Raw genomic sequence first — 72,089 nt, 5'->3', positions numbered from 1 at the left:
TAGTCAGGGAGGGTTTGGGGGGGCACATACTAGTCAGGGAGGGTTTGGGGGGGCACATACTAGTCAGGGAGGGTTTGGGGGGGCACATTACTAGTCAGGGAGGGTTTGGGGGGGCACATACTAGTCAGGGAGGGTTTGGGGGGCACATACTAGTCAGGGAGGGTTTGGGGGGGCACACACTAGCCAGGGGGGAGGAAGAGGGGCACATACTAGTCAGGGAGGGTTTGGGGGGGCACATACTAGCCAGGGAGGGTTTGGGGGGGCACATACTAGCCAGGGAGGGTTTGGGGGGGCACATACTAGCCAGGGAGGGTTTGGGGGGGGCACACACTAGCCAGGGGGGAGGAAGAGGGGCACATACTAGTCAGGGAGGTTTGGGGGGGCACATACTAGTCAGGGAGGGTTTGGGGGGCACACACTAGCCAGGGGGGAGGAAGAGGGGCACATACTAGTCAGGGAGGGTTTGGGGGGGCACATACTAGTCAGGGAGGGTTTGGGGGGGCACATACTAGTCAGGGAGGGTTTGGGGGGCACATACTAGCCAGGGAGGGTTTGGGGGGGCACACACTAGCCAGGGGGGAGGAAGAGGGGCACATACTAGTCAGGGAGGGTTTGGGGGGGCACATACTAGCCAGGGAGGGTTTGGGGGGGGCACACACTAGCCAGGGAGGGTTTGGGGGGGCACACACTAGCCAGGAGGGTTTGGGGGGGCACACACTAGCCAGGGGGGAGGAAGAGGGGCACATACTAGTCAGGGAGGGTTTGGGGGGGCACACACTAGCCAGGGAGGGTTTGGGGGGGGCACCACACTAGCCAGGGGGGTGGAAGAGGGGCACATACTAGTCAGGGAGGGTTTGGGGGGGGCACATACTAGTCAGGGAGGGTTTGGGGGGGCACATACTAGTCAGGGAGGGTTTGGGGGGGGCACATACTAGTCAGGGAGGGTTTGGGGGGGGCACACACTAGCCAGGGAGGGTTTGGGGGGCATACACTAGCCAGGAGGGTTTGGGGGGGCACACACTAGCCAGGGAGGGTTTGGGGGGGCACACACTAGCCAGGGAGGGTTTGGGGGGGCACACACTAGCCAGGGGGGAGGAAGAGGGGCACATACTAGTCAGGGAGGGTTTGGGGGGGCACATACTAGTCAGGGAGGGTTTGGGGGGGCACATACTAGTCAGGGAGGGTTTGGGGGGGCACATACTAGTCAGGGAGGGTTTGGGGGGGCACATACTAGTCAGGGAGGGTTTGGGGGGGCACATACTAGTCAGGGAGGGTTTGGGGGGGCACATACTAGTCCAGGGAGGGTTGGGGGGGGGCACATACTAGTCAGGGAGGGTTTGGGGGGGCACATACTAGTCAGGGAGGGTTTGGGGGGGCACATACTAGTCAGGGAGGGTTTGGGGGGGCCACATACTAGTCAGGGAGGGGTTTGGGGGGGGCACATACTTATCACACAGCCATTTACCTTGCTTCTCCTTCTCCTTCAGGGGGTCGGTGTTATAAACCCGGAAGCCGTTCTCCATCCCACAGGCGAAACAACCTGAGGACAGAACACGTCAGAGGGGAGGCCACCGTGTACACCCCCCACCCCCACCCAATCCCCCCCCGGGTACACAACCCACCCATCTAACTGCCTCAGGTAAACAACCCCACATCTAATAAAAATCCCCCATACCTAACCCCCCCCCCGGGTAAACAATCCCCCCGGTAAACAATCCCATCATATCTAACCCCCCCCGGTAAACAATCCCCCCATATCTAACCCCTCCCGGGTAAACAATCCCCCCATATCTAACCCCTCCCGGGGTAAACAATCCCCCCATATCTAACCCCTCCCGGGTAAACAATCCCCCCCCATATCTAACCCCCCCCTCAGGTAAACAATCCCCCCATATCTCGTGGTACACGACCCCCCCTAACTAACACCCCTCTCTTGGTACATAACCCCCCCTATCTAACACCCCTCTCTTGGTACATAACCCCCCCATATCTAACCCCCCCTCCCCCGGTAAACAATCCCCCCATATTTAAACCCCCCGGTAAACAATTCCCCCATATCTAACCCCCTCTCGTGGTACACGACCCCCCCTAACACCCCTCTCTTGGTACACGACCCCCCCATCTAACACCCCTCTCTTGGTACACGACCCCCCATCTAACACCCCTCTCTTGGTACACGACCCCCCATCTAACCCCCCCTTCTTGGTACACAACCCCCCCATCTAACCCCCCCTTCTTGGTACACAACCCCCCCATCTAACCCCCCCTTTCTTGGTACACGACCCCCCCCATCTAACCCCCCTTTCTTGGTACACGACCCCCCCATCTAACCCCCCCTTTCTTGGTACACGCTCCCCCATCTAACCCCCCTTTCTTGGTACACACCCCCCCATCTAACCCCTCCTTCTTGGTACACGACCCCCCCCATCTAACCCCTCCTTCTTGGTACACGACCCCCCCCATCTAACCCCTCCTTCTTGGTACACGACCCCCCCCCATCTAACCCCTCCTTCTTGGTACACGACCCCCCCCATCTAACCCCTCCTTCTTGGTACACGACCCCCCCCCCATCTAACCCCTCCTTCTTGGTACACGACCCCCCCCCATCTAACCCCCCCTTCTTGGTACACGACCCCCCCCATCTAACCCCCCCTTCTTGGTACACGACCCCCCCATCTAACCCCCCCTTCTTGGTACACGACCCCCCCATCTAACCCCCCCCTTCTTTGTACACGACCCCCCCATCTAACCCCCCTTCTTGGTACACGACCCCCCATCTAACCCCCCTTCTTAGTACACGACCCCCATCTAACCCATTTCTTGGTACACGACCCCCCCCATCTAACCCATTTCTTGGTACACGACCCCCTCATCTACCCCCCTCCCTGTGTACACGACCACCGATCTATCACCCTTGTAGACGACCCCCCATCTAATCCCCCTTCTTGGTACACGACCCCCCCATCTAACCCCCCTTCTTGGTACACGACCCCCCCATCTAACCCCCCCTTCTTGGTACACGACCCCCCCATCTAACCCCCCCTTCTTGGTACACGACCCCTAATCTAACCCATTTCTTGGTACACGACCCCCCATCTAAACCCCCCCTTCTTGGTACACTACCCCCTATCTAACCCCCCCTTCTTGGTACACGACCCCCCCATCTAACCCCCCTTCTTGGTACCACGACCCCCAATCTAACCCATTTCTTGGTACACGACCCCCCATCTAACCCCCCTTCTTGGTACACGACCCCCATCTAACCCCCCATTCTTGGTACACGACCCCCCATCTAACCCCCCATTCTTGGTACAACGACCCCCCCATCTAACCCATTTCTTGGTACACGACCCCCCCATCTAACCCCCCCCCTTCTTGATACACGACCCCCCATCTAACCCATTCTTGGTACACGACCCCCCATCTAACCATTTCTTGGTACACGACCCCCCATCTAACCCCCCATTCTTGGTACACGACCCCCCATCTAACCCCATTCTTGGTACACGACCCCCCATCTAACCCATTTCTTGGTACACGACCCCCCATCTAACCCCCATTCTTGGTACACGACCCCCCATCTAACCCATTTCTTGGTACACGACCCCCCATCTAACCCATTTCTTGGTACACGACCCCCCATCTAACCCCCCCATTCTTGGTACACGACCCCCCATCTAACCCCCCATTCTTGGTACACGACCCCCCCATCTAACCCATTTCTTGGTACACGACCCACCATCTAACCCCCCATTCTTGGTACACGACCCCCCCATCTAACCCATTTCTTGGTACACGACCCCCCATCTAACCCATTTCTTGGTACACGACCCCCCATCTAACCCATTTCTTGGTACACGACCCCCCATCTAACCCATTTCTTGGTACACGACCCCCCATCTAACCCCCCATTCTTGGTACACGACCCCCCCCATCTAACCCATTTCTTGGTACACGACCCACCATCTAACCCCCCATTCTTGGTACACGACCCCCCCCCATCTAACCCATTTCTTGGTACACGACCCCCCATTCTTGGTACACGACCCCCCCATCTAACCCATTTCTTGGTACACGACCCCCCATCTAACCGATTTCTTGGTACACGACCCCCCATCTAACCATTTCTTGGTACACGACCCCCCAATCTAACCCATTTCTTGGTACACGACCCCCTCATCTACCCCCCTCCCTGTGTACACGACCACCGATCTATCACCCTTGTAGACGACCCCCCCATCTAATCCCCCTTCTTGGTACACGACCCCTAATCTAACCCATTTCTTGGTACACGACCCACCCATCTAACCCCCCCTTCTTGGTACACTACCCCCTATCTAACCCCCCCTTCTTGGTACACGACCCCCCCATCTAACCCCCCTTCTTGGTACACGACCCCCAATCTAACCCATTTCTTGGTACACGGCCCCCCATCTAACCCCCCATTCTTGGTACACGACCCCCCATCTAACCCCCCATTCTTGGTACACGACCCCCCCATCTAACCCATTTCTTGGTACACGACCCCCCCATCTAACCCCCCCTTCTTGATACACGACCCCCCATCTAACCCATTTCTTGGTACACGACCCCCCATCTAACCCATTTCTTGGTACACGACCCCCCATCTAACCCATTTCTTGGTACACGACCCCCCATCTAACCCCCATTCTTGGTACACGACCCCCCATCTAACCCATTTCTTGGTACACGACCCCCCATCTAACCCCCATTCTTGGTACACGACCCCCCATCTAACCCATTTCTTGGTACACGACCCCCCATCTAACCCATTTCTTGGTACACGACCCCCCATCTAACCCCCCATTCTTGGTACACGACCCCCCCATCTAACCCATTTCTTGGTACACGACCCACCATCTAACCCCCCATTCTTGGTACACGACCCCCCCATCTAACCCATTTCTTGGTACACGACCCCCCATCTAACCCATTTCTTGGTACACGACCCCCCATCTAACCCATTTCTTGGTACACGACCCCCCAATCTAACCCATTTCTTGGTACACGACCCCCCAATCTAACCCATTTCTTGGTACACGACCCCCCATCTAACCCATTTCTTGGTACACGGACCCCCCCAATCTAACCCATTTTCTTGGTACACGACCCCCTCATCTACCCCCCCCTCCCTGTGTACACGACCACCGATCTATCACCCTTGTAGACGACCCCCCATCTAATCCCCCCTTCTTGGTACACGACCCCTAATCTAACCCATTTCTTGGTACACGACCCCCCATCTAACCCCCCCCTTCTTGGTACACGACCCCCCCATCTAACCCCACCTTCTTGGTACACACGACCCCCAATCTAACCCATTTCTTGGTACACGACCCCCCATCTAACCCCCCTTCTTGGTACACGACCCCCATCTAACCCCCCTTCTTGGTACACGACCCCCATCTAACCCCCCTTCTTGGTACACTACCCCCTATCTAACCCCCCATTCTTGGTACACGACCCCCCATCTAACCATTTCTTGGTACACGACCCCCATCTAACCCCCCCTTCTTGGTACACGACCCCCCATCTAACCCATTTCTTGGTACACGACCCCCCATCTAACCCATTTCTTGGTACACGACCCCCCCATCTAACCCCATTCTTGGTACACGACCCCCCATCTAACCCCCATTCTTGGTACACGACCCCCCCATCTAACCCATTTCTTGGTACACGACCCACCATCTAACCCATTCTTGGTACACGACCCCCCCCATCTAACCCATTTCTTGGTACACGACCCCCCCATTCTTGGTACACGACCCCCCCATCTAACCCATTTCTTGGTACACGACCCCCCATCTAACCCATTTCTTGGTACACGACCCCCCCCATCTAACCCATTTCTTGGTACACGACCCCCTCATCTACCCCCCTCCCTGTGTACACGACCACCGATCTATCACCCTTGTAGACGACTCCCCCCATCTAATCCCCCTCCGTGTACACGACCCTCCCCCCCCTTCCACAATCTATTCCGGTAAATGACCCCCATCCCCCACCCTCCACCCTCCTCCCGGTACCGGCCTCCACATCCCCCGGTCTCCTCTCACCATGGTCCTGGTTGAATCCGGCGTACAGGAGGCCGTTCCCGTGCGGGTTGGAGGGCAGGAGGTTCATGTTTCCAGCTCCGGTGTCGGGGCCCCGGTGAGCCGGTTACATCATCGCCGGGAGCCGCTGACGTTCTGTGTGACCCTCCGCGGCCACTTCCGGCCTCCGCAGGCCGCAGGGAGGAGCGCAGAGCGGGAGCAGCGCCCAGCCACGTGACCGGCAGGAGGCGCGGCCAGCCACGTGACCGGCAGGAGGAGCGCCGAGCAATCGATCCGGGGAAAAACGTACAGCGAGAAAAACAGGAAAAACAGAAAAAAAAGGAAAAACAAGAAAAACTGACAGATAAAAAGGAAAAAAACTGACAGATAAAACAGGAAAAACCAACAAGGATAAAAAGGGGAAAAAACTCAGAAAAAAAGGAAAAAAAACCTCACAGGGATAAAAAGGGAAAAAACAAGAAAAACTGACAGATAAAAATGGGAAACAGGATAAACTCAGTGATAAAAAGGGGGAAAAAAACAGGAATGGCACACAGTATGTCACCCCCCACACAATATGATACCCCCACACAGTATGACCCCCCCCACACACACAGTATGACCCCCCCCCACACACAGTATGACACCCCCCACACAATATGATACCCCCCACACAATATGGTACCCCCCCACAGTATGACACCCGCCACACAGTATAACACCCCCCCACACAGAGTATGACACCCCGCACACAGTATGATACCCCCCGCACAGTATGATATCCCCCGCACAGTATGACACCCCCTCACAGTATGACACCCCCACACAGTAGGACACCCCCCGCAAAGTATGTCACCCCCCCGCACAGTATGACACCCCCCCACACAGTATGACACCCCCCCACACAGTATGACATCCCCCCACACAGTATGACACCCCCCACACAGTATGATACCCCCCACACAGTATGATACCCCCCACACAGTATGATACCCCCACACAGTATGATATCCCCCGCACAGTATGACACCCCCCGCACAGTATGACACCCCCCGCACAGTATGACACCCCCCGCACAGTATGACACCCCCTCACAGTATGACACCCCCGGCACAGTAGGACACCCCCCGCACAGTATGTCACCCCCACACAGTATGTCACCCCCCACACAGTATGACACCCCCACACAGTATGATATCCCCCACACAGTATGATACCCCCCCGCACAGTACGTCACCCTCCGCACAGTATGACACCCCCACACAGTATGACACCCTAACACAGTATGATATCCCCGCACAGTATGACACCCCCTGCACAATATGACACCCCCACACAGTATGTCACCCCCCACACAATATGACACCCCCCGCACAGTATGATACCCCCTGCACAGTATGACACCTCCCACACAGTTTGACACCCGCACACAGTACGTCACCCCTGCACAGTATGACACCCCCCGCACAGTATGATATCCCCCGCACAGTATGACACCCCCTGCACAGTACAACACTCTCATATGACACGACACCCTTGCACGGTACGATGACCAAAACCATACGACGCCCCCGCATGGTATAACCCCCCGTCACGGTATGATGCCCCAAAACAGTACAATGACCCCTCACACCATGACACCTGCAGCGGTCGCCCCAGGGACATCACTCCACCTTCGGGGACGCCACAGGGTCTCCACTCGTTGGTATCTCTGGCCACAGGTATGTCAGGTTTATTTACATGGAAGTCGTGACGCCACTCACGGTTTGCGGTCAGGGATATGGATGACCGCTACTGCAGGTTTAATGAGCGTCTGGGGCTGATGGGGTCTGCAGTTGGATGGTGTGGCCCCCCGTGAGTGAGGCTGGCCCCAGGGGCTCGGGTGTGCAGAACAACAGGTTCCAGAATAACTCAGTCTCAGTCCAAGATGTCTTTCAACTTGTTTACTCACTTTTAGGTGTTTTCGTGAGGCACCCGGGCGATGCTGAGATTAACCACCAGAAACCAGGTATCCTTTAGGCCGGACTAAGGGTAATTCGGCTTCCTAGCACTACTTGTTTCGGATAACCCCTGACTTGAAGTACCATGGGATTCATCCAGGGAAGTCGCTACTGCCTTTTCTCCCCTTTTTGGTCCGTTTGCCGGCAGCGTGGACCAGGTGAGATGACTCCAGGCTCGATCCTCCTTATGGGCCCCCTTCGTTGCTGCTGAGGCTTGGACTCTAGTTGGTTGGTGTGGGACTTGTGGTCCCCCTCACCAGCAGGTTTAGCAGATCAATATGTCGCGGGCGGAGGAGGGGCCGCTGCGCTCTCCCACTGCTCGGGTCCGGCTGCTGCTACTGCTGCTGCTCGGTGGTGGCTCGAGCGGTGTGCCGGATCCCGGGGACTCGAGCGGCGTTCCTCGCCCGTGAGTGAAAAGGGGGGGGGGGGTCGATTGGTTTAGGGATTTGATATTGTCCGTGACGCCACCCATGGTTCTGGTGAAGTTGTGACACCACCGCTGCTCTGGACGGGGATCCCGGGAGCGGTGACAGGGAGCAGCTTTGATGTTAGTTCTCCCCTCCGTGGGTAGGGGGTTGGTTGTCCCGGGGCCCGGTGATGGGGTAAGGATGGATGGCAGGCAGGTTACGGGGCCTGGTGAGGTGCAGGGTCGCGGGGGGCAGCGCTGTGCCGCACGGCACGGTGGTACTCACTCAGCCCAATGATGTACACAGAGTCTCTGATGAAACAAACGGCTGAATGGACGGGTCCCACAGACGGCTGCGGTGTTTCTCCTCCCGGCAGGTTGATGGTGACTGCCTTTCCCTGCACCTGTGTAGTGTAACGGTTCCAATGGGTTCCCACCGGTAACCCGCTCCCCAGCTTAAGGGTCGCTGAAGGAGCCCCTTTTGCCCGCAGGCTCTGGCCCTGGGAACTGTAGCCTTGGCGGTGACTGTGTTTCCCTCTCTCGGTTGGACTGTTGCCTTCTGTCGGGACTTGGCTGCTGGGAAACCCAGGAGGTTCCCTTCGCTAACGGATTTGGCAAATTCACGGCGACTCCTAGTCTTGCCGGGGTCCGTAAGCCCCTGCCGGATGGTGCTGGCTTCTCCTTGCGTACCGGTCCGGTACCGCCGGGACACCGCCCGTCCACGGTCCTTACGGTTCCTTCCACTTTCAACTCTCCAACTGAACTGTTCTCTTTTCCCACCTCCAGGACTGTGAACTCCTCGGTGGGTGGGACCAACCGCCTGGCCCACCCCCTGGTGTGAACATCAGCCCCTGGAGGGAGGCAACAAGGGTTTTGTCTGACTTAGGTGTGCCTGACCGGGAGTGTGGGGTGTGTTGGTGTAGCTATCTGTGGCCCCTGGCTTGTCCAGGGCGCCACAAATAAATGGATGTCTATTCTAGGGACCTGTTCCCCATGCGTGCCTAGCCACCAGGAGTCTCCGTACTCGACCAGCTGACTTCCTCAGCGTCTTTCTGACTGACTTTCTGGTAACCATTCTCCCCCGCCAACGGCTACTACATGTGCAGGGTCTGACTAGCGTGTCAGCGTGCGTCTCTCCTCCAGCAACCCTCTCTTTGCACCTACCGCTCTCAGACTGACTAGCTCCTCCTACTTTCCTTACAGCCGCTGCCACCTTAGCTTCCAGCTCCTCCCCTACACCCCTAGCTGAGATGTGGAGGAACGCCCCCTCTTGGGTCTGCCCAAGGGTCCCCTTTAAAGTGTGGGAGACCTGGTTGCAATGTGTCCGTGCGTACACACCCTATTTCAACCTTCAGGATTACCTGTAAGTACTGCCCCAGCATGGGTGCAGTACTCAGTGGTGCCTGACCAGGTCAGGGGCGCCACAACACCTCCATACAGTACAACCCCCCAAAACAGTATATAACCTTCCCCGTACAGTACGTCACCCCACACATGGTACCACACCTCCACAAAGTACGACGCCCCTGCATGGCACGACAACCAAAGCAGTACAACACCCCCTTATGGTACGACGCCACAAAACCGTACGATACCCCATCACGGTACGACGCCATAAAACAGTACGGCATCCCTTCACACCACGACACCTCCATACAATACAACCCCCCAAAACAGTATAACGCCACTTCACCCGTACAGTACGACGCCCCTGCAAGGTACAGTTCTCCCCCACATTACAACTCCCCCACACAGCATGACGTCCTTGTCACAGTACGACACCCCCACATGGTACGACACCCCAACATAGTATATCGCCCCATGCATGGTATGACACCTCCGCACGGCACGATGCCCAAAACAGGACAACATCCCCACACGGTGCAATTCCTCTACACGCTAACAGTCCTCCGCACGATACAACGCCCCTCCACCAAATCTTGACCTCACACCATCAGCACAAGTGACCCACATTCTACCCACTGTCCTGCAATTTGGACAACAGATCCCAGGGAACCCCTACATATGCCGCGGAATAGTGCAGTTGGGAGCCCACTCAGTCCTGGGCCTAGTGCAGCTGGAAGCTCGCTCAGTCATGGGCCTAGTGCAGCTGGAAGCTCGCTCAGTCCTGGGCCTAGTACAGCTGGAAGCCCGCTCAGTCCTGGGCCTAGTACAGCTGGAAGCCCGCTCAGTCCTGGGCCTAGTACAGCTGGAAGCTCGCTCAGTCCTGGGCCTAGTACAGCTGGAAGCCCGCTCAGTCCTGGGCCTAGTACAGCTGGAAGCTCGCTCAGTCCTGGGCCTAGTACAGCTGGAAGCTCGCTCAGTCCTGGGCCTAGTACAGCTGGAAGCCCGCTCAGTCCTGGGCCTAGTACAGCTGGAAGCTCGCTCAGTCCTGGCCCTAGTACAGCTGGAAGCTCGCTCAGTCCTGGGCCTAGTACAGCTGGAAGCTCGCTCAGTCCTGGGTCTAGTACAGCTGGAAGCTCGCTCAGTCCTGGGCCTAGTACAGCTGGAAGCTCGCTCAGTCCTGGGCCTAGTACAGCTGGAAGCTCGCTCAGTCCTGGGCCTAGTACAGCTGGAAGCTCGCTCAGTCCTGGGCCTAGTACAGCTGGAAGCTCGCTCAGACCTGGGCCTAGTACAGCTGGAAGCCCGCTCAGTCCTGGGCCTAGTACAGCTGGAAGCCCGCTCCGTCCTGGGCCTAGTACAGCTGGAAGCCCGCTCAGTCCTGGACCTAGTACAGCTGGAAGCCCGCTCAGTCCTGGACCTAGTGCAGCTGGAAGCTCGCTCAGTCCTGGACCTAGTGCAGCTGGAAGCTCGCTCAGTCCTGGACCTAGTGCAGCTGGAAGCTCGCTCAGTCCTGGGCCTAGTGCAGCTGGAAGCTCGCTCAGTCCTGGGCCTAGTACAGCTGGAAGCTCGCTCAGTCCTGGGCCTAGTACAGCTGGGAGCTCGCTCAGTCCTGGACCTAGTGCAGCTGGAAGCTCGCTCAGTCCTGGACCTAGTGCAGCTGGAAGCTCGCTCAGTCCTGGACCTAGTGCAGCTGGAAGCTCGCTCAGTCCTGGACCTAGTGCAGCTGGAAGCTCACTCAGTCCTGGGCCTAGTACAGCTGGAAGCTCGCTCAGTCCTGGGCCTAGTACAGCTGGAAGCTCGCTCAGTCCTGGGCCTAGTACAGCTGGAAGCTCGCTCAGTCCTGGGCCTAGTACAGCTGGAAGCTCGCTCAGTCCTGGGCCTAGTACAGCTGGAAGCTCGCTCAGTCCTGGGCCTAGTACAGCTGGAAACTCGCTCAGTCCTGAGTCTAGTACAGCTGGAAGCCCGCTCAGTCCTGAGTCTAGTACAGCTGGAAGCCCGCTCAGTCCTGGACCTAGGTACAGCTGGAAGCTCGCTCAGTCCTGAGTCTAGTACAGCTGGAAGCTCGCTCAGTCCTGAGTCTAGTACAGCTGGAAGCTCGCTCAGTCCTGAGTCTAGTACAGCTGGAAGCTCACTCAGTCCTGGGCCTAGTGCAGCTGGAAGCTCGCTCAGTCCTGAGTCTAGTACAGCTGGGAACCCACTCAGTCCTGAGCCCAGTACAGCTGGAAGCTCGCTCAGTCCTGGGCCTAGCACAGCTGGAAGCTCGCTCAGTCCTGGGCCTAATGCAGCTAGGAGCTCGCTCAGTCCTGGGCCTTGTACAGCTGGAAGCTCGCACAGTCCTGGGCCTAGTACAGCTGGAAGCTCGCTCAGTCCTGAGTCTAGTACAGCTGGAAGCTCGCTCAGTCCTGGGCCTAGTGCAGCTGGGAACCCACTCAGTCCTGAGCCCAGTACAGCTGGAAGCTCGCTCAGTCCTGGGCCTAGTACAGCTGGAAGCTCGCTCAGTCCTGGGCCTAGTACAGCTGGAAGCTCGCTCAGTCCTGGGCCTAGTACAGCTGGAAGCTCGCTCTGTCCTGGGCCTAGTACAGCTGGAAGCTCGCTCAGTCCTGGGCCTAGTACAGCTGGAAGCTCGCTCAGTCCTGGGCCTAGTACAGCTGGAAGCTCGCTCAGTCCTGGGCCTAGTACAGCTGGAAGCTCGCTCAGTCCTGGACCTAGTACAGCTGGAAGCTCGCTCAGTCCTGGGCCTAGTACAGCTCGAAGCTCGCTCAGTCCTGGGCCTAGTACAGCTGGAAGCTCGCTCAGTCCTGGGCCTAGTGCAGCTGGAAGCTCGCTCAGTCCTGGGCCTAGTGCAGCTGGAAGCTCACTCAGTCCTGGGCCTAGTGCAGCTGGGAGCTCGCTCAGTCCTGAGTCTAGTACAGCTGGAAGCCTGCTCAGTCCTAGGCCTAGTGCAGCTAGGAGCTCACTCAGTCCTGGACCTAGGGCAGCTGGGAGTCCACTCAGTCCTGGGCCTAGTACAGCTGGAAGCTCACTCAGTCCTGGGCCTAGTGCAGCTGGGAGCTCGCTCAGTCCTGAGTCTAGTACAGCTGGAAGCCTGCTCAGTCCTAGGCCTAGTGCAGCTGGGAGCCTACTCAGTCCTGGGCCTAGTGCAGCTGGGAGTCCACTCAGTCCTGGGCCTAGTGCAGCTGGAAGCTCGCTCAGTCCTGGGCCTAGTGCAGCTGGAAGCTCGCTCAGTCCTGGGCCTAGTACAGCTGGAAGCTCGCTCAGTCCTGGGCCTAGTACAGCTGGAAGCGCGCTCAGTCCTGGGCCTAGTACAGCTGGAAGCTCGCTCAGTCCTGGGCCTAGTACAGCTGGAAGCTCGCTCAGTCCTGGGCCTAGTACAGCTGGAAGCTTGCTCAGTGCTGGGCCTAATACAGCTGGAAGCTCGCTCAGTCCTGAACCTAGTACAGCTTGAAGCTTGCTCAGTCCTGGGCCTAGTGCAGCTGGGAGCTCGCTCAGTCCTGGGCCTAGTGCAGCTGGAAGCCCGCTCAATCCTGGACCTAGTGCAGTTGGAAGCTCGATCAGTCCTGAGCCTAGTGCAGCTGGAAGCCCGCTCAGTCCTGGGCCTAGTGCAGCTGGAAGCCCACTCAGTCCTGGGCCTAGTGCAGCTGGAAGCCCACTCAGTCCTGGGCCTAGTGCAGCTGGAAGCCCACTCAGTCCTGGGCCTAGTGCAGCTGGAAGCCCACTCAGTCCTGGGCCTAGTGCAGCTGGAAGCCCACTCAGTCCTGGGCCTAGTGCAGCTGGGAGCCCACTCAGTCCTGGGCCTAGTGCAGCTGGGAGCCCACTCAGTCCTGGGCCTAGTACAACTGGAAGCCCGCTCAGTCCTGGGCCTAGTACAGCTGGAAGCCCGCTCAGTCTTGGGCCTAGTACAGCTGGAAGCTCGCTCAGTCCTGGGCCTAGTACAGCTGGAAGCTCGCTCAGTCCCGGGCCTAATACAGCTGGAAGCTCGCTCAGTCCTGGGCCTAGTACAGCTGGGAGCCCGCTCAGTCCTGGGCCTAGTACAGCTGGGAGCCCGCTCAGTCCTGGGCTGAAGAAGTCCTGTAGAATCATACCAGTGACAGGAGCACGCAGTGACGTAGTCACAGAGATCGCGACTACGCCTGGGCCCGAGGGTGCAGGGGGCTCACCGACCCTAGCACCTGTTTCAGCTGGAGGTGTGTCCAAGGGTGCACATCAAGCTGAAATATGTCGTAGCACAGAGATCTGTTGAGTCCCTGCTCTGGGATGTGCTGGACGCCGATTAAGGCTGTAAATATTCACTGCTTTTACTGTGTGTGGCACGCTGGTGGTTCATAGTTACCAGGATGGGGACATGATGCGGTCATATATACCAGGATGTGGAAATGATATAGCCATATATACCAGGATGGGGACATGATATATCCATATATACCAGGATGCGGTTATATACCAAGATGGGGACATGATGGGGCTATATACCAGGATGGGGACATGATGTGGCCATATATAACAAGATGGGGACATGATTGGGATATATATCAAGATGAGGCTATATAACAGGATGGGACATAAGGCCATATATATCAGGATGGGGACATGATGAAACTATATATAGCAGAATGAAGTTATGATGGGGCCATATAGGATTGGGACATATGCCAGGATGGGGATATGATTGGGCCATACAACAGAATGGGGCAATGATGGGGGCATATATACAAGGATGGGCCATGATGGGGATATATATACCAGGATGGAGCTATGATGGGGATATATGTACCAGGATGGGGCTATGATGAGGTCATATATAACAGCATATAGTCATGATTAAGTCATACACCAGGATGGGGGAACACATTTACCAGGAAGTGGCCCAGGATGGGGGGGGGGATTAGTACAGGATGGGGAGGGTCATTACTACACAATTAAGGGGATGGGGGGCTCATATGTCTTTACAGGACTTCAAATGCTACAAAGGAGGGGGGGGTGTCTGGATCAAACTTTGCACCGGGGCCTATCGAACTCTAGTTACGCCACTGGGAGCAAGCACCTTACTATATCTCTCAGGTCTCATTTCAGGGCATTGTGTCCCACAGAATTGGGGAAAGATAAATACGGCTGCTCCCTCATTGTTAAAATTATACAGTATAATTGTCCTCCAAATGATGCAGACAAGTACACCGCAGGGGGCTGGTGCAATCCACAATCAGCAGACAAAAAGGGACTCTGACATCCTCACTTTTCTGTTGGTGCAGTCACTGTGTACATACATTACTGATCCTGAGTTACCTCCTGCATTATACTCCAGAGCTGCATTCGTTGCCTGTTCTTCCTCCCGTGTTAGTGTTCGGTCACAGCTCCACAGCCGGCGTCCGATTTTCTTGTTTCCATGGAAACTGTCCTGGGTAAGAACTTTCCATCATGAGTGGAAAACAGAATGCTGTAACTGGTTTCCTGTTCCATATTGCACTGGGAATCCCGCAGTGACGGCTCGGTATGTACCTGCCCCTGGGTCCTTACAGCCTTGGGACCCCTGTGTGGTTTTTGTGGAGGTACACGGGAGGCCCGCTTACAGGTATTGATCATCTACCATCATCTTACACCCTACTTCAAAAATGTGTCCAGTCCCCGTTACTTAACGAGGACCTGAAGTGGCCCTGTCTTGCTTTTATTTTCTTCCCGCTACTCCCCTGAATATTTCAGTTTTTGTTTTTTGAAAATCCGATATACGGTTCCAATGATATAAGCCTTTTAATCCCTCCTGAGTAATTATGCAAAGTAGGCTAAATACACACCCCCGAGGATCCTGTAAGCCACGCCTCCTGAATAATAAAAGAGCCAATATCTCTGGAACCGTATGGCGGATTTTCGAAAAACAAAAAACAAAATAATCTGCAGAGCATTGGGAATAAATTTAAACTAAAAACACCCCACTTTTGACCTAGCACCAGAATCTCCTTAAAGGGCCAGTTCAATAAAACCGATACCGATTCCTTCTGGTCATATATTATGTTCCAATAGAGCAACACAGCCTTTAAATCAGCTGATCCCTGGGTTGTGTGATATTCCGAACACCACTGAGATCACCTCTGATCTATTACACCCCTCCCCCCCACACAGACCGGACGCCATTTTAAGACATTTAATTTATTTTTTTGTATCTCTTTAAATATTGTTTCTTCCTTTTTATAAAACATCAAAAGTCACAAAACGCCCCCCAAAAAAATAAAAATTAAAAAAAACCAACATATTCACAGTCCAAACACATCTTTGGCATTTGGGCGATTTTTTTTTTCTCAATTTTTTTTTTCTTTTTTTTTTTTTAAACTCTGCAACTGTTCTGACATCTGGTACAAAATATTCAGTTTTACAGAAATAGAAGCGTATTTATATATATTTATATTTAGTCGTAGGTCATCATCACGGAAAAAAAAAAACAACTCAAAAATGTATTAAATAATGAAAAAAAAAAAAAAAAAAAAATTAAAAAAATCTCAAACATTCCTTTCTTCACACAAACCTGACATGTCGCGAGCGCGGAGCAGCCTTTGTTGTAGCGGGGGGAGTAATACGGGTGCCATGGAGGGTGTTGCAAAAATGAGCACACCCTCTAACTGGGGAGGGGTCCAATACTTAACGGGAGCACAAAATTCACAGAGTAAGAATTGACTGACTCATAAGCTCGGTGGCGGGGGGGGGGGGAATGACTAAAGCGCCACACAAACAGAAAAGGGTCATGCCTATAAAACAGGGCGACATCGCGGGATGTCTCGAGGGGTCGGGGGGGTGTTTTTTTTAAAAAATAAACTCGAAAGCAGCATCATAATCTGGAAACCAAAACTTCCTGACGTAAAAAAACGGCGTAAAGAACGTCCTGTCTCTTTCCAGCTTCCTCAGGGGAGGGGGAGGGATAGAAGCCCCGCCCCCGAGGATACTTCTATGGCTCGTTCTTAGGCTATCTTGCAGCTGTTCCTCGTGCAGTTCTTGGGGGGGCTCTGCGGCGGGCGGATGATCTTGGCTTTTTTCACGCTGTGCCTCTTGTTTAGGTTGGCGGTGAGCGAGTACGAGCGGCCGTGCATCATCCGCGCGTTCAGGCCGTTCGCCATGGAGAACGACTTCAGATGGCTTCGTAAGGCAACCGGGAGGGGAAGTTTGTCCACCAGGTGGACGGGGGTGCAGGACACGATGGCGCGGCAGCAGAGGTCTTGAAGACTCAGTACTGTGAGAAGAAACAAGGGGGGCAAGTTAAGATGGCGGCCCGGCTACCTCACCGTATTAATCGCGTCATTGGGGCCCTTAGGGGCTCGGCTGTGACTGTCCAGGTTTATTTTTCCCAGAAATCTGTGTGATGTTTACAGCTATTACAGGCGGTGACCAGCAGGTGGCAGTGGTGGCCCCTCTGATTACAGACCAGCTATTACAGGCGGTGGCTAGCAGGTGGCAGTGGTGGCCCCTCTGATTAGTCCCTAGCTATTACAGGCGGTGACCAGCAGGTGGCAGTGGTGGCTCATCTGATTACAGACCAGCTATTACAGGCGGTGACCAGAAGGTGGCAGTGGCGGCTCATCTGATTACAGACCAGCTATTACAGGCGGTGACCAGCAGGTGGCAGTGGAGGCCCCTGATTAGTCACCAGCTATTACAGGCGGTGACCAGCATGTGGCAGTGGTGGCCCCTCTGATTACTGACCAGCTTTTACAGGCAGTAACCAGCAGGTGGTCCCTCTGACTAGTCACCAGCTATTACAGGCGGTGGCCAGCAGGAGGCAGTGGTGGCCCCTCTGATTAGTCACCAGCTATTACAGGCGGTGACCAGCAGGTGGCAGTGGTGGCCCCTCTGATTAGTCACCAGCTATTACAGGCAGTAACCAGCAGGTGGCCCCTCTGATTAGTCACCAGCTATTACAGGCGGTGGCCAGCAGGTGGCAGTGGTGGCCCCTCTGATTAGTCACCAGCTATTACATGCGGTGGCCAGCAGGTGGCAGTGGTGGCCCATCTGATTAGTCACCAGCTATTTCAGGCGGTGGCCAGCAGGTGGCAGTGGTGGCTCATCTGATTACAGACCAGCTATTACAGGCGGTGACCAGAAGGTGGCAGTGGCGGCTCATCTGATTACAGACCAGCTATTACAGGCGGTGACCAGCAGGTGGCAGTGGAGGCCCCTGATTAGTCACCAGCTATTACAGGCGGTGACCAGCATGTGGCAGTGGTGGCCCCTCTGATTAGTCACCAGCTATTACAGGCGGTGACCAGCAGGTGGCAGTGGTGGCCCATCTGATTAGTCACCAGCTATTACAGGCGGTGACCAGCAGGTGGCAGTGGTGGCCCATCTGATTAGTCACCAGCTATTACAGGCGGTGACCAGCAGGTGGCAGTGGTGGCCCCTCTGATTAGTCACCAGCTATTACATGCGGTGGCCAGCAGGTGGCAGTGGTGGCCCATCTGATTAGTCACCAGCTATTACAGGCAGTGACCAGCAGGAGGCAGCCCCTCTGATTAGTCACCAGCTATTACAGGCGGTGGCCAGCAGGTGGCAGTGGTGGCCCCTCTGATTAGTCACCAGCTATTACAGGCGGTGGCCAGCAGGTGGCAGTGGTGGCCCCTCTGATTAGTCCTCAGCTATTACAGGCGGTGGCCAGCAGGTGGCAGTGGTGGCCCCTCTGATTAGTCCTCAGCTATTACAGGCGGTGGCCAGCAGGTGGCAGTGGTGGCCCCTCTGATTAGTCCTCAGCTATTACAGGCGGTGGCCAGCAGGTGGCAGTGGTGGCCCCTCTGATTAGTCCTCAGCTATTACAGGCGGTGGCCAGCAGGTGGCAGTGGTGGCCCATCTGATTAGTCACCAGCTATTATAGGCGGTGGCCAGCAGGTGGCAGTGGTGGCCCCTCTGATTAGTCACCAGCTATTACAGGCGGTGGCCAGCAGGTGGCAGTGGTGGCCCATCTGATTAGTCACCAGCTATTATAGGCGGTGGCCAGCAGGTGGCAGTGGTGGCCCCTCTGATTAGTCACCAGCTATTACAGGCGGTGACCAGCAGGTGGCAGTGGTGGCCCCTCTGATTAGTCACCAGCTATTACAGGCGGTGACCAGCAGGTGGCAGTGGTGGCCCCTCTGATTAGTCACCAGCTATTACAGGCGGTGACCAGCAGGTGGCAGTGGTGGCCCATCTGATTAGTCACCAGTTATTACAGGCGGTGGCCAGCAGGTGGCAGTGGTGGCCCATCTGATTAGTCACCAGTTATTACAGGCGGTGGCCCCTCATTTTTGATGGAGGCACCTTGTGCCTCAGTGGGAGGTGGTCAGAGCTGCTGATGGTGGGTTCGGGGGATGACGTACCCTTGTTGGGCCTCCACAGCCGGTCCATCCCGTGCCGCATCAGCACGATCCTCGCCAGCTCGGTGAAGGACTCGGTGATGTTGAAGTTGCAGAGCGGGCTCACCTCGAAGAAGGTCATCCCCAGCCGCTCCGCGTAGCACTGCGCCTGCTCCGTGGACACCTGACGCTTGAACGCCAAGTGTAGGCGGTTGCCCACCAGGATCTTCGGCACCCCAGGGGCATGCTGGGAATAAAAAGTAGGATTAATACAGCTTTCCCAGTATCCTGAGGAGACGGGGAAAGCTGGGTGATATTCATCAGAGGAGGAGACTGGGAAAGCTGGGTGACATTCATCAGATGAGAAGACTGGGAAAGCTGGGTGATATTCATCAGAGGAGGAGACTGGGAAAGCTGGGTGATATTCATCAGATGAGGAGACGGGGAAAGCTGGGTGACATTCATCAGATGAGACTGGGAAAGCTGAGTGACATTCATCAGATGAGACTGGGAAAGCTGGGTGACATTCATCAGATGAGACTGGGAAAGCTGAGTGACATTCATCAGATGAGGAGACTGGGAAAGCTGGGTGATATTCATCAGATGAGGAGACTGGGAAAGCTGGGTGATATTCATCAGATGAGGAGACTGGGAAAGCTGGGTGATATTCATCAGATGAGGAGACTGGGAAAGCTGGGTGATATTCATCAGATGAGACTGGGAAAGCTGGGTGATATTCATCAGATGAGGAGACTGGGAAAGCTGGGTGATATTCATCAGATGAGACTGGGAAAGCTGGGTGATATTCATCAGATGAGGAGACTGGGAAAGCTGAGTGATATTCATCAGATGAGGAGACTGGGAAAGCTGGGTGATATTCATCAGATGAGGAGACTGGGAAAGCTGGGTGATATTCATCAGATGAGACTGGGAAAGCTGGGTGATATTCATCAGATGAGGAGACTGGGAAAGCTGGGTGATATTCATCAGATGAGGAGACTGGGAAAGCTGGGTGATATTCATCAGATGAGGAGACTGGGAAAGCTGGGTGATATTCATCAGATGAGGAGACTGGGAAAGCTGGGTGATATTCATCAGATGAGGAGACTGGGAAAGCTGGGTGATATTCATCAGATGAGGAGACTGGGAAAGCTGGGTGATATTCATCAGATGAGGAGACTGGGAAAGCTGGGTGATATTCATCAGATGAGGAGACTGGGAAAGCTGGGTGATATTCATCAGATGAGGAGACTGGGAAAGCTGGGTGATATTCATCAGAGGAGGAGACTGGGAAAGCTGGGTGATATTCATCAGAGGAGGAGACTGGGAAAGCTGGGTGATATTCATCAGAGGAGGAGACTGGGAAAGCTGGGTGATATTCATCAGATGAGGAGACTGGGAAAGCTGGGTGATATTCATCAGATGAGGAGACTGGGAAAGCTGGGTGATATTCATCAGATGAGACTGGGAAAGCTGAGTGATATTCATCAGAGGAGGAGACTGGGAAAGCTGGGTGATATTCATCAGATGAGGAGACTGGGAAAGCTGGGTGACATTCATCAGATGAGACTGGGAAAGCTGGGTGATATTCATCAGATGAGGAGACTGGGAAAGCTGGGTGATATTTATAAGATGAGGAGACTGGGAAAGCTGGGTGATATTCATCAGATGAGGAGACTGGGAAAGCTGGGTGATATTCATCAGATGAGGAGACTGGGAAAGCTGGGTGATATTCATCAGATGAGGAGACTGGGAAAGCTGTGTGATATCAGATGAGAAGACTGGGAAAGCTGGGTGAGATTTATAAGATGAGGAGACTGGGAAAGCTGGGTGATATTCATCAAATGAGGAGACTGGGAAAGCTGGGTGATATTCATCAGATGAGGAGACTGGGAAAGCTGGGTGATATTCATCAGATGAGGAGACTGGGAAAGCTGGGTGATATTCATCAGATGAGGAGACTGGGAAAGCTGGGTGATATTCATCAGATGAGGAGACTGGGAAAGCTGGGTGATATTCATCAGAGGAGGAGACTGGGAAAGCTGGGTGATATTCATCAGAGGAGGAGACTGGGAAAGCTGGGTGATATTCATCAGAGGAGGAGACTGGGAAAGCTGGGTGATATTCATCAGATGAGGAGATTGGGAAAGCTGGGTGATATTCATCAGATGAGGAGACTGGGAAAGCTGGGTGATATTCATCAGATGAGACTGGGAAAGCTGAGTGATATTCATCAGAGGAGGAGACTGGGAAAGCTGGGTGATATTCATCAGATGAGGAGACTGGGAAAGCTGGGTGATATTCATCAGATGAGGAGACTGGGAAAGCTGGGTGACATTCATCAGATGAGACTGGGAAAGCTGGGTGATATTCATCAGATGAGGAGACTGGGAAAGCTGGGTGATATTCATCAGATGAGGAGACTGGGAAAGCTGGGTGATATTTATAGGATGAGGAGACTGGGAAAGCTGGGTGAGATTTATAAGATGAGGAGACTGGGAAAGCTGGGTGATATTCATCAAATGAGGAGACTGGGAAAGCTGAGTGACATTCATCAGATGAGGAGACTGGGAAAGCTGAGTGATATTTATAAGATGAGGAGACTGGGAAAGCTGGGTGATATTCATCAGATGAGGAGACTGGGAAAGCTGGGTGATATTTATAAGATGAGGAGACTGGGAAAGCTGGGTGAGATTTATAAGATGAGGAGACTGGGAAAGCTGGGTGATATTCATCAGATGAGGAGACTGGGAAAGCTGGGTGATATTTATAAGATGAGGAGACTGGGAAAGCTGGGTGAGATTTATAAGATGAGGAAACTGGGAAAGCTGGGTGATATTAGATGAGGAGACGGGGAAAGCTGGGTGATATTCATCAGATGAGAAGACTGGGAAAGCTGGGTGATATTCATCAGATGAGGAGACTGGGAAAGCTGGGTGATATTTATAAGATGAGGAGACTGGGAAAGATGGGTGATATTCATCAGATGAGGAGACTGGGAAAGCTGGGTGATATTCATCAGATAAGAAGACTGGGAAAGCTGGGTGATATTCATCAGATGAGAAGACTGGGAAAGCTGGGTGATATTTATAAGATGAGGAGACTGGGAAAGCTGGGTGAGATTTATAAGATGAGGAGACTGGGAAAGCTGAGTGACATTCATCAGATGAGGAGACTGGGAAAGCTGAGTGATATTCATCAGATGAGGAGACTGGGAAAGCTGGGTGATATTCATCAGATGAGGAGACTGGGAAAGCTGGGTGATATTCATCAGAGGAGGAGACTGGGAAAGCTGGGTGATATTCATCAGATGAGGAGACTGGGAAAGCTGGGTGATATTCATCAGATGAGGAGACTGGGAAAGCTGGGTGACACCAAACAGGTAAACCCAGCTTTCCCATTCTCCTCAATACCACATCCTCTCCTATTGGTAGATCTGCTGTTCAGGACTCTGGGAAAGCTGGGTGGAGGCCTGGTAACAGATCCCAATGTGCTCTCACAACCACAGCGCCCCTAGTGGTCGGTGCTGAAGCACCGGTGGATCTCACCTCGTCGATCTCCTTGATCCAGCGATCGATGCCGTCAAATGACCAGCGGTTTGTGATGTCATAGACCAGAATGACGCCCTGCGGGGAGAAGAGGGGGATGATGGGAGATCGGGGGTCTGTGCTCCGTCACCACCGCAGGAACGAGCGAGCGCCGACATCACCCGGCCCCAGGAACGAGCGAGCGCCGACATCACCCGGCCCCAGGAACGAAGCGAGCGCAGACATCACCCGGCCCCAGGAACGAGCGAGCGCAGACATCACCCGGCCCCAGGAATGAGCGAGCACCGACATCTCCCGGCCCCAGGAACGACGCGAGCGCAGACATCACCCGGCCCCAGGAACGAGCGAGAGCCGACATCACCCGGCCCCAGGAACGAGCGAGCGCAGACATCACCCGGCCCCAGGAACGAGCGAGCGCAGACATCACCCGGCCCCAGGAACGAGCGAACGCCGACATCACCCGGCCCCAGGAACGAGCGAGCTCCGACATCACCCGGCCCCAGGAACGAGCGGAGCGCCGACATCACCCGGCCCCAGGAACGAGCGAGCGCCGACATCACCCGGCCCCAGGAACGAGGCGAGCGCCGACATCACCCGGCCCCAGGAACGATGCGAGCGCCGACATCACCCGGCCCCAGGAACGGACGCGAACGCCGACATCACCCGGCCCCAGGAACGAGCGAACGCCGACATCACCCGGCCCCAGGAACGAGCGAGCTCCGACATCACCCGGCCCCAGGAACGAGCGAGCTCCGACATCACCCGGCCCCAGGAACGAGCCAGCGCCGACATCACCCGGCCCCAGGAACGAGCCAGCGCCGACATCACCCGGCCCCAGGAACGAGCCAGCGCCGACATCCCCCGACCCCAGGAACGAGCGAGCGCCGACATCACCCGGCCCCAGAACGAGCGAGCGCAGACATCCCCCGACCCCAGGAACGAGCGAGCGCAGACATCCCCCGACCCCAGGAACGAGCCAGCGCCGACATCACCCGGCCCCAGGAACGAGTGAGCGCAGACATCCCCCGACGCCAGGAACGAGCGAGCGCCAACATCACCAGGAACGAGCGAGCGCCGACATAACCCGGCCTTAGGAACGAGCGAGCGCCGACATCAGCGGCCCCAGGAACGAGCCAGCGCCGACATCACCCGGCCCCAGGAACGAGCGAGCGCAGACATCACCAGGAACGAATGAGCGCCGACATCACACAGTGAGCGCCCCGCTCTGCTGAACGTGGACCCCCACATGAACAGCAGAGATCTTTGCAGCACGGCAGGAAAGTGAACCTGAAAGGCGTCGTCATGTCCCGCTGCGATATTAGAGGTCCCACCATGCTCCCCTGGTGTCGTAGTAATGGGTAAGACCCCCATAAACACCGCTTATCACAGCCCGGCCCCCGGATCATGTGACCTCACCTGAGCCCCTCTGGAATACGAGCGAAAAATAGTGCAAAATCTTCCTTGTCCTGACGTGTCCCCTGCGGGAGAAGGCGAAGGGTTAATACATCAGCAGAAAGCCCCCCCCCCGCCCACCAGGACCGCACCCCGTGTCAGTCCACACTGCTCCCACACTTTATCTAGATGTCATCCCGCTCACAATCTCTGTTTGCTGTCAGTGAACAGACGTCACAGAGGCGGGAGCGCCCCCCGGTGGAGGGTGTATAGAGGGAGCGCCCCCCGGTGCAGGGTGTATAGAGGGAGCGCCCCCCGGTGAGGGTGTATAGAGGGAGCGCCCCCCGGTGGAGGGTGTATAGAGGGAGCGCCCCCCGGTGGAGGGTGTATAGAGGGAGCGCCCCCCGGTGGAGGGTGTATAGAGGGAGCGCCCCCCCGGTGGAGGGTGTATAGAGGGAGCGCCCCCCGGTGGAGGGTGTATAGAGGGAGCGCCCCCCGGTGGAGGGTGTATAGAGGGAGCGCCCCCCGGTGGAGGGTGTATAGAGGGAGCGCCCCCCCGGTGGAGGGTGTATAGAGGGAGCGCCCCCCGGTGGAGGGTGTATAGAGGGAGCGCCCCCCGGTGGAGGGTGTATAGAGGGAGCGCCCCCCGGTGGAGGGTGTATAGAGGGAGCGCCCCCCGGTGGAGGATGTATAGAGGGAGCGCCCCCCGGTGGAGGGTGTATAGAGGGAGCGCCCCCGGTGGAGGGTGTATAGAGGGAGCGCCCCCCGGTGGCGGCTGTATAGAGGGAGCGCCCCCCGGTGGAGGATGTATAGAGGACTCACCAGAGCTGCAGCTTTATGCGGCGTCCGTCCAGCAGGATGGTGGTGGTCTTGTAGTCGATGCCTGCGGGGGGAGACAGCGATTAGTGGAGTCTGTACAGGGAGGGACAGGACTGGAGACGCCGGATTAACGGAAATCCCGGATTATCAGGACAGACTCCAGCAGGTGAGCAACACCAGGAGGCCCCGACACTGGTGCGACTGTGGCTGGTGCGAGCAGCGGAGGACTGCGCCACCGCTCAGGAGCCATGTGTACACCGCTGCGGGGACCGGGGGAGGGAGAGAAGAACAGAGGAACCAGCAGAGGGAGGAGAACGGGGACCGGGGGGGGGGGGGCACGGTGTACATCGCCAGCAGGAAGGCAGTGAAGAGGCGTACGGAAAAGCGCGGGGACGGGGGAGAGGAGAGGAGAAGAAGAGCGGGGACGGGGGAGAGGAGAGGAGAAGAAGAGCGGGGACGGGGGAGAGGAGAGGAGAAGAAGAAGAGCGGGGACGGGGGAGAGGAGAGGAGAAGAAGAGCGGGGACGGGGGAGAGGAGAGGAGAGGAAGAGCGGGGACGGGGGAGAGGAGAGGAGGAGAAGTGCGGGGACGGGGAGAGGAGAGGAGGAGAAGTGCGGGGACGGGGGAGAGGAGAGGAGAAGAAGAGCGGGGACGGGGGAGAGGAGAGGAGAAGAAGAGCGGGGACGGGGGAGAGGAGAGGAGAAGAAGAGCGGGGACGGGGAGAGGAGAGGAGAAGAAGAGCGGGGACGGGGGAGAGGAGAGGAGAAGAAGAGCGGGGACGGGGGAGAGGAGAGGAGAAGAAGAGCGGGACGGGGGAGAGGAGAGGAGAAGAAGAGCGGGGACGGGGGAGAGGAGAGGAGAGGAGAAGTGCGGGGACGGGGGAGAGGAGAGGAGGAGAAGAGCGGGGACGGGGGAGAGGAGAGGAGAAGAAGAGCGGGGACGGGGGAGAGGAGAGGAGGAGAAGAGCGGGGACGGGGGAGAGGAGAGGAGAAGAAGAGCGGGGACGGGGGAGAGGAGAGGAGAAGAAGAGCGGGGACGGGGGAGAGGAGAGGAGAAGAAGAGCGGGACGGGGGAGAGGAGAGGAGAAGAAGAGCGGGGACGGGGGAGAGGAGAGGAGGAGAAGTGCGGGGACGGGGGAGAGGAGAGGAGGAGAAGTGCGGGGACGGGGAGAGGAGAGGGGAGAGAAGTGCGGGGACGGGGGAGAGGAGAGGAGGAGAAGAGCGGGGACGGGGGAGAGGAGAGGAGAAGAAGAGCGGGGACGGGGGAGAGGAGAGGAGGAGAAGTGCGGGGACGGGGGAGAGGAGAGGAGCGGGGACGGGGAGAGGAGAGGAGAAGTGCGGGGACGGGGAGAGGAGAGGAGAAGTGCGGGGACAAGAAAGAGGAGAGGAGAAGCACGGGGACAAGAAAGAGGAGAGGAGACGCGCTAGGACCGGAGAGGAGGGCAGAGATGCAGGGGGAGCTGAGAGACACTGATGGGGTCAGGGCTGTACACTTGCGGTTGCAGCCCCTCTGGAGAGTGGGGGGATCCCCCCCATCACAGCCCCCATCACTATGCAGAGGATTAGAGAGCTCCGGTGCACATAGTGCTGCTATACACACGTCACAGACGAGACCGTCAGAAGATCTGCACACGCCCGAATATAACACGCTGGATACAACTCAGAGCGCCACCATATACCGGATCAGAGTACAGAACGAGGGCGAGCGCCAATATACACAGGAGCGCCATAATATAGAGAGTGACGCGGTGTACAGTACACAACAAAGAGCGCCCCCGAGCGCGCTGTACAGTGAGGCACCGCACACAAGAGAGCGCCACCGAGCGTGCTGTACAGTGAGGCACCGCACACAAGAGAGCGCCACCGAGCGCGCTGTACAGTGAGGCACCGCACACAAGAGAGCGCCACCGAGCGTGCTGTACAGTGAGGCACCGCACACAAGAGAGCGCCACCGAGCGCGCTGTACAGTGAGGCACCACACACAAGAGAGCGCCACCGAGCGCGCTGTACAGTGAGGCACCGCACACAAGAGAGCGCCACCGAGCGTGCTGTACAGTGAGGCACCGCACACAAGAGAGCGCCACCGAGCGCGCTGTACAGTGAGGCACCGCACACAAGAGAGCACCACCGAGCGCGCTGTACAGTGAGGCACCGCACACAAGAGAGCACCACCGAGCGCGCTGTACAGTGAGGCACCACACACAAGAGAGCGCCACCGAGCGTGCTGTACAGTGAGGCACCGCACACAAGAGAGCGCCACCGAGCGCGCTGTACAGTGAGGCACCACACACAAGAGAGCGCCACCGAGCGTGCTGTACAGTGAGGCACCGCACACAAGAGAGCGCCACCGAGCGTGCTGTACAGTGAGGCACCGCACACAAGAGAGCGCCACCGAGCGCGCTGTACAGTGAGGCACCGCACACAAGAGAGCACCACCGAGCGCGCTGTACAGTGAGGCACCACACACAAGAGAGCGCCACCGAGCGTGCTGTACAGTGAGGCACCGCACACAAGAGAGCGCCACCGAGCGCGCTGTACAGTGAGGCACCACACACAAGAGAGCGCCACCGAGCGTGCTGTACAGTGAGGCACCGCACACAAGAGAGCGCCACCGAGCGTGCTGTACAGTGAGGCACCGCACACAAGAGAGCACCACAGAGCGCGCTGTACAGTGAGGCACCGCACACAAGAGAGCACCACCGAGCGCGCTGTACAGTGAGGCACCGCACACAAGAGAGCACCACCGAGCGCGCTGTACAGTGAGGCACCGCACACAAGAGAGCACCACCGAGCGCGCTGTACAGTGAGGCACCGCACACAAGAGAGCACCACCGAGCGCGCTGTACAGTGAGGCACCACACACGAGAGAGCACCACCGAGCGCGCTGCACAGTGAGGCACCACACACGAGAGCACCACCGAGCGTGCTGTACAGTGAGGCACCACACACGAGAGAGCACCACCGAGCGTGCTGTACAGTGAGGCACCACACACAAGAGAGCACCACCGAGCGTGCTGTACAGTGAGGCACCACACACGAGAGAGCACCACCGAGCGTGCTGTACAGTGAGGCACCACACACGAGAGAGCACCACCGAGCGTGCTGTACAGTGAGGCACCACACACGAGAGAGCACCACCGAGCGCGCTGTACAGTGAGGCACCACACACGAGAGAGCACCACCGAGCGCGCTGTACAGTGAGGCACCACACACGAGAGAGCACCACCGAGCGCGCTGTACAGTGAGGCACCACACACGAGAGAGCACCACCGAGCGCGCTGTACAGTGAGGCACCGCACACGAGAGAGCACCACCGAGCGTGCTGTACAGTGAGGAACCGCACACGAGAGAGCACCACCGAGCGCGCTGTACAGTGAGGCACCACACACGAGAGAGCACCACCGAGCGTGCTGTACAGTGAGGCACCGCACACAAGAGAGCACCACCGAGCGTGCTGTACAGTGAGGCACCGCACACAAGAGAGCACCACCGAGCGTGCTGTACAGTGAGGCACCACGAACGAGAGAGCACCACCAAGCGTGCTGTACAGTGAGGCACCGCACACACGAGAGCGCCACCGAGCGCGCTGTACAGTGAGGCACCGCACACAAGAGAGCACCACCGAGCGCGCTGCACAGTGAGGCACCACACACAAGAGAGCACCACCGAGCGTGCTGTACAGTGAGGCACCGCACACAAGAAAGCACGCCACTGTACCCCCTCAGGAAAAGAGAGCGCAGCCCCGCACACCCCAGTATGAAGAGAGCGCCGCACCGCACACCCCAGTATGAAAAGAGAGCGCAGCCCCGCACACCCCAGTATGAAGAGAGCGCAGCCCCGCACACCCCAGTATGAAGAGAGCGCAGCACTGCACACCCCAGTATGAAAAGAGCGCAGCCCCGCACACCCCAGTATGAAAAGAGAGCGCAGCACTGCACACCCCAGTATGAAAAGAGAGCGCAGCACCGCACACCCCAGTACGAAGAGAGCGCAGCACCGCACACCCCAGTATGAAGAGAGCACAGCACCGCACACCCCAGTATGAAGAGAGCGCAGCACTGCACACCCCAGTATGAAAAGAGAGCGCAGCACCGCACACCCCAGTATGAAAAGAGAGCGCAGCACCGCACACCCCAGTATGAAAAGAGAGCGCAGCACCGCACACCCCAGTATGAAAAGAGAGCGCAGCACTGCACACCCCAGACTTCCCAGAACCATCCAGGCTGAGGTCCCGGGATCCTCCAGAGTCGTCTCCCGGGATCGAGCGATCACCGCTACGCAGAGCACTGACGACTTGCACCAGTTGCAGTACCGCTGTCCACCACTGGGGGAGACGTGTGCACCCTGACAGCAGGGAGTACAGCAGCGTGTCTGTCCCTTTAAATCAGAGTGCAGCTTTGGTTGTGACTGGAGCAGATGAGCTGGTTATTATATCTGGATCTCCAGGGGGGGATGGGGCCACCATTAACCCCTGAATTACAGGAATGCATGTCGTTACACCGTCCCCCGCCCCAGCACCGGGCGTATTTTCCATTTTTGGGTCCTTTTTTCCTTCTCCCGCAGCGCTCACATCCCCCTCAGGTCCGCGTCCTCGCTGCTGTCATCGTTTCCCGGGGGTCTTGTTAGTTATTCAGGGAGCGGTGTGTAAGAAGCCGGACATGAGCGGAATAATTCAGCGCCGGGGCCTCCACCGAACAAACGCTGCAGTGTCTCCTGAAATCCAGGGACACCGGCCCTTTAAATGTGTGTAGGGGGGGGCGGTGTCACGGGATCATGAAGTCAAAGGGGAGGAGCTTACTTAATATACACTTGTGGAGTCTGTAACCATGGAAACGCATAGATCTGCATTGGAGCTGCATACAAGAAAAAGGAAGGCGGTGTGACAACCCTCACTGACAACCTGCGGATGCCTCGGCTCATGGCCGCCATCACGTCTTCCCTGACGCAGCCGGGAGGCTCATGAAATATTCACCGTCTGCCTCGTTCACTTATCTATTATTTACCACCAGAGCTGCGCTCACTCAGGTCCGCGGCTCAGCTGCCGCCATCGCTCACCGGGGGGCGCCGCCGAGACACTGCTGCCATGTATTCTCAGCTCTCCTTAAAGGGATACTCCATCGGGGGCAGTACTGGTTAGCAGACGAGCCCTGGGGAGCTAGGAACAGATGATAGAGGCCATTTTTGTTGTCGCCTAGCAACAAGAAAAAGGGATTCCCGTCACTATGGAATCCTGAATGAGAGCGGCCATATTGATTTCCCCCTATTTATTTTTAGGAGCGATGGTTACTGGTGACCATTTGCCGAGCACATTCCTCCCCAGTAATGAAAACACTCTCATTCCTCACACATTCCTCCAGACGAGGGGGGGGACATTTATTCGGGATCTGGAGGCGCCCACGTGCCTCCATTTTGTTTTTCTAGTCACAAATGGAGGAGATAAGTTGCCCCTAGCAACCAATCAGATGAGCCCTTTCATTTTCTAACTCAGACTTGGAAAATGAAAGTTGGAATCGGATTGGTTCCTTTGGGTAGCCAAGCAAGAAGAGAAATGCCCTAGCAACCAATCAAATGAGTTCTTTCATTCCCTAGCTAAAAATTGATTCTCTCCAGCAGCCAATCATATAATTCCTTTTATCATGGGGCAACTAAATAGATCATCCCTCTTATTGTCTAAAACTGAGAAAATGGAAGCTGAAATCTGATTGGTTGCTGTGGAGAACCAATTTATCCCTTTAGAGCAACCAATCAGATGATCCCTTTCATTTTCTAACTTAGACTGGGAAAATGGAAGCTGGAATGGGATTGGTTGTTGTGGAGAACCAATTAATCCCTTGTTATTGCTAAGGGCAACCAATCAGATGATCCCTTTCATTTTCTATTTGAGACTGGGAAAATTAAAGTTGGAATCTGATTGGTTGCTAAGGGCATCTCTTCTTTCTTGGCTACCCAAAGTAACCAATCAAATAAGTTCATTTCTAGCTAAGATCCGATTGGTTGCTGGAGAGTAACAAATTAATCTCTTTTGTCACTGGCAACCAATCAGATCATCCCTCTTATTGTCTAAAACTGAGAAAATTGAAGCTGAAATCTGATTAGTTGCTGTGGAGAAACAATTAATCCCTTTAGGGCAACCAATCAGATGATCCCTTTCATTTTCTAACTTTGGTAAAATGGAAGCTGGAATGGGATTGGTTGTTGTGGAGAACCAATTAATCCCTTGTTATTGCTAAAGGCAACCAATCAGATGATCAGTTTTATTTTCTGATTCAGACTGGGACATGAAAGTTGGAATCTGATTGGTTGCTAAGGGCATCTCTTCTTGCCTGGCTACCAAAAGTAACCAATCAATTCAGTTCTCTCATTTCTAGCGAAGATCTAATTGGTTTCTGGAGAGTACCAATTAATCCCTTTTGTCAGAGACAACCAATCAGATCATCCCACTTATTGTCTCTCTAAAACTGGGAAAAGTAAGCTGGAATCTGATTGGTTGCTCTAGGAAACCAATTAATCCCTTTAGGGCAACCAATCAGATGATCCCTTTCATTTTCTAACTCAGACTGGGAAAATGGAAGCTGGAACCGGATTGGTTACTTTGGGTAGCCAAACAAGAAGAGATGCCCCTAGCAACCAAATACGTTCTTTCATTCGCTAGCTAAAATCTGATTGGCTGCTGGAGAGAATCAATTAATTCCTTTTATCATGGGGCAACTAATTAGATCATCCCTCTTATTGTCTAAAACTGAGAAAATGGAAGCTGAAATCTGATTGGTTGCTCTAAAGGGATAAATTGGGTCTCCACAGCAACCAATCAGATGATCCCTTTCATTTTCTAACTTAGACAGGGAAAATGGAAGCTGGAATGGGATTGGTTACTTTGGGTAGCCAAGCAAGAAGAGATGCCCCTAGCAACCAATCAAATAAGTTCTTTCATTTTCTAGCTAAATATCTGATTGGCTGCTGGAGAGTACCAATTAATCCCTTGTGTCTCGGGCAACCAATCAGATCATCCCTCTTATTGTCTCTCTAAAAATGAGAAACTGAAAGCTGGAATCTGATTGGTTGCTGTGGAGAACCAACTAATCTCTTTAGGACGTCCAATCAGATGATCCCTTTCATTTTGTAACTCAGACTGGGAAAATGAAAGTTGGAATCGGATTGGTTACTTTGGGTAGCCAAGCAAGTAGAGATGCCCCTAGCAACCAATTTACTCTAGTTGGTTGCTAGTGGCAAATAAAGAGATAAATGGAAAATTAGGGGCTCTACAATTATGGTCTGGCGAGTCTTCTGACATTCAGCAGCCATGGCGACCAGCATGTCCGGGCCCCTCTTGAGAGAGGCGTCATTTTCAGCTGGACACGAGGCCTACGCGGTGATGACGACCTCCATCTTTCTCAGTATAACCCTCATCATCTCTGGAGCTGCCGCCGCTCCTGTCACGAGCCATTATTGTACCGCCATCTGCTGAGAAATGCGCTATCTCCTGGAGAGCCGCCATTATTATTGAGGGGGGATGGATGGCAATGAATCGACTCTTCAGGGGAGGGGGTGCACTTACTTATAATCACGCTTCAGATCATTTGCTAAATAACTTTGGAACTAATAAGCTTTAACCCTTCTCAGTATTTCCTGCAGATTAAGCGGCCGTCCACCAGATATGGAGCCTTCAGGAGAAAGGGATCTGAAGGGTTAATAAATCAATATGAATTAGTGCAGCTGGGGGGGCCGCGATTGTAAAGGGTGTAATTACAGAAGATGGGTGAGGGGGCGGCCGCGTTACCACCATCTCGAGAATATAATTACCCAACCGCCCACCGGTGACAGCAGCGGCCGGCCCTCCGTGTGTGTGAATTCGGGGGGCCGCCGACTATAGAAGTACGAAGCATCACCTCAGAGAGCGGATAGGGGCGAGGGGAAATCAGCAGATGAGTGTGGGGTGAGGGGAGGTCGTCACGATGTTTTGTAAGACATGAGGAGGAGATGGATGGGAGAAAGGAGGCAAAGAGGAGGCCGGGGCTCTGAAGATGAAGGGAACAAGGAGGAGGTCGGGGCTCTGAAGATGAAGGGAACAAGGAGGAGGTCGGGGGTCTGAAGACAGAGGGGACGACAAGGAAGCCGGGGCCTGCAAATGGAGGGGACGAGGCTGGGGTTTACAGATGAAAGGATGAGGAGGATGCCAGAGGTCTGAAGACTGATGAGGATGAGGAAGCGGCCAATGGTCTAAAGATGGAGGGGACAAGGAGAAGACTGGGCGTTTGAAGACGGAGTTGACGAGGAAGGGACTGGGGGTCTGAAGATGAAGCCAGGGTCTACAAATTGATGGGGAGGAGGCCAAGGGTCTGAAGCTGAAGGGGACAAGGAGGAGGCCAGGGGTCTGAAGGCTGATGGCAATGAGGAGTAGGCCAGGGGTCTGTAGGATGAAACGGACGATGAGTAGGCCAGGGGTCTGTAGGATGAAGGGGACAAGGAATAGGCCTGGGGTCTGTAGGATGAAGGGGACGAGGAATAGGCAGGGGTCTGTAGGATGAAGGGGACGAGGAGTAGGCCAGGGGTCTGTAGGATGAAGGGGACGAGGAGTAGGCCAGGGGTCTGTAAGATGAAGGGGACGAGGAGTAGGCCAGGGGTCTGTAAGATGAAGGGGACGAGGAGTAGGCCAGGGGTCTGTAAGATGAAGGGGACGAGGAGTAGGCCAGGGGTCTGTAGGATGAAGGGGACGAGGAGTAGGCCAGGGGTCTGTAGGATGAAGGGGACGAGGGGTAGGCCAGGGGTCTGTAGGATGAAGGGGACGAGGGGTAGGCCAGGGGTCGGGGAGGAAGCCAGGTCTGAAGATGAAAAGGGACAAGGAGCAGCGCAGGGGTCTGAAGATGAAGGAAAGAGAGGAGGAGGCCAGGGGTCTGAAGATGGAGGTGAAGGGGAGGAGACTAGGGTTCTGGAGATGGAGGAAATGGAAAGGCGGGGCGCGACTGATGCCGGCGGCTTTGATAGCCGGATGGGTCTGAGGTCCCATACTGACCTGCGTCTATCACCAAAACCCCTGACCAATGGGAACCCAAGCAACAAAACTGGACCCTGCAGTGATGGAAGATGGCAGCCTGGTCACTATGCTACCTCCCTATACTCAGTACAGCCCCCCTTCCTGGTGGCGGGACCCCCACTGCCCCCCACATTTTCAGGACAGAGCCCGGTGGAGCGCGGATCTCTTACGAGAGTCTCACATAACTTTTGTTTTCCACCATCTGCAGAACGTGACCTCCGCGCGTCCTCGGGGGAAATCGAACCGACGTCCAAGTGCAAAGTGGTTAATTGTCCCAGAAAGCGAGGAATATTGGAAGCAGCTGCAGACGATTACAGCCGCGACACGCAAATATAATGAGCAAAGCGTGAAAACTACAACAGCCGAGAGCGCGACCGAGAGGAGGGGCCTCAATCACCGCCCACCGAGCGCCACCGCTCATCACTGCTCCGAAAGCTGCAACCTCTACACACTGCTGCTATTATTGGGGACATTGCCTATAGGGGCCTATAGATGCGGGGAAGGATCTGTCCCAGTGTGCCTATGGATGTGGGGAAGGATCGGTCTCAGCGTGCCTATAGATACAGGAGGAGGATCGGTCCCAGCGTGCCTACAGATACAGGGGGGAGGATCGGTCCCAGCGTGCCTATGGATGTGGGGAAGGATCGGTCCCAGCGTGCCTATAGATACAGGGGGAGGATCGGTCCCAGCGTGCCTATGGATGTTGCGGGAGCATCGGTCCCAGCGTACCTATGGATGTAGGGGCAGGATTGGTCCCAGCGTGCCTACAGATGTAGGGGCAGGATTGGTCCCAACATGCCTACAGATACAGGGGGAGGATCCGTCCCAGCGTGTCTACAGGTGTGGGGGGGGGGGGGGGGGAATCGGTCACAGCATGCCTACGGATACAGGAGGAGGATCAGTGCCAGCGTGCCTACAGATGTGGCGGGAGCATTAGTCCCAGCGTGCCTACAGATGTAGGGGCCGGATTGGTCTTGGCGTGCCTACAGATGGGATCGATCCTCCCTCACTTCACAGGTTGCCTACAAATGTAGGGAAGGATCCGTCCCAGCGTGCCTACAGATGTGGGGGGAGGATCAGGAAGGATCCGTCCCAGCGTGCCTACGGACGCGGGGGAAAGATCCGTCCCGGCGTGCCTACGGACGCGGAGAAGCATCCGTCCCGGCGTGCCTACGGACGCGGAGAAGGATCCATCCCGGCGTGCCTACGGACGCAGAGAAGGATCCATCCAGGCGTGCCTAAGGATGCGGAGAAGGATCCGTCCCAGCGTGCCTACAGATGTGGGGGGGGGGGGGGTGTAATCGATCCCAGCGTGCCCTATGGATATGGGGGGGGCTGGGACCCCCATAGCGCAGCACAACTAGCAGCGCCAGACTCCATTGCTCCCTCCGCTCCGCCTGGAATTTGCTTTTCCCGTCCTGGCCCCGGACCAAGTTCTATCTTAGGGAACTATTTCCATGTAAATAACATGGCACTGGTGCATGCTGGGACGGCACTTAAAGGGACAGTGCGATCAATAAACGAGCAGTCATGCCGCACCTAAATATTCCGGATTATCGGACTTTCTCCTATGCAGGACGCCCCCAGTGTACAATGCCGGGAAGCAGGACGTCGAGCGCCGCTGGAAAAACGGCTGCACAGAAAGCAGCGAAGGTTCTCTACACGACTCTCCCTGCGCCGCCCCTTTAAGTCCCAGATTTTATTCCGTGGCTGCTGGGAGCCGAGTGACAGCTCCGGAGCGGTGACGACCGGCTAATTATTCCGTGTCAGCGCCCGCTCTTCAGAAAATCGCTCTTTGTGCCAATGTGGAAGGAACAGCGGTAGGTGGGCGAGCGGCACCGAACGTGCAAGCTCACAAATCACTCCACTGGCAGCTGCCGACGCTTAAAGGGGCACGGCTCCGAAAAACGCAGCCAACTGGAACGGAACCTCAGCGGGCTGCCCGAAAGAACCGGAAAAATCGGCCGGTCCGGAGGTCGGAGGGTCGGGGCGACAACCCTGGTGAGAGCTGTGACGGCGCCAAAAATGATCGAGCTGCATCAAGTGAAAACTGGCAGCAAGAGCAGAAATCACCCAGATCCCCCTGTCGGCACTGCAATCCTCCACTGCTGAGATCTTCCAGACGTGGAGGAACGTGAACCGAGCGCTGATAGTGAGGTGTAAACACCGCGCCGCCGGCCAAGATCCGGATGATCTGCACTCGGCCGGCCAAAGTGGTCCGCCCGTGCCAAGGACTGAGTGTGGAGGGAGGCGTGCGTGCGAGGGGACGGCTGCCAGGACCGCAGAGAACACCGACATCACCACCAAGGGTTAACACCGAGAGCTCCGAGCCGCCCGCACCCACTCATGTTCCACCTGCAATAGTGAGAGGGGAGAATGGAGACACTTATTCTATGCACAGCTCCCACAGCCGAGCGTGGGCCAAGAGCAGGGGCGCCCTAACACCCTCCGCGGGGCCAAGAGCAGGGGCGCCCCGACACCCTCCGCGGGGCCAAGAGCAGGGGCGCCCTAACAACCTCCGCGGGGCCAAGAGCAGGGGCGCCCCGACACCCTCCGCGGGGCCAAGAGCAGGGGCGCCCCGACACCCGCAGCGGGGCCAAGAGCAGGGGCGCCCCGACACCCGCAGCGGGGCCAAGAGCAGGAGCGCCCCAACACCCTCCGCGGGGCCAAGAGCAGGGGCGCCCCGACACCCTCCGCGGGGCCAAGAGCAGGGGCGCCCCGACACCCTCCGCGGGGCCAAGAGCAGGGGCGCCCCGACACCCTCCGCGGGGCCAAGAGCAGGGGCGCCCCAACACCCTCCGCGGGGCCAAGAGCAGGCGCCCCAACACCCTCCGCGGGGCCAAGAGCAGGGGCGCCCCAACACCCGCAGCGGGGCCAAGAGCAGGCACCCCGACGCCCGCAGCGAGGCCAAGAGCAGGCACCCCGACGCCCTCCGCGGGGCCAGGAGCAGGCACCCCGACGCCCTCCGCGGGGCCAGGAGCAGGCACCCCGACGCCCTCCGCGGGGCCAAGAGCAGGGGTGCTCCAACGGCCTCAACGGGGCCAAGTGAACGCACCCCGACGCCCTATGCGGGGCCAAGAGCAGGGGCGCCCCGACACCCGCAGCGGGGCCAAGAGCAGCCACCCCGACGCCCTCCGCAGGGTCAAGAGCAGGCGCCCCGACGCCCTCCGCAGGGTCAAGAGCAGGCGCCCCGACGCCCTCCGCGGGGTCAAGAGCAGGCGCCCCGACGCCCTCCGCGGGGCCCAGAGAGCGCGCCCCGACGCCCTCCACGGCGGGGCCCAGGGAGCGCGCCCCGACGCCCTCCACGGCGGGGCCCAGGGAGCGCGCCACCAGCCATCCACGGCTGGGCCAAGGGAGCGCGCCACCAGCCACCCACGGCTGGGCCAAGGGAGCGCGCCACCAGCCACCCACGGCTGGGCCAAGGGAGCGCGCCACCAGCCACCCACAGCGGGGCCAAGGGAGCGCGCCACCAGCCACCCACAGCGGGGCCAAGGGAGCGCGCCACCAGCCACCCACGGCTGGGCCAAGGGAGCGCGCCACCAGCCACCCACGGCTGGGCCAAGGGAGCGCGCCACCAGCCACCCACAGCGGGGCCAAGGGAGCGCGCCACCAGCCACCCACAGCGGGGCCAAGGGAGCGCGCCACCAGCCACCCACAGCGGGGCCAAGGGAGCGCGCCACCAGCCACCCACAGCGGGGCCAAGGGAGCGCGCCACCAGCCACCCACAGCGGGGCCAAGGGAGCGCGCCACCAGCCACCCACAGCGGGGCCAAGGGAGCGCGCCACCAGCCACCCACAGCGGGGCCAAGGGAGCGCGCCACCAGCCACCCACAGCGGGGCCAAGGGAGCGCGCCACCAGCCACCCACAGCGGGGCCAAGGGAGCGCGCCACCAGCCACCCACAGCGGGGCCAAGGGAGCACGCCACCAGCCACCCACAGCGGGGCCAAGGGAGCGCGCCACCAGCCACCCACAGCGGGGCCAAGGGAGCGCGCCACCAGCCACCCACAGCGAGGCCAAGGGAGCGCGCCACCAGCCACCCACAGCGAGGCCAAGGGAGCGCGCCACCAGCCACCCACAGCGAGGCCAAGGGAGCGCGCCACCAGCCACCCACAGCGAGGCCAAGGGAGCGCGCCACCAGCCACCCACAGCGAGGCCAAGGGAGCGCGCCACCAGCCACCCACAGCGAGGCCAAGGGAGCGCGCCACCAGCCACCCACAGCGAGGCCAAGGGAGCGCGCCACCAGCCACCCACAGCGAGGCCAAGGGAGCGCGCCACCAGCCACCCACAGCGAGGCCAAGGGAGCGCGCCACCAGCCACCCACAGCGAGGCCAAGGGAGCGCGCCACCAGCCACCCACAGCGAGGCCAAGGGAGCGCGCCACCAGCCACCCACAGCGAGGCCAAGGGAGCGCGCCACCAGCCACCCACAGCGGGGCCAAGGGAGCGCGTCACCAGCCACCCACAGCGGGACCAAGAGGAGAAAGTGGCGATGACGTCCTCCACGGGGCCAAAAGGAGACAACGACGTCCTACGCGGGGCCAACAGGAGGTGCAGTGCAAAGCGCAGCCTGGACCACACAAATCCGTCTGCTCCGGGAATTAACATTATCCTCCCACTAAAGAGAACATTCTCCAGCTCCAGAATACCTGGGATCTGTGGTTCTCTGGATGATACATCTTTCTAGAACAGCGCCCCCATACGAACAGGCCGTGTCTGGTATTGCAGCCAAATAAAGAGAAGAGCTGCAATATTGGGCCACAGCCCGTGGACCGGATGAGAGGAGAGCAGCAAAGTTTTTATTATTATGGACAAGTCCTTCAAGAATTAGTGACTTCCCGTTTCCTCCTCGCACATTTCCTGCCTCTCGGCTTCTCTCCTTCCGTTTCCCATTTCCCCCGATTTGCAGCACCAGGTCGTCCTCGCGTGTTGTCCTCTGTCCCGGGGGGAAGGGTTGTACGGTGAGGACGCGGCACCAGATCGTCCTCGTGTGTCGTCCTCTGTGCTGGGGGTTTGTACGGTGAGGACGCGGCACCAGATCGTCCTCTCGTGTTGTCCTCTGTTCTCGGGGGTTTGTACGGTGAGGACGCGGCACCAGATCGTCCTCGCGTGTTGTCCTCTGTCCTCGGAGGTTTGTACGGTGAGGACGCGGCACCAGATCGTCCTCTCGTGTTGTCCTCTGTTCTCGGGGGTTTGTACGGTGAGGACGTGGCACCAGATCGTCCTCTCGTGTTGTCATCTGTTCTCGGAGGTTTGTACGGTGAGGACGCGGCACCAGATCGTCCTCTCGTGTTGTCCTCTGTCCCCGGAGGTTTGTACGGTGAGGACGCGGCACCAGACCATCCTCAGGTGTTGTCCTCTGTCCCGTAGGTTTGTTACAATGTATCAGCGCAGAGAAAACAGGTCCAACATACAACAGGGTCTCTATATTGAAAAGCCTAGAAGAAGGGACCCCAAATTTAAGTGTTTAGTACCTGACGTCCTCCAGCCGGTGGGGTCACTGATGGTACAATCCTGGAGGACCTCTTTAATTCTAACCGGCTGTTAGGAGCATTGGGGAAATCTCATGAAATATGCACAATCCTGAATATTCCCACGGGTCTGGCGGCGGCGGCGTGTCCCAGCAAGAAGCGCTGCGCGGAGGGAGATGGCGAGAGGCATCATCCAGTCTGGAGAACCGGCAGAACAGGTTGTGCGGGAGCCGGGATCCTGCGCCGATCAGGTCTGCGCTCCACAAGATGGGAAACCGAGAACGCGCCTACTGGTGGGCAAGGTGAACTCACCACACGACGGCCACGCGGGAACCGGAGGAAGGCCCCACGGGGCGGCCACCCGGGAACCGGAGGAAGGCCCCACGGGGCGGCCACCCGGGAACCGGAGGAAGGCCCCACGGGGCGGCCACCCGGGAACCGGAGGAAGGCCCCACGGGGCGGCCACCCGGGAACCGGAGGAAGGCCCCACGGGGCGGCCACCCGGGAACCGGAGGAAGGCCCCACGGGGCGGCCACCCGGGAACCGGAGGAAGGCCCCACGGGGCGGCCACCCGGGAACCGGAGGAAGGCCCCACGGGGCGGCCACCCGGGAACCGGAGGAAGGCCCCACGGGGCGGCCACCCGGGAACCGGAGGAAGGCCCCACGGGGCGGCCACCCGGGAACCGGAGGAAGGCCCCACGGGGCGGCCACCCGGGAACCGGAGGAAGGCCTCACGGGGCGGCCACCCGGGAACCGGAGGAAGGCCTCACGGGGCGGCCACCCGGGAACCGGAGGAAGGCCCCACGGGGCGGCCACCCGGGAACCGGAGGAAGGCCCCACGAGGCGGCCACCCGGGAACCGGAGGAAGGCCCCACGAGGCGGCCACCCGGGAACCGGAGGAAGGCCCCACGAGGCGGCCACCCGGGAACCGGAGGAAGGCCCCACGAGGCGGCCACGCGGGAACCGGAGGAAGGCCCCACGAGGCGGCCACGCGGGAACCGGAGGAAGGCCCCACGAGGCGGCCACGCGGGAACCGGAGGAAGGCCCCACGAGGCGGCCACGCGGGAACCGGAGGAAGGCCCCACGAGGCGGCCACGCGGGAACCGGAGGAAGGCCCCACGAGGCGCCCACGCGGGAACCGGAGGAAGGCCCCACGAGGCGCCCACGCGGGAACCGGAGGAAGGCCCCACGAGGCGCCCACGCGGGAACCGGAGGAAGGCCCCACGAGGCGCCCACGCGGGAACCGGAGGAAGGCCCCACGAGGCGCCCACGCGGGAACCGGAGGAAGGCCCCACGAGAAGCCCACGCGGGAACCGGAGGAAGGCCCCACGAGAAGCCCACGCGGGAACCAGAGGAAGGCCCCACGAGAAGCCCACGCGGGAACCAGAGGAAGGCCCACGACACGGCCACCCGGGAACCGGAGGAAGCCCCACGACACGGCCACCCGGGAACCGGAGGCCACCTGGGAACCGCAGGAAGCACCACGAGATGGCCACCTGGGAACTGGAGGAAGCCACGCGGCACACCTTCCCCCTATTCAACAGAGGGAGGTACATAGTGTCACACAACCTCCAGTAACATAATAAGCTACGTGGCACCATCCCACAAACCCCCCCCCAACACAATAAGTCACGCAGCGCCTCCCACCCCCCGCAGCACTGGAGCCTCACGGTGCCCCCATCAATAATAAGAGTCGCACAACACCCGGTGAGTGATGGCAGAGATTGGCAGTCCCTGGGGCTTCTCAGCAGCATGCTGTAACCACAGCTCCTTTGTAAGTCCCTTGCTCGGTCCCATCATTGCTGCGGGTCCTCGGCCCGGATCAGACAGATTTCTGACATTACACAGTGTCCTGAGCCCGACAAATGTAGAACTAGGTCACCAAAATATCCGTGACGCACCTGTCCTCAATAAGGGATATCCTTAATCCTGCTGTGCGAGAAAGTTCTGAGGAATGATGATGACTGCGCGGCTCCCCGGCACCGTCTTATAGGATTACACCACGGTCCTGAATGAACCGGCGCATAACAAAAATAATCCAATGCCAGAAGATCGAGAAGGCACCGGATGATTGGGCGGACCCTGGTGGATCACCGGTGGCCACAGCTCCAGCCGGAGACGCCGGGGGGTGTAGTCTGGCTAATACATATGCTAATATCACATGACTGTACAGGAATGGGGATCACCGGCAGCCGACCGCACCTCAGGGTGTCGTCCTAAACGGGCGGGAAAGTTACCGCAGCTCCGGGGAAGCGAGAAAAGTAGGGAAGCGCGAAAACCACAACAATAGTAAAAGTAACATCACAGACCGGATCCATCAGTAACAAACCGCCATCACCGGCCGAGTAATAATACCGCCGAGAAGACACCAATCATATGATAATACCACCCCCTGTATACGTAACCGCTACACCCCGACCCCGTATGTTCCCGCACACGGGGGCGCACTGCTTACCCATGTTGTACCCATACGGGGACTCGGTGGCGCCGTCCTGCAGACTCGCCAGGATCTCCCCTTTCCCCACATCGCTGTCCCCCACCAGCAGGAACTTCAGCAGGAAGTCGTAGGCTTTGGCCGGGCTGGCCCGGTGGCTCATCCTCCCTCCTCCGTCCTCACACTCCGCACTTCGGGGCTCCTCAGCCCATCCTGAGAAGCGGCAGATGGAGGGTCACACGGAGGCAGCGGACCACGGGAGAGGCATGTCCAGAGTCCGGGGAAGTCTGAGGACGGGACACAGAGGATGAGGAGGAGAGGAAGCAACAGAGCAGCCTGACCGCTGTGCAGGAGAGCAACACACCGACACCGAGACACACACACACCGACACCGAGACACACACACACACACACCGACACCAAGACACACACACACCGACACCGAGACACACACACACACACACCGGCACCGAGACACACACACACACACCGACACCGCCACACACACACCGACACCGCCACACACACACCGACACCGCCACACACACACCGACACCGCCACACACACACCGACACCGCCACACACACACACCGACACCGCCACACACACACACCGACACCGCCACACACACACACCGACACCGCCACACACACACACCGACACCGCCACACACACACACCGACACCGCCACACACACACACCGACACCGCCACACACACACACCGACACCGCCACACACACACACCGACACCGCCACACACACACACCGACACCGCCACACACACACACCGACACCGCCACACACACACCGACACCGCCACACACCGACACCGCCACACACACACACCGACACCGCCACACACACACACCGACACACACACACACCGACACCGCCACACACACACACCGACACTGCCACACACACCGGATGAGGAGAAGAGGAAGCAACAGAGCAGCCTGACTGCTGTGCAGGAGAAGAACACACCGACACTGCCACACACACCCCGACACTGCCACACACACACTGAGACACACCCCGACACTGCCACACACACACCCCGACAGAGACACCGACACAGAGACACACACACACCGAAACACACACCGAAACACACACCGCCACAGACACTGCCACACACACCGACACTGCCACACACACCGACACTGCCACACACACCGACACTGCCACACACACCGACACTGCCACACACACCGACACTGCCACACACACCGACACTGCCACACACACCGACACTGCCACACACACCGACACTGCCACACACACCGACACTGCCACACACACCGACACTGCCACACACACCTACAGAGACACACACACCTACAGAGACACACCAACACTGCCACACACACCTACAGAGACACACTGACACTGCCACACACACCTACAGAGACACACTGACACTGCCACACACACCCCTACAGAGACACACTGACACTGCCACACACCCCTACAGAGACACACTGACACTGCCACACACCCCTACAGAGACACACTGACACTGCCACACACCCCTACAGAGACACACTGCCACACACACCTACAGAGACACACTGCCACACACACCTACAGAGATACACTGCCACACACACCGACACTGCCACACACACCGACACTGCCACACACACCTACAGAGACACACACACCTACAGAGACACACCAACACTGCCACACACACCTACAGAGACACACTGACACTGCCACACACACCTACAGAGACACACTGACACTGCCACACACACCCCTACAGAGACACACTGACACTGCCACACACCCCTACAGAGACACACTGCCACTGCCACACACCCCTACAGAGACACACTGCCACACACACCTACAGAGACACACTGCCACACACACCTACAGAGACACACTGACACTGCCACACACACCTACAGAGACACACTGACACTGCCACACACACCTACAGAGACACACTGCCACACACACCTACAGAGATACACTGCCACACACACCTACAGAGATACACTGCCACACACACCTACAGAGATACACTGCCACACACACCTACAGAGACACACTGCCACACACACCTACAGAGATACACTGCCACACACACCTACAGAGACACACTGACACTGCCACACACACCTACAGAGACACACTGACACTGCCACACACCCCTACAGAGACACACTGATGTATATAACCCCTCCAATCACCTATGATCCCGTCCGTGTGTGTATACTCCCTCCATATATCTATATAACACACAGAGGGTCACAGTACACACACATATAGACAGGACACATACATACACACATACACACATACACACATACACACATACATACATACATACATACATACATACATACATACATACACAGGCCCTCCGCCGTCCCCGTCCCCGTCCCCGCTCCCGCACACACCGCTCACCTCTCCCGTCTCCTGCAGGCGCCGTTCTGCCAGACGTGGAGAAGGCTTCTCAGCCTGACAGCTCGCGGTCCCGCCTATCCCGCCTCTAATTGGCCAGATGGACAGTTGCTATGGGATCAGTCTCACGCTACTGGCTGATATCCCCGTCCATCACTATGTGGGCGGAGCTTTTCCTACTCTTCAGTTCGCCTCCAGGTAAGGGAAAAAGGAGGCGTTACCAGGAAAAGTGATGGGCGGGAGGTGGGAGGGGCCTCCGTTGTTTACAAACGCGCGTTGAACTCTTGGCGCATGCTCAGTAGATGACTGTTAGTGAACCGCACATTGTGCCAGAATATCAGCTGTCATCATCCACAGACCCGCACCATGACATCACTGCCCTATGTACAAGACATACAGGGAATAGCATGTATCCTCCACCCCTAACTGTTCCTGTCCCCCCGAGCCCTCCTCTATAGATGTCCCCTGTCCCCCCTGATCCCACCTCTATATATGTCCCCTGTCCCCCCGAGCCCTCCTCTATATATGTCTCCTGACCCCCCCGAGCCCTCCTCTATATATGTCCCCAATCCCCCTGATCCCCCCTCTATATATGTCCCCTGTCCCCCTGATCCCTCTTCTATATATGTCCCCTGTCCTCCTGAGCCCTCCTCTATATATGTCTCCTCACCCCCCTGATCCCTCCTCTATATATGTCTCCTGTCCCCCTGATCCCTCCTCTATATATGTCCCCTGTCCTCCTGAGCCCTCCTCTATATATGTCTCCTCACCCCCCTGATCCCTCCTCTATATATGTCTCCTGTCCCCCTGATCCCTCCTCTATATATGTCCCCTGTCCCCCCTGATCCCTCTTCTATATATGTCCCCTGTCCTCCTGAGCCCTCCTCTATATATGTCTCCTCTCCCCCCTGATCCCTCCTCTATATATGTCTCCTGTCCCCCCGAGCCCTCCTCTATATATGTCCCCTGTCCCCCCGAGCCCTCCTCTATATATGTCCCCTGTCCCCCCTGATCCCTCCTCTATATATGTCCCCTGTCCCCCCTGATCCCTCCTCTATATATGTCTCCTCTCCCCCCTGATCCCTCCTCTATATATGTCTCCTGCCCCCCCTGATCCCTCCTCTATATATGTCTCCTCTCCCCCCTGATCCCTCCTCTATATAAGTCCCCTGTCCCCCCTGATCCCTCCTCTATATATGTCTCCTCTCCCCCCTGATCCCTCCTCTATATATGTCTCCTGTCCCCCCGAGCCCTCCTCTATATATGTCTCCTGTCCCCCCTGATCCCTCCTCTATATATGTCTCCTGTCCCCCCTGATCCCTCCTCTATATATGTCTCCTCTCCCCCCTGATCCCTCCTCTATATATGTCTCCTCTCCCCCCTAATCCCTCCTCTATATATGTCTCCTGTCCCCCCCGAGCCCTCCTCTATATATGTCTCCTCTCCCCCCTGATCCGTCCTCTATATATGTCTCCTGTCCCCCTGATCCCTCCTCTATATATGTCCCCTGTCCCCCCGAGCCCTCCTCTATATATGTCCCCTGTCCCCCCTAATCCCTCCTCTATATATGTCCCCTGTCCCCCCAAGCCCTCCTCTATATATGTCCCCTGTCCCCCCTGATCCCTCCTCTATTTATGTCTCCTGTCCCCCCTGATCCCTCCTCTATATATGTCTCCTGTCTCTCTGATCCCTCCTCTATATATGGCTCCTCTCCCCCCTGATCCCTCCTCTATATATGTCCCCTGTCCCCCCTGATCCCTCCTCTATATATGTCTCCTCTCCCCCTGATCCCTCCTCTATATATGTCTCCTCTCCCCCTGATCCCTCCTTTATATATGTCTCCTGTCCCCCCTGATCCCTTCTCTATATATGTCTCCTCTCCCCCCTAATCCCTCCTCTATATATGTCTCCTCTCCCCCCTGATCCCTCCTATATATATGTCCCCTGTCCCCCCTGATCCCTCCTCTATATATGTCTCCTCTCCCCCTGATCCCTCTTCTATATATGTCTCCTGTCCCCCTGATCCCCCCTTTATATATGTCTCCTGTCCCCCTGATCCCTCCTTTATATATGGCTCCTCTCCCCCTGATCCCTCTTCTATATATGTCTCCTCTCCCCCCTGATCCCTCCTCTATATATGTCTCCTCTCCCTCTGATCCCTCCTCTATATATGTCTCCTGCCCCCCCTGATCCCTCCTCTATATATGTCTCCTCTCCCCCTGATCCCTCCTCTATATATGTCTCCTGCCCCCCCTGATCCCTCCTCTATATATGTCTCCTCTCCCCCCTGATCCCTCCTCTATATAAGTCCCCTGTCCCCCCTGATCCCTCCTCTATATATGTCTCCTCTCCCCCCTGATCCCTCCTCTATATATGTCTCCTGTCCCCCCGAGCCCTCCTCTATATATGTCTCCTGTCCCCCCTGATCCCTCCTCTATATATGTCTCCTGTCCCCCCTGATCCCTCCTCTATATATGTCTCCTCTCCCCCCTGATCCCTCCTCTATATATGTCTCCTCTCCCCCCTAATCCCTCCTCTATATATGTCTCCTGTCCCCCCCGAGCCCTCCTCTATATATGTCTCCTCTCCCCCCTGATCCGTCCTCTATATATGTCTCCTGTCCCCCTGATCCCTCCTCTATATATGTCCCCTGTCCCCCCGAGCCCTCCTCTATATATGTCCCCTGTCCCCCCTAATCCCTCCTCTATATATGTCCCCTGTCCCCCCAAGCCCTCCTCTATATATGTCCCCTGTCCCCCCTGATCCCTCCTCTATTTATGTCTCCTGTCCCCCCTGATCCCTCCTCTATATATGTCTCCTGTCTCTCTGATCCCTCCTCTATATATGGCTCCTCTCCCCCCTGATCCCTCCTCTATATATGTCCCCTGTCCCCCCTGATCCCTCCTCTATATATGTCTCCTCTCCCCCTGATCCCTCCTCTATATATGTCTCCTCTCCCCCTGATCCCTCCTTTATATATGTCTCCTGTCCCCCCTGATCCCTTCTCTATATATGTCTCCTCTCCCCCCTAATCCCTCCTCTATATATGTCTCCTCTCCCCCCTGATCCCTCCTATATATATGTCCCCTGTCCCCCCTGATCCCTCCTCTATATATGTCTCCTCTCCCCCTGATCCCTCTTCTATATATGTCTCCTGTCCCCCTGATCCCCCCTTTATATATGTCTCCTGTCCCCCTGATCCCTCCTTTATATATGGCTCCTCTCCCCCTGATCCCTCTTCTATATATGTCTCCTCTCCCCCCTGATCCCTCCTCTATATATGTCTCCTCTCCCTCTGATCCCTCCTCTATATATGTCTCCTGTCCCCCTAATCCCTCCTTTATATATGGCTCCTCTCCCCCTGATCCCACCTCTATATATGTCCCCTATCTCCCCTGATCCCTCCTCTATATATGTCCCCTGTCCCCTCCTCTATATATGTCCCCTGTCCCCCCGAGCCCTCCTCTATATATGTCTCCTGTCCCCCCATGATCCCTCCTCTATATATGTCTCCTCTCCCCCCTGATTCCTCCTCTATATATGTCCCCTGTCCCCCTGATCCCTCCTCTATATATGTCTCCTCTTCCCCTGATCCCTCCTCTATATATGTCTCCTCTCCCCCCTGATCCCTCCTCTATATATGTCTCCTCTCCACTCTGATCCATCCTCTATATATGTCTCCTCTCCCCCCTGATCCCTCCTCTATATATATCTCCTCTCCCCTCTGATCCCTCCTCTATATATGTCCCCTGTCCCCTGATCCCTCCTCTATATATGTCTCTTCTCCCCCCTGATCCCTCCTCTATATATGTCTCCTCTCCCCTCTGATCCCTCCTCTATATATGTCCCCTGTCCCCTGATCCCTCCTCTATATATGTCTCCTCTCCCCCCTGATCCCTCCTCTATATATGTCTCCTCTCCCCTCTGATCCCTCCTCTATATATGTCTCCTGTCCCCCCTGATCCCTCCTCTATATATATCTCCTCTCCCCTCTGATCCCTCCTCTATATATGTCCCCTGTCCCCCCTGATCCCTCCTCTATATATGTCTCCTCTCCCCCCTGATCCCTCCTCTATATATGTCTCCTCTCCCCCCTGATCCCTCCTCTATATATATCTCCTCTCCCCTCTGATCCCTCCTCTATATATGTCCCCTGTCCCCTGATCCCTCCTCTATATATGTCTCCTCTCCCCCCTGATCCCTCCTCTATATATGCCTCCCCACAGCAGGACGCTGCCTCCTCCATGTGTGACAGTGGGCAGGGTGTTTTCAGGGTGATGAGCAATGTTGGTTTTCCTCCAGGATTGCCCTGTATTTAATTCCATCCATCTTCCCATCACCTGTGACCAGCTTCCCTGCCCCTGCTGAAGAAAAGCCTCCCCACAGTAGGATGCAGCCTCCACCATGTGTGATGGTGGGGATGGTGTTTTCAGTGTGATGTGCAGTGTTGGTTTTCCTCCACGACTGCCTTGTATTTAGCTCCATCCATCTTCCCATCACCTGTGACCAGCTTCCCTGCCCCTGCTGGAGAAAAGCCTCCCCACAGTAGGATGCAGCCTCCACCATGTGTGACAGTGGGGAGAGTGTTTTCGGTGATGTACAGTGTTGGTTTTTCTCCAGGATTGCCCTGTATTTCTCTCCATCCATCTTCCCATCACCTCTGACCAGCCCTGCCCTGCTGAAGAAAAACCTCCCCACAGTAGGATGCAGCCTCCACCATGTGTGATAGTGGGGATGGTGTTTTCAGGGTGATGTACATTGTTGGTTTTTCTCCAGGATTGCCCTGTATTTAGTTCCATACATCTTTCCATCACCTCTGATCAGCTTCCCTGCCCCTGCTGGAGAAAAGCCTCCCTACAACAGGATGCGGCCTCCTCAATGTGTGACAGTGGGGAGGGTGTTTTCGGGGTGATATACAGTGTTGGTTTTCCTCCAGGATTGCACTGTATTTAATTCCATCCATCTTCCCGTCACCTGTGACCAGCTTCCTTGCCTCTGCTGAAGAAAAGCCTCCCCACAGCAGGACGCAGCCTCCACCATGTATGACTGTGGGGAGGGAAGGTGTTTTCACGATGATTTACACTGTTAATTTCACATTTAAAGTTCTCCTAAGTCAATGGGTCCTTGGAAAAATATCGGATCCCTCTCGTGTGGGAAAGATAACGGGGTATGAATACTTGTGGACCCCCTGATCCCTCCTCTATATATATCTCCTCTCCCCTCTGATCCCTCCTCTATATATGTCCCCTGTCCCCTGATCCCTCCTCTATATATGTCCCCTGTCACCCCTGATCCCTCCTCTATATATGTCTCCTGTCCCCTCTGATCCCTCCTCTATATATATCTCCTCTCCCCTCTGATCCATCCTCTATATATGTCCCCTGTCCCCCCTGATCCCTCCTCTATATATGTCTCCTGTCCCCCTGATCCCTCCTCTATTTATGTATCCTCTCCCCCTGATCCCTCCTCTATTTATGTCTCCTGTCCTCCTGATCCCTCCTCTATTTATGTCTACTGCCCCCCTAATCCCTCCTCTATATTCATTGCTTTGAATAAGTATTCATACCCTGTGAACTTCTCTACATTTTTTTCACGTTACACCCGTGCTATAGGGATTTTCTTTGATACCAACACTAAGTACAAGTATTTGTGAAGCGTAAATGATTCCTTCATTTCTAAACATTATAAACATATAACGCTGAATATTGTAGTGTGCATTAGTATTCAACCCCCGGAGTCAGTATTTTGTAGGACCACCTTTCTCTGTCTTGCATTAGTATTCAACCCCCGGAGTCAGTACTTTGTAAGACCACCTTTCTCTGTCTTGCATTAGTATTCACCCCCAGGAGTCAGTACTTTGTAGGACCACCTTTCTCTGTCTTGCATTAGTATTCACCCCCGGATTCAGTACTTTGTAGGACCACCTTTCCCCTGTCTTGCATTAGTATTCACCCCCAGGAGTCAGTACTTTGTAGGACCACCTTTCTCTGTCTTGCATTAGTATTCACCCCCAGAGTCAGTACTTTGTAGGACCACCTTTCTCTGTCTTGCATTAGTATTCACCCCCGGATTCAGTATTTTGTAGGACCACCTTTCTCTATCTTGCATTAGTATTCACCCCCGGAGTCAGTACTTTGTAGGACCACCTCTCTGTGTTTTGGGGGTCTCTCCAGCTTTGCACATGTAGAGGTGACATTTTCCTCTTCCCTCGGTCAGTGAGATTGGATGGAGACGTCTGTGATCGGGGATCTTCCCGTCTTCTCTCAGATCCTCGGTGGATTTCGGTCCTGACTGTGACTGGACTCTGATCTGACCCCTCCATTGTAGCTCTGCAGGATGGTGAGGGTGGTTGTCCTGCTGGAAGGTGAATCTACGCCCCGGTCTCAGGTCTTCTACAGCCTCTAACATGTTTCCCTTCAGGATTGTCCTGTATTTCTCTCCTTCCATCTTCCCATCACCTTTGACCAGCCCCTACCCCTGCTGGAGAAAAGCCGTCCCACAGTAGGATGCAGCCTCCACCATGTGTGATGGTGGGGATGGTGTTTTCAGGGTGATGTGCAGTGTTGGTTTTCCTCCAGGATTGCCCTGTATTTAATTCCATCCATCTTCCCATCACCTGTGACCAGCTTCCCTGCCCCTGCTGAAGAAAAGCCTCGCCACAGCAGGATGCTGCCTCCACCATGTGTGATGGTGGGGATGGTGTTTTCAGTGTGATGTGCAGTGTTGGTTTTCCTCCACGACTGCCTTGTATTTAGCTCCATCCATCTTCCCATCACCTGTGACCAGCTTCCCTGCCCCTGCTGGAGAAAAGCCTCCCCACAGTAGGATGCAGCCTCCACCATGTGTGATGGTGGGGATGGTGTTTTCAGTGTGATGTGCAGTGTTGGTTTTCCTCCACGACTGCCTTGTATTTAGCTCCATCCATCTTCCCATCACCTGTGACCAGCTTCCCTGCCCCTGCTGGAGAAAAGCCTCCCCACAGTAGGATGCAGCCTCCACCATGTGTGACAGTGGGGAGAGTGTTTTCGGTGATGTACAGTGTTGGTTTTTCTCCAGGATTGCCCTGTATTTCTCTCCATCCATCTTCCCATCACCTCTGACCAGCCCTGCCCTGCTGAAGAAAAACCTCCCCACAGTAGGATGCAGCCTCCACCATGTGTGATAGTGGGGATGGTGTTTTCAGGGTGATGTACATTGTTGGTTTTTCTCCAGGATTGCCCTGTATTTAGTTCCATACATCTTCCCATCACCTCTGATCAGCTTCCCTGCCCCTGCTGGAGAAAAGCCTCCCTACAACAGGATGCGGCCTCCTCAATGTGTGACAGTGGGGAGGGTGTTTTCTGGGTGATATACAGTGTTGGTTTTCCTCCAGGATTTCACTGTATTTAATTCCATCCATCTTCCCGTCACCTGTGACCAGCTTCCTTGCCTCTGCTGAAGAAAAGCCTCCCCACAGCAGGACGCAGCCTCCACCATGTATGACTGTGGGGAGGGAAGGTGTTTTCACGATGATTTACACTGTTAATTTCACATTTAAAGTTCTCCTAAGTCAATGGGTCCTTGGAAAAATATCGGATCCCTCTCGTGTGGGAAAGATAACGGGGTATGAATACTTGTGGACAACGCTGTAGATCTCCTGATATCTCCTCTATATACACCCCCCCCCACTCTCAGTGGTCATCCCCGGACTCACAAGGCCAGACTAATATTGTGTTAGCCAGCTGGCCGCACAGGTGGAGGGGGCACATTTTTGGCCTGTGTATTTGCGGGTGAGGGGGCGGCGATATTTTTAAGACTCTGTATCTTTAAATTGATCACATGATGGTGTCAATCAGAGGATGATCAGATATTTCTGTGCACGACGTTATTGGAGACCCCCGGGGACCCCCGACTGTCTGACCTCACTGTCTGGGTCACATTGCTCCAGCGCAGAGCTGCATACCACAAACGAGTATGGAAGACTATACAGGGACTCACACCCCGGACCCCCCAACACCGAGCTGTGGACCCCCGACACATACAATACAGCACCAGGCTCAGCCAGTATCACACAGGAGAGGATTAGAAACACAGCTCAGGCAGTATCACACAGGATAGGATTAGATACACAGCTCAGCCAGTATCACACAGGGGAGGATTAGATATACAGCTCAGCCAGTATCACACAGGGGAGGATTAGATACACAGCTCAGCAGAAAGTATCACACAGGAGAGGATTAGATACACAGCTCAGCAGACAGTATCACACAGGAGGATTAGATACACAGCTCAGCAGAAAGTATCACACAGGAGAGGATTAGATACACAGCTCAGCAGACAGTATCACACAGGAGAGGATTAGATACACGGCTCAGCAGACAGTATCACATAGGAGAGGATTAGATACACAGCTCAGCAGACAGTATCACACAGGATAGGATTAGATACACGGCTCAGCAGACAGTATCACACAGGAGAGGATTAGATACACGGCTCAGCAGACAGTATCACACAGGAGAGGATTAGATACACAGCTCAGCAGACAGTATCACACAGGAGAGGATTAGATACATGGCTCAGCAGACAGTATCACACAGGAGAGGATTAGATACATAGCTCAGCAGACAGTATCACACAGGAGAGGATTAGATACACAGCTCAGCAGACTATCACACAGGAGAGGATTAGATACACGGCTCAGCAGACAGTATCACACAGGAGAGGATTAGATACACGGCTCAGCAGACTATCACACAGGAGAGGACTAGATACACAGATCAGCAGACAATATCACACAGGAGAGGATTAGATACACAGCTCAGCAGACAGTATCACACAGGAGAGGATTAGATACACAGCTCAGCAGACAGTATCACACAGGAGAGGATTAGATACATGGCTCACCAGACAGTATCACACAGGATAGGATTAGATACACAGCTGTGCAGACAGTATCACACAGGAGAGGATTAGATACACAGCTCAGCAGACAGTATCACACAGGAGAGGATTAGATACACAGCTCAACAGACAGTATCACACAGGATAGGATTAGATACACAGCTCAGCAGACAGTATCACACAGGAGAGAATTAGATACACAGCTCAGCAGTCAGTATCACACAGGAGAGGATTAGATACACAGCTCAGCAGTCAGTATCACACAGGAGAGGATTAGATACACAGCTCTGCAGACAGTATCACACAGGAGAGGATTAGATACACAGCTCAGCAGACAGTATCACACAGGAGAGAATTATATACACAGCTCAGCAGACAGTATCACACAGGAGAGGATTAGATACACAGCTCAGCAGACTATCACACAGGAGAGGATTAGATACACGGCTCAGCAGACAGTATCACATAGGAGAGGATTAGATACACGGCTCAGCAGACAGTATCACGCTGGATAGGATTAGATGCACAGCTCAGCAGACAGTATCACACAGGAGAGGATTAGATACACAGCTCAGCAGACAGTATCACACAGGAGAGGATTAGATACACAGCTCAGCAGCCAGTATCACACATAGAGGATTAGATACACAGCTCAGCAAATAGTATCACACAGGGGAGGATTAGATACACAGCTCAGCAGACAGTATCACACATAGAGGATTAGATACACAGCTCAGCAAATAGTATCACACAGGGGAGGATTAGATACACAGCTCAGCAGACAGTATCACACATAGAGGATTAGATACACAGCTCAGCAGACAGTATCACACAGGAGAGGATTAGATACACAGCTCAGCATACAGTATCACACAGGAGAGGATTAGCAACACAGCTCAGCAGACTATCACACAGGAAAGGATTAGATACACAGCTCAGCAGACAGTATCACACATAGAGGATTAGATACACAGCTCAGCAAATAGTATCACACAGGGGAGGATTAGATACACAGCTCAGCAGACAGTATCACACATAGAGGATTAGATACACAGCTCAGCAGACAGTACCACACAGGAGAGGATTAGATACACAGCTCAGCATACAGTATCACACAGGAGAGGATTAGCAACACAGCTCAGCAGACTGTATCACACAGGAGAGGATTAGATACACAGCTCAGCAGACAGTATCACACATAGAGGATTAGATACACAGCTCAGCAGACAGTATCACACAGCAGAGGATTAGATACACAGCTCAGCAGACAGTATCACACAGGAGAGGATTAGATACACAGCTCAGCAGACAGTATCACACATAGAGGATTAGATACACAGCTCAGCAGACAGTATCACACAGGAGAGGATTAGATACACAGCTCAGCAGACAGTATCACACAGGAGAGGATTAGATACACAGCTCAGCAGACAGTATCACACAGGAGAGGATTAGATACACAGCTCAGCAGACAGTATCACACAGGAGTGGATTAGATACACAGCTCAGCAGACAGTATCACACAGGATAGGATTAGATACACAGCTCAGCAGACAGTATCACAGGAGAGGATAAGATACACGGCTCAGCAGACAGTATCACATAGGAGAGGATTAGATACACGGCTCAGCAGACAGTATCACGCAGGATAGGATTAGATACACAGCTCAGCAGACAGTATCACAGGAGAGGATTAGATACACAGCTCAGAAAACAGTATCACAGGAGAGGATTAGATACACGGCTCAGCAGACAGTATCACACAGGAGAGGATTAGATACACGGCTCAGCAGACAGTATCACACAGGAGAGGATTAGCAACACAGCTCAGCAGACAGTATCACACAGGAGAGGATTAGATACACAGCTCAGCAGCCAGTATCACACATAGAGGATTAGATACACAGCTCAGCAAATAGTATCACACAAGGGAGGATTAGATACACAGCTCAGCAGACAGTATCACACATAGAGGATTAGATACACTCAGCAGACAGTATTACACAGGAGAGGATTAGATACACAGCTCAGCAGACAGTATCACACAGGAAAGGATTAGATACACAGCTCAGCAGACAGTATCACACAGGAGAGGATTAGATACACAGCTCAGCAGATGGTATCACACAGAGGATTAGATACACAGCTCAGCAAATAGTATCACACAGGGGAGGATTAGATACACAGCTCAGCAGACAGTATCACACAGAGGATTAGATACACAGCTCAGCAGACAGTATCACACAGGAGAGGATTAGATACACAGCTCAGCATACAGTATCACACAGGAGAGGATTAGATACACAGCTCAGCATACAGTATCACACAGGAGAGGATTAGATACACAGCTCAGCAGACAGTATCACACAGGAGAGGATTAGATACACAGCTCAGCAGACTGTATCACACAGGAAAGGATTAGATACACAGCTCAGCAGACAGTATCACACAGAGGATTAGATACACAGCTCAGCAAATAGTATCACACAGGGGAGGATTAGATACACAGCTCAGCAGACAGTATCACACAGGAGAGGATTAGATACACAGCTCAGGAGACAGTATCACACAGGAGAGGATTAGATACACGGCTCAGCAGACAGTATCACACAGAGGATTAGATACACAGCTCAGCAGACAGTATCACACAGGAGAGGATTAGATACACAGCTCAGCAGACAGTATCACACATAGAGGATTAGATACACAGCTCAGCAGACAGTATCACACAGGAGAGGATTAGATACACAGCTCAGGAGACAGTATCACACAGGAGAGGATTAGATACACAGCTCAGCAGACAGTATCACACAGGAGAGGATTAGATACACAGCTCAGCAGACAGTATCACACAGGAGAGGATTAGATACACAGCTCAGCAGACAGTATCACACAGGAGAGGATTAGATACACAGCTCAGCAGACAGTATCACACAGGAGAGGATTAGATACACAGCTCAGGAGACAGTATCACACAGGAGAGGATTAGATACACAGCTCAGCAGACAGTATCACACAGGAGAGGATTAGATACAGGATTAGATACCCAGCCTCCTTACATGGGGTGGGTATATTTAGGCTCGGGTACCTCTGGTATCTGAGTCGGGGGTCCGCAGCTGTCACATTCCTGTGTCTCCTGTGATGAGTCCACAGATAATTTGGGGATAATGTGGAGGTCGCAGTTGTTGTCGCTAAATTCAGAAATATCTGTAATTAGCTTCTCCGAATCCCACAAGGAATGTGCCGGAAACATCCGGAGCCGTCCTCTGCCGCCCGTATCCCCCCGGGAAACAAGGAGCCCATAGCAACCAATCACAGCGCAGCTCTCATCTCACCACAGCCATTTACAAAGTGAAAGCTGCGCTGTGATTGGTTGCTATGGGCCCTTCCTCCCATTTAGTTTAATGAAGCTGTTTCTATAGGGAGGAAAAAACAAAAGCGCAAAAATGGGAAATCTCGTTCGGTGCTGAAGGGGTTAAGGGAACATGTGACCCAGTTAATGTGGCCCCGGGGGGGTGACTGCAGTGGGATGGGGGCCCTGGTGAGCCGAGGGGCTCCGATTTACCACATTGCATCTTTTTATGTCTATTCCGCCATCTAGTGGCTGAAACGTATACCGCACTGCAAATGGAGCAGTCAAATGCTTCCCACAGAGGATGCTGTCACCTAAATCCGGGCCCGAGCCCAAATTTCCCCTTGTGGGGGTCCCTGGTGAGGCGATGTGGGGGGGGTCACCATTTACAAAAGATGAGGAATTATGAATAGTGATGGGTCAATTTTTAAAACCCAGTGTGTTATCCCCCCAACTTTGATACCCAGCCATGAGAAACCCGACAGCTGGGGGCTGGTATTCTAAGGCTGGGGAGAACCATGGATATTGGGACCCCCCAGCCTAAAAACAGAAGCCCGCAGCTGCCCAATGTTGCCGCATCCATTAGATGTCACAATCCCAGCTGTTTACCCGGCTCAATCAGGGTAATAAAGGGTTAATCACAACTCACAGCTGCTACTAAGCTCTAAATTAGTAATGGGGGGAGTCTATAAGACCCCCCCCCCCATAACTAATCTGTAAACCAAAGGAAATAAACAAACACCCCCCCAAAAATACCTTTATTTGAAATATATTAAAAACTCCACCCCCTTCACCCCTTTATTAACCCCCAAAACACCCAGGTCTGATGTAATTCATGTAAGGTCTCACCACGATTCTAGCTCTGCTACATCTGAAGTGATGCGAGCATAGAACATGACTGCCCGCTGTGAGCTTCAGGCAGAGACTGAGCCACGTGATGAGTGGTGACATCATTCATGTTATTTATTGTTACAGATGGAGGTTTCCACTGTCCTCCACCTGTGATCTCAGGTGACCTCATTGAACTTAGTGACCTCACCTCACTTACTTGCGATCACAGGTGGAGGACTGTGGGAACCTTTAGCTGTGACCGTATATAACCTGAGTGATCACTGAGGCTCATTCTCTGCCTGAAGCTCACAGCGGACGGTCATGTTCTGTGCCTGCGTGTTGTATTTTCAGATATAGCAGAGCTGGAATCGTCGTGGGACCTCATGTGGATTACATCGGACCTGGAAGGGTGTTCGGGGGGGTTAATAAAGCAGTGAAAGAGGGTGGGTTTTTTTGTATTTTATTTCAAATAAAGGATTTTTTCCGTGTTTTGTTTTTATTCTTTTCACTTACAGATTAGTAATGGGGGTTTCATAGATGCCTGCTATTACTAATCTAGGGCATAGTGGCAGCTGTGAGCTGTCATTAACACCTAATTACCCCAAGTGCCACCGCACCAGGGCAATCGGGAAGAGCCAGGTAAAGTGCTGGGATTGTCACATATGATGGATCAGTAATGTAATGTATGTACACAGTGACTGCACCAGCAGAATAGTGAGTGCAGCTCTGGAGTATAATACAGGAGGTAACTCAGGATCAGTAATGTAATGTATGTACACAGTGACTGCACCAGCAGAATAGTGAGTGCAGCTCTGGAATATAATACAGGAGGTAACTCAGGATCAGTAATGTATGTACACAGTGACTGCACCAGCAGAATAGTGAGTGCAGCTCTGGAGTGTAATACAGGATATTACTCCCCGCCTGCTCCCTGCCCGTGAGACCTCAGTACCCATCCCCCAAAATAATAATAACAGACACACAGGTCCCCTCTTCTTGTGATGTGATGATACACAGACACGGAGCTGAATGTTTATTGGTTGATACATTAGTCAGCGACTAAAACAAAACTAAAATCTGTAAAGCAGGGTGTCCGCGCCCGTATGGAGCGACCGCATTCACTGCACAGTTCAGTCTCAGGATCCCTGCCGGCCGCGCACAATCTCCACATTCATTACTTCTCACAGCTGAGGGTTTGTTGCAATCATATCTTTTCCCTCATGCTTTACACTGCAGCACATCAGGGCATGTAATCTAACACCGGCATCCATCAAGCGATCTGCATCCAGGCTTCCGTTCACTGACAGGAAGCAGCGAGGGATAACACACAGCATGGCAGCGAGCGGAAGACAGGGTGATATCATTACTGAAGGGGCCGGGGGCCAAAGCCGAGAGCAAGGGCCCATGTGTGACTGGAGGGGGGGATGAGCAAGCACAGCCACCACCTGTATACCTCTATGGGGCAGCAGGGCACATGCACAGCCACCACCTGTATACCTCTATGGGGCAGCAGGGCACATGCACAGCCACCACCTGTATACCTCTATGGGGCGGCAGGGCACATGCACAACCACCACCTGTATACCTCTATGGGGCGGCAGGGCACATGCACAGCCACCACCTGTATACCTCTATGGGGCAGCAGGGCACATGCACAGCCACCACCTGTATACCTCTATGGGGCAGCAGTGCACATGCACAGCCACCACCTGTATACCTCTATGGGGCAGCAGGGCACATGCACAGCCACCACCTGTATACCTCTATGGGGCGGCAGGGCACATGCACAACCACCACCTGTATACCTCTATGGGGCGGCAGGGCACATGCACAGCCACCACCTGTATACCTCTATGGGGCAGCAGGGCACATGCACAGCCACCACCTGTATACCTCTATGGGGCGGCAGTGCACATGCACAACCACCACCTGTATACCTCTATGGGGCAGCAGTGCACATGCACAGCCACCACCTGTATACCTCTATGGGGTAGCAGTGCACATGCACAGCCACCACCTGTATACCTCTATGGGGCAGCAGTGCACATGCACAACCACCCCCTGTATACCTCTATGGGGCAGCAGTGCACATGCACAGCCACCACCTGTATACCTCTATGGGGCAGCAGTGCACATGCACAACCACCACCTGTATACCTCTATGGGGCGGCAGGGCACATGCACAACCACCACCTGTATACCTCTATGGGGCAGCAGGGCACATGCACAGCCACCACCTGTATATGTCTATGGGGCAGCAGGGCACATGCACAGCCACCACCTGTATACCTCTATGGGGCAGCAGTGCACATGCACAACCACCACCTGTATACGTCTATGGGGCGGCAGGGCACATGCACAGCCACCACCTGTATACCTCTATGGGGCGGCAGTGCACATGCACAACCACCACCTGTATACCTCTATGGGGCAGCAGGGCACATGCACAACCACCACCTGTATACCTCTATGGGGCAGCAGGGCACATGCACAACCACCACCTGTATACGTCTATGGGGCAGCAGGGCACATGCACAGCCACCACCTGTATACCTCTATGGGGCAGCAGTGCACATGCACAGCCACCACCTGTATACCTCTATGGGGCGGCAGGGCTCATGCACAGCCACCACCTGTATACGTCTATGGGGCAGCAGGGCACATGCACAACCACCACCTGTATACCTCTATGGGGCGGCAGGGCACATGCACAGCCACCACCTGTATACCTCTATGGGGCATGACGCATTGTATTACGCCTGGTCCAGATTGTGGGAGGGGCCATGTCTCATGCTCCGCCCCCGCTGCCCCTATACGCGGTGTTATCAGTTCTGGGCTCCGCGGTTCCGCTCCTCGGTGTCGGCGCTCGGTGGGGGTCCCGGCACGGCCCCTTCCATGGTCACTTCAGGAGGCTTCTCATGGTGCCCAGCGAGGACCCCCTGTAGCCGCCACCAAAGTGGTTCCAGTGGTTGAGGTAGTGGAAGAGCTGGTAGAGCTTCAGCCGCTTCTCGCAGCCGGGGGTCTTGGGCATCTTGGAGTGGTAGGCGGAGTAAAAGGAGGAGCCGAAGCCCCCGAACATGCCGGCGATGGCCAGCTCAAACTCCGCATGGCCATAGAAGCAGGCGGGGTCAAAGACCACCGGCCCCGTGTCCAGCTCCGCCACGTTCCCGCCCCACAGGTCCCCGTGAAGAAGAGCCGGGACCACCGCCACCTCCGAGAAGAACTGAGGGACCTTCAGCTGAGGAGACACAAGGGACAGAGAGTCAGAGGCTCCACCCTGCTCTACACTGCAGCTCTGCTCCACCGTGCTCTACACCGCAGCTCTGCTCCACCGTGCTCTACACCGCAGCTCTGCTCCACCGTGCTCTACACTGCAGCTCTGCTCCACCCTGCTCTACACTGCAGCTCTGCTCCACCGTGCTCTACACCGCAGCTCTGCTCCACCGTGCTCTACACCGCAGCTCTGCTCCACCGTGCTCTACACCGCAGCTCTGCTCCACCGTGCTCTACACCGCAGCTCTGCTCCACCGTGCTCTACACTGCAGCTCTGCTCCACCGTGCTCTACACTGCAGCTCTGCTCCACCCTGCTCTACACTGCAGCTCTGCTCCACCGTGCTCTACACCGCAGCTCTGCTCCACCGTGCTCTACACCGCAGCTCTGCTCCACCGTGCTCTACACCGCAGCTCTGCTCCACCGTGCTCTACACCGCAGCTCTGCTCCACCGTACTCTACACCGCAGCTCTGCTCCACCGTGCTCTACACTGCAGCTCTGCTCCACCGTGCTCTACACCGCAGCTCTGCTCCACCGTGCTCTACACCGCAGCTCTGCTCCACCGTGCTCTACACTGCAGCTCTGCTCCACCGTGCTCTACACCGCAGCTCTGCTCCACCGTGCTCTACACCGCAGCTCTGCTCCACCGTGCTCTACACCGCAGCTCTGCTCCACCGTGCTCTACACCGCAGCTCTGCTCCACCGTGCTCTACACTGCAGCTCCGCTCCACCCTGCTCTACACTGCAGCTCTGCTCCACCGTGCTCTACACCGCAGCTCCGCTCCACCGTGCTCTACACTGCAGCTCTGCTCCACCACAGCTCTGCTCCACCGTGCTCTACACTGCAGCTCTGCTCCACCACAGCTCTGCTCCACCCTGCTCTACACTGCAGCTCTGCTCCACCGTGCTCTACACTGCAGCTCTGCTCCACCGTGCTCTACACCGCAGCTCCGCTCCACCGTGCTCTACACCGCAGCTCTGCTCCACCGTGCTCTACACCACAGCTCGGCTCCACCGTGCTCTACACCGCAGCTCTGCTCCACCGTGCTCTACACCGCAGCTCTGCTCCACCGTGTTCTACACTGCAGCTCTGCTCCACCGTGCTCTACACTGCAGCTCTGCTCCACCGTGCTCTACACTGCAGCTCTGCTCCACCGTGCTCTACACTGCAGCTCTACTCCACCGTGTTCTACACTGCAGCTCTGCTCCACCGTGCTCTACACTGCAGCTCTGCTCCACCGTGTTCTACACTGCAGCTCTGCTCCACCGTGCTCTACACTGCAGCTCTGCTCCACCGTGCTCTACACCACAGCTCGGCTCCACCGTGCTCTACACCGCAGCTCTGCTCCACCGTGCTCTACACCGCAGCTCTACTCCACCGTGTTCTACACCGCAGCTCTGCTCCACCGTGCTCTACACTGCAGCTCTGCTCCACCCTGCTCTACACTGCAGCTCTGCTCCACCGTGCTCTACACTGCAGCTCTGCACCACCGTGCTCTACACCACAGCTCTGCTCCACCGTGCTCTACACCGCAGCTCTACTCCACCGTGTTCTACACCGCAGCTCTGCTCCACCGTGCTCTACACCGCAGCTCCGCTCCACCCTGCTCTACACCGCAGCTCTGCTCCACCGTGCTCTACACCGCAGCTCTGCACCACCGTGCTCTACACCACAGCTCTGCTCCACCGTGCTCTACACCGCAGCTCTGCTCCACCGTGCTCTACACTGCAGCTCCGCTCCACCCTGCTCTACACCGCAGCTCTGCACCACCGTGCTCTACACCGCAGCTCTGCACCACCGTGCTCTACACCGCAGCTCTGCACCACCGTGCTCTACACCACAGCTCTGCACCACCGTGCTCTACACCGCAGCTCTGCTCCACCCTGCTCTACACCGCAGCTCCGCTCCACCGTGCTCTACACCGCAGCTCTGCTCCGCCATGCTTTAAACTGCTGCTTTGCTCCACCGCGCTCTGCACTGCAGCTCTGCTCCACTGTGCTCTAAACCGCAGCTCTGCACCGCCATGCTTTACACCGCAGCTCTGCACCACCGTGCTCTACACCACAGCTCCGCTCCACCGTGCTCTACACAGCAGCTCTGCTCCACCGTGCTCTACACCGCAGCTCCGCTCCACCGTGCTCTACACCGCAGCTCTGCACCGCCATGCTTTACACTGCTTCTTTGCTTCGCTAGGATACAGCACTGATTGATGGCTTACTAATCTCTCCCCATGCTCTTCACTGCAGCTTTGCGTCATTAGGTCACAGGTCTGAGCGGTGGCTTTCTAATCTCCCCCCCATGCTTTATACTGCAGCATTGCTTCAGAAGGACACAGCTCTGATCGGTGGCTTTTTAATCTCTCCCCATGCTTTACACTGCAGCTTAGATTCATTGTTCCCTTTTGCCCGCTGTAGTCTGAAATCTGCCTCCTGTTTGTCCCATCAGCCCTTGCTGCTCATGTGCTTCTCCCCCATGCTTTACACTGCTGCCTGTATGGAGATCTGCTGGCGGGGGAGGAGCCTCACACAGGAGGCGGGGCCTGCAGTGGGGTCTCACCTGTAATTGGGCCCACAGCTCCCGCGCCTCGCGGTCCCCGGACTTCTCCTCCAGCAGCTCCATCTGCCGCTGGATCCGCTGCCGGCAGTAGAAGGCCACCCAGTCCTCCTGCCAGTCATTCACCTGTCAATCAAGCACCTGCAGCTGTCAATCACATGCGCAGGGGGCGGGGCACCGCGATCCTAGCAGATCTCTATGTGTCCGACTCTCACCAGGGGGATGGATCCGCAGCAGGTCACCGCGTGGAAGCCGAACTTCTCCACAGGCTGCACCTCCGCCTGCCCCGCCCCTTTACCTGATGGGGGAAAAAAAATGAAAGTGAACCCCCTGAGTCTGGACTATTCCATGAGATAAGTATGTGAACCCCTCCGCAGCTATACCACTGTATAAGGGACGCTGGGAGGTGGGGGCGCTGCCCTCTAGTGGGCACGGCGGGGACTGCGGACATGGAAATGCTAATTACCCACAATGCCGCTCTCTCTGTCCAACTTCTCCCGCAGCCGCTGGTTGTGGAGGTGAAGGTCGGCCAGCTGCTCCCCCAACGCCGCCGAGTGCCTGGAAGACAGCAACAAGACCTAATCATGTAGGAGGTGTGCCCACTACAACCAAGAAGGCCCACAGACTATGACCCAGGACATCAAGACTGGCCTAATCATGTAGGAGGTGTGCCCACTACAACCAATAAGGTCCAAAGACTATGTCAAGGGACTCCAAGCCCGACATCACCATGTAGGAGGTGTGCCCACTACAACCAAGAAGGCCCAAAGACTATGACCCAGGACATCAAGACTGGCCTAATCATATAGTAGGTGTGCCCACTACAACCAAGAAGGCCCACAGACTATGTCAAGGGACTCCAAGCCCGACATCACCATGTAGGAGGTGTGCCCACTACAACCAAGAAGGCCCACAGACTATGACCCAGCCCATCAAGACTGGCCTAATCATGTAGGAGGTGTGCCCACTACAACCAAGAAGACCAACAGACTATGTCAAGGGACTCCAAGCCCGACATCACCATGTAGGAGGTGTGCCCACTACAACCAAGAAGGCCCAAAGACTATGACCCAGGACATCAAGACTGGCCTAATCATGTAGGAGGTGTGTCCACTACAACCAAGAAGGCCCAAAGACTATGACCCAGGACATGAAGACTGGCCTAATCATGTAGGTGTGCCCACTACAACCAAGAATGGCCAAAAGACTATGACCCAGGACATCAAGACTGGCCTAATCATGTAAGAGGTGTGTCCACTACAACCAAGAAGGCCCAAAGACTATGACCCAGGACATCAAGACTGGCCAAATCATGTAGGAGGTGTGTCCACTACAACCAAGAAGGCCCCAGACTATGCACCGGGAAACCAGGGCTGACCTGACTGTGTAGGCGGTGTGCCCACTTCATCTGTGGAACCGCAAAGTGATGCCCCCGGCCCCAGAATTGATCTTATGAGATTTCCCTGTTACAGTTATACAGCAGCTGCCCCCGGCGCTGACCCAGTGCCCATCTCACCTGTTGAGGCTCCTCATGTCCAGATGCTCCATCACCAGCACGGCGCCCCCTCCTGGCTGATCAATCACCTTCATGGGATTGGGAGCCCTGATGGTGCCCGTAGAGCGAACGGCCTCCAGACTCGCCATCTCCCCCTCGAACATCACTCTGGCCTGTGAGGAAAACAGCGGGAGACGGGACAACTCAGAGCAAGACCCCCAGGACACCTCACTAACCCCCAACCCCCGGATTACACAGACCCCCAGGACACCTCACTAACCCCGGATTACACAGACCCCCAGGACACCTCACTAACCCCCGGGACACCTCACTAACCCCCAGATTACACATACCCCCAGATTACACAGACCCCCAGGAACCTCACTAACCCCCAACCCCCCAATTACACAGACCCCCAGGACACCTCACTAACCCCCGGATTACACAGACCCCCAGATTACACAGACTCCCAGGAACCTCACTAACCCCCGGAATACACAGACCCCCAGGTCACCTCAATAACCCCCGGACTACACAGACCCCCAGGACACCTCACTAACCCCCGGATTACACAGACCCCCAGGACACCTCACTAACCCCCGGATTACACAGACCCCCAGGACACCTCACTAACCCCCGGATTACACAGACCCCCAGCACACCTCACTAACCCCCGGATTACACAGACCCCCAGGTCACCTCACTAACCCCCGGATTACACAGACCCCCAGGTCACCTCAATAACCCCCGGATTACACAGACCCCCAGGACACCTCACTAACCCCCGGAATACACAGACCCCCAGGACACCTCACTAACCCCCGGATTACACAGACCCCCAGGTCACCTCAATAACCCCCGGATTACACAGACCCCCAGAACACCTCAATAACCCCCGGATTACACAGACCCCCAGGTCACCTCACTAACCCCCGGATTACACAGATCCCCAGGAACCTCACTAACACCCGGATTACACAGACCCCCAGGACACCTCACTAACCCCCGCATTACACAGACCCCCAGGTCACCTCAATAACCCCCGGATTACACAGACCCGCAGGACACCTCAATAACCCCCGGATTACACAGACCCCCAGGACACCTCAATAACCCCCGGATTACACAGACCCCCAGGTCACCTCAATAACCCCCGGATTACACAGATCCTCAGGAACCTCACTAACACCCGGATTACACAGACCCCCAGGAACCTCACTAACACCCGGATTACACAGACCCCCAGGACACCTCACTAACCCCCGGATTACACAGATCCCCAGGAACCTCACTAACACCCGGATTACACAGACCCCCAGGACACCTCACTAACCCCCGCATTACACAGACCCCCAGGTCACCTCAATAACCCCCGGATTACACAGACCCGCAGGACACCTCAATAACCCCCGGATTACACAGACCCCCAGGACACCTCAATAACCCCCGGATTACACAGACCCCCAGGTCACCTCAATAACCCCCGGATTACACAGACCCCCAGGAACCACACTAACACCCGGATTACACAGACCCCCAGGACACCTCAATAACCCCCGGATTACACAGACCCCCAGGTCACCTCACTAACCCCCGGATTACACAGACCCCCAGGTCACCTCAATAACCCCCGGATTACACAGACCTCAATCTATCCCTCTATATACAGTGCAGGGTCGGTCTCTCCTCTATATACAGTGCAGGCTCAGTCTGTCCCCCCTATATACAGTGCAGGCTCAGTCCCCCCTATATACAGTGCAGGCTGGGTCTGTCCCCCCTATATACAGTGCAGGCTTGGTCTGTCCCCCCTATATACAGTGCAGGCTTGGTCTGTCCCCCCTATATACAGTGCAGGCTGTCTGCCCCCCTATATACAGTGCAGGCTTGGTCTGTCCCCCCTATATACAGTGCAGGCTTGGTCTGTCCCCCTATATACAGTGCAGGCTCGGTCTGTCCCCCCTATATACAGTGCAGGCTCGGTCTGCCCCCCCTATATACAGTGCAGGATCGGTCTGTCCCCCTATATACAGTGCAGGCTCGGTCTGTCCCCCTATATACAGTGCAGGCTCAGTCTGTTCCCCCTATATACAGTGCAGGCTCAGTCTGTTCCCCCTATATACAGTGCAGGCTCGGTCTGTCCCCCTATATACAGTGCACGCTCAGTCTGTCCCCGCTATATACAGTGCAGGCTCGGTCTGTCCCCCTATATACAGTGCAGGCTCAGTCTGTCCCCCTATATACAGTGCAGGATCAGTCTGTCCCCCCTATATACAGGGCAGGCTCAGTCCCCTCTATATACAGTGCAGGCTCGGTCTCTCCCTCTATATACAGTGCAGGCTCAGTCTGTCCCCCTATATACAGTGCAGGCTCGGTCTGTCCCCTATATACAGTGCAGGCTCGGTCTGTCCCCCCTATATACAGTGCAGGCTGGGTCTGTCCCCTATATACAGTGCAGGCTCGGTCTGTCCCCCCTATATACAGTGCAGGCTCAGTCTGTCCCCCCTATATACAGTGCAGGCTGGGTCTGTCCCCCCTATATACAGTGCAGGCTCGGTCTGTCCCCCTATACACAGTGCAGGCTCGGTCTGTCCCCCTATACACAGTGCAGGCTTGGTCTGTCCCCCTATACACAGTGCAGGCTCGGTCTGCCCCCCCTATATACAGTGCAGGCTGGGTCTGTCCCCCTATATACAGTGCAGGCTCAGTCCCCGCTATATACAGTGCAGGCTGGGTCTGTCCCCCTTTATACAGTGCAGGCTCAGTCTGCCCCCTATATACAGTGCAGGCTGGGTCTGTCCCCCTATATACAGTGCAGGCTCGGTCTGTCCCCCTATATACAGTGCAGGCTGGGTCTGTCCCCCTATATACAGTGCAGGCTGGATCTGTCCCCCTTTATACAGTGCAGGCTCGGTCTGTCCCCCTATATACAGTGTAGGCTGGGTCTGTCCCCCTATATACAGTGCAGGCTCGGTCTGTCCCCCTATATACAGTGCAGGCTCGGTCCCCCTATATACAGTGCAGGCTGGGTCTGTCCCCCCTATATACAGTGCAGGCTGGGTCTGTCCCCTATATACAGCGCAGGCTCGGTCTGTCCCCCTATATACAGTGCAGGCTCAGTCCCCCCTATATACAGTGCAGGCTGGGTCTGTCCCCCCTATATACAGTGCAGGCTGGGTCTGTCCCCTATATACAGTGCAGGCTCGGTCTGTCCCCCTATATACAGTGCAGCCTGGGTCTGTCCTCCCTATATACAGTGCAGGCTCGGTCTGTCCCCCTCTATATACAGTGCAGGCTCGGTCTGTCCCCTCTATATACAATGCAGGCTGGGTTTGCCCCCCTATATACAGTGCAGGCTGGGTCTGTCCCCCCTATATACAGTGCAGACTGGGTCTGTCCCCCCTATATACAGTGCAAGGTGGGTCTGTCCCCTATATACTCTGTCCCCCCTATATACAGTGCAGGCTGGGTCTGTCCCCCCTATATACAGTGCAGGCTGGGTCTGCCCCCCTATATACAGTGCAGGCTTGGTCTGTCCCCCCCTATATACAGTGCAGGCTTGGTCTGTCCCCCCTATATACAGTGCAGGCTTGGTCTGTCCCCCCTATATACAGTGCAGGCTGGGTCTGTCCCCCCTATATACAGTGCAGGCTGGGTCTGTCCCCCTATACACAGTGCAGGCTGGGTCTGTCCCCGCTATATACAGTGCAGGCTCAGTCCCCCCTATATACAGTGCAGGCTCGGTCTGCCCCCCTATATACAGTGCAGGCTGGGTCTGTCCCCCTATATACAGTGCAGACTCAGTCCCCGCTATATACAGTGCAGGCTCAGTCCCCCCTATATACAGTGCAGGCTCGGTCTGTCCCCTCTATATACAGTGCAGGCTCGGTCTGTCCCCTCTATATGCAGTGCAGGCTCAGTCTGTCCCCCTATATACAGTGCAGGCTGGGTCTCTCCCCCCTATATACAGTGCAGGATCGGTCTGTCCCCCTATATACAGTGCAGGCTCGGTCTGTCCCCCTATATACAGTGCAGGCTGGGTCTCTCCCCCCTATATACAGTGCAGGATCGGTCTGTCCCCCTATATACAGTGCAGGCTCGGTCTGTCCCCCTATATACAGTGCAGGCTGGGTCTCTCCCCCCTATATACAGTGCAGGATCGGTCTGTCCCCCTATATACAGTGCAGGCTCGGTCTGTCCCCCTATATACAGTGCAGGCTCAGTCCCCCCTATATACAGTGCAGGCTCGGTCTGCCCCCCTATATACAGTGCAGGCTGGGTCTGTCCCCCTATATACAGTGCAGGGCTCAGTCTGTCCCCCTATATACAGTGCAGGCTCGGTCTGTCCCCCTATATACAGTGCAGGCTGGGTCTGTCCCCCCTATATACAGTGCAGGATCGGTCTGTCCCCCTATATACAGTGCAGGCTCGGTCCCCCCTATATACAGTGCAGGCTGGGTCTGTCACCTATATACAGTGCAGGCTCGGTCTGTCCGCCTATATACAGTGCAGGCTGGGTCTGTCCCCCCTATATACAGTGCAGGCTGGGTCTGTCCCCCCTATATACAGTGCAGGCTCGGTCTGTCCCCCTCTATATACAATGCAGGCTCGGTCTGTCCCCTCTATATACAGTGCAGGCTGGGTTTGTCCCCCCTATATACAGTGCAGGCTGGGTCTGTCCCCCTATACACAGTGCAGGCTTGGTCTGTCCCCCTATACACAGTGCATGCTGGGTCTGTCCCCTATATACAGTGCAGGCTCAGTCCCCACTATATACAGTGCAGGCTCAGTCCCCACTATATACAGTGCAGGCTCGGTCTGCCCCCCTATATACAGTGCAGGCTGGGTCTGTCACCTATATACAGTGCAGGCTCGGTCTGTCCGCCTATATACAGTGCAGGCTGGGTCTGTCCCCCCTATATACAGTGCAGGCTGGGTCTGTCCCCCCTATATACAGTGCAGGCTCGGTCTGTCCCCCTCTATATACAATGCAGGCTCGGTCTGTCCCCTCTATATACAGTGCAGGCTGGGTTTGTCCCCCCTATATACAGTGCAGGCTGGGTCTGTCCCCCTATACACAGTGCAGGCTTGGTCTGTCCCCCTATACACAGTGCATGCTGGGTCTGTCCCTATATACAGTGCAGGCTCAGTCCCCACTATATACAGTGCAGGCTCAGTCCCCACTATATACAGTGCAGGCTCGGTCTGCCCCCCCCTATATACAGTGCAGGCTGGGTCTGTACCCCTATATACAGTGCAGGCTCAGTCCCCGCTATATACAGTGCAGGCTCAGTCCCCCCTATATACAGTGCAGGCCTCAGTCCCCCCTATATACAGTGCAGGCTTGGTCTCTCCCCTATATACAGTGCAGGCTTGGTCTCTCCCCTATATACAGTGCAGGCTTTGTCTCTCCCCCTATATACAGTGCAGGCTCGGTCTCTCCCCTATATACAGTGCAGGCTCGGTCTCTCCCCTATATACAGTGCAGGCTCGGTCTGTCCCCCTATATACAGTGCAGCCTCGGTCTGTCCCCCCTATATACAGTGCAGGCTCGGTCTGTCCCCCTATATACAGTGGAGGGCTGGTCTCTCCCCCTATATACAGTGCAGGCTCGGTCTGTCCCCCCTATATACAGTGCAGGTTCAGTCTGTCCCCCCTATATACAGTGCAGACTGGGTCTGTCCCCTATATACACTGCAGTCTCAGTCTGTCCCCCCTATATACAGTGCAGGCTCGGTCTGTCCCCCTCTATATACAGTGCAGGCTCAGTCTGTCCCCCCTATATACAGTGCAGGCTGGGTCTGTCCCCTATATACAGTGCAGGCTGGGTCTGTCCCCTATATACAGTGCAGACTCGGTCTGTCCCCCTATATACAGTGCAGGCTCGGTCTGCCCCCCCCCTATATATACAGTGCAGGCTCAGTCCCCCCTATATACAGTGCAGGCTCGGTCTGTCCCCCCTATATACAGTGCAGGCTCGGTCTGTCCCCCTATATACAGTGCAGGCTCAGTCCCCCCCCCCCCCCCTATATACAGTGCAGGCTCAGTCCCCCCCTATATACAGTGCAGGCTCGGTCTGTCCCCCCTATATACAGTGCAGGCTCGGTCTGTCCCCCTATATACAGGAAGGCTCAGTCCCCCATATACAGTGCAGGCTGGGTCTGTCCCCCCTATATACAGGGCAGGCTCAGTCTCCCCTATATACAGTGCAGGCTCGGTCTGTCCCCCCTATATACAGTGCAGGCTCGGTCTGTCCCCCCTATATACAGTGCAGGATCAGTCCCCCCTATATACAGTGCAGGATCAGTCGGTCCCCCTCTATATACAGTGCAGGGTCAATCCCCCCTATATACAGTGCAGGCTCAGTCCCCCCTATATACAGTGCAGGCTCAGTCCCCCCTATATACAGTGCAGGCTCAGTCCCCCCTATAAACAGTGCAGGCTCGGTCTGTCCCCCTATATACAGTGCAGGCTCAGTCCCCCCTATATACAGTGCAGGCTCAGTCCCCCCTATATACAGTGCAGGCTCAGTCCCCCCTATATACAGTGCAGGCTCAGTCCCCCCTATAAACAGTGCAGGCTCAGTCCCCCCTATATACAGTGCAGGCTCAGTCCCCCCTATATACAGTGCAGGCTCAGTCCCCCTATAAACAGTGCAGGCTCAGTCCCCCCTATATACAGTGCAGGCTCAGTCCCCCCTATATACAGTGCAGGCTCAGTCCCCCCTATATACAGGGCAGGTTCGGACCTCCGCCTTGTGGTTGTACTTCACATACACCCGGCCCCGCTCGGTGTCGTAGCTCCGCCCCTCGCTGATGCAGCCTCCCCCGCTGTGACCGGACGGCTGCACCCGGGACAGGCTCAGCTCCCTCCTCAGCAGCTCCTCCATGCTGGACGCCACTGCGCCTGCGCAGTACGCACTGCAAATGTGTCCGACCCGGCGGCGAGAGCCACGCAACGTTCTATTAGCTCTGCGCATGCGCGAGTGTTACTGCTAGGAGCGTGTCCGTGTGTGACCGCCAGGTGGCAGCAAAAGATAAGTGATTATATGATAAAGCGCTGATGCGTGACGTCATTACGTGATATTACGTCACATGGCGCTGTACCATCATAGCCTGCAAAAATCCACAGGAACTCTGCACTTCTGGAGAATCTGCTATGGGGGAGGGGTCTCATCTACCACTTCCCAGAGGATATGTGATATCCGCCCTCTGCTCTTCACATTCAGCCCTCTGCTCTTCACATTCAGCCCTCTGCTCTTTGCCCTCCTCTCCACCCTCTGCACTCAGCACTCTGCTCTTTGCCCTCCTCTCCGCTCCATGCTCAGCCCTCTGCTCTTTGCCCTCCTCTCCACCCTCTGCGCTCAGCCCTCTGCTCTTTGCCCTCCTCTCCACCCTCTGCGCTCAGCACTCTGCTCTTTGCCCTCCTCTCCACCCTCTGCGCTCAGCCCTCTACTCTTTGCCCTCCTCTCCACCCTCTGCGCTCAGCCCTCTGCTC

General features: G+C 55.9%; 3 protein-coding genes across 3 annotated transcripts in view; all 3 read right to left on the bottom strand.

Moving 5' to 3' along the window:
* Nucleotides 1-6,270, bottom strand: part of WDR45B (WD repeat domain 45B) — a 14,277-nt gene extending 8,007 nt beyond the window's left edge. Inside the window, 2 exon segments of the mRNA XM_075352154.1 lie at nt 1,466-1,540; nt 6,081-6,270. Of these exon segments, the coding sequence (XP_075208269.1) occupies nt 1,466-1,540; nt 6,081-6,147 (142 nt within the window). The 5' untranslated portion in view covers nt 6,148-6,270.
* A 9,658-nt stretch (nt 6,271-15,928) lies between these two features.
* Nucleotides 15,929-44,292, bottom strand: RAB40B (RAB40B, member RAS oncogene family). The gene is made up of 7 exons (XM_075351446.1): nt 44,214-44,292; nt 41,815-42,080; nt 24,869-24,928; nt 24,070-24,131; nt 22,654-22,731; nt 19,130-19,352; nt 15,929-17,016 (listed from the first exon to the last, which is right to left on the bottom strand). The coding sequence occupies exons 2-7, from the start codon at nt 41,954-41,956 to the stop codon at nt 16,748-16,750; spliced, it is 834 nt and encodes a 277-aa protein (XP_075207561.1). The 5' UTR covers nt 41,957-42,080; nt 44,214-44,292; the 3' UTR covers nt 15,929-16,747.
* Nucleotides 44,293-58,291: 13,999 nt separating this feature from the next.
* LOC142312495 (ketosamine-3-kinase-like) lies at nt 58,292-71,500 on the bottom strand. Its single transcript, XM_075351445.1, has 6 exons — nt 71,341-71,500; nt 64,617-64,768; nt 63,567-63,658; nt 63,316-63,398; nt 63,104-63,226; nt 58,292-60,511 (listed from the first exon to the last, which is right to left on the bottom strand). The coding sequence occupies exons 1-6, from the start codon at nt 71,479-71,481 to the stop codon at nt 60,173-60,175; spliced, it is 930 nt and encodes a 309-aa protein (XP_075207560.1). The 5' UTR covers nt 71,482-71,500; the 3' UTR covers nt 58,292-60,172.
* Between the last annotated feature and the right edge of the window lie 589 nt (nt 71,501-72,089).

The sequence above is a fragment of the Anomaloglossus baeobatrachus genome, chromosome 5, assembly GCF_048569485.1.
Source record: "Anomaloglossus baeobatrachus isolate aAnoBae1 chromosome 5, aAnoBae1.hap1, whole genome shotgun sequence".
In the NCBI taxonomy this organism is placed as follows: domain Eukaryota; kingdom Metazoa; phylum Chordata; class Amphibia; order Anura; family Aromobatidae; genus Anomaloglossus; species Anomaloglossus baeobatrachus.
The sequence above is the reverse complement of the archived record's forward strand: the minus strand, read 5'-3'. Positions and strand labels throughout refer to the sequence as shown.

What these genes read in the sequence shown, in the direction of transcription:
- RAB40B (XM_075351446.1), bottom strand. Translation starts at nt 41,956, where the DNA reads ATGAGCCACCGGGCCAGCCCGGCCAAAGCCTACGACTTCCTGCTGAAG. An exon ending in CCGCATAAAGCTGCAGCTCT is followed by an intron (nt 24,132 to 24,868) that starts GGTGAGTCCTCT and finishes CTTCTCCCGCAG; the next exon opens with GGGACACGTCAGGACAAGGA. An exon ending in GCTGTGGAGGCCCAACAAGG is followed by an intron (nt 17,017 to 19,129) that starts GTACGTCATCCC and finishes TTCTTCTCACAG; the next exon opens with TACTGAGTCTTCAAGACCTC.
- LOC142312495 (XM_075351445.1), bottom strand. Translation starts at nt 71,481, where the DNA reads ATGGAGGAGCTGCTGAGGAGGGAGCTGAGCCTGTCCCGGGTGCAGCCG. An exon ending in GACATGAGGAGCCTCAACAG is followed by an intron (nt 63,659 to 64,616) that starts GTGAGATGGGCA and finishes GCTGTCTTCCAG; the next exon opens with GCACTCGGCGGCGTTGGGGG. An exon ending in CAGAGAGAGCGGCATTGTGG is followed by an intron (nt 63,399 to 63,566) that starts GTAATTAGCATT and finishes TTCCCCCATCAG; the next exon opens with GTAAAGGGGCGGGGCAGGCG.